Raw genomic sequence first — 71,904 nt, forward strand, 5'->3', positions numbered from 1 at the left:
GTGGATGACTGCGTGAGTTTAACAGGAAAGTGAGCTTAGTCACCATTATGGGTTTATAGTTGAACACATATGTGTAATAGTTCAACATTTTAATAATCATTCATTAGACGTAGAGAGTGATTTTTCTCAACATTTCTTGATGGTGGAAAGTGAGGGAAGGTCTCAGATCATAACTCGTTTCTGAAGTTTTTACCTAATAAATGTAAACAGGTTTGTTCCTGAGGTGGTCACGATAACCCCACACCCAGCCCCTGACGTGAGCAGATGATGGGAGCTGCAATGGAGAAGACCCTGTCCCCCCAGGACCGGATTCTGAATATATTGTAGTTTCTTGAGTGTTTCTGACGATGAACCGTAGATGGGGCTGTTGCAGTAGTCCAGTCTGGAGGTGATGGGTGTGTGGGCGAGCGTCTCAGCAGCTGAAAAGGAGTTCTTGAGGCTTTCTTACTGAAAACATCAATAGCAGCTTGTTAAATTATCCCTGTTAGGAAAACTGGACGTTATAATCTGGAAGCAGTTAGTCTGCTTTGGTCAAAATATAACATGAATCAAGCCCCAGAGGAGGTTTGTGACCCTGTATAAACCAGCTCTCTCAGAACGCTCCGTTTTGGTGTGTGTGTCTCTTTAAATGTAATGAGCCCCCCCTGAGTTTTCTCAGTAGACATTACTCCTCTGTAGTGAGAATAAAAATGGCCAACCTGCTCAAAAGTTTTGTTCTAAGCTGGGGATGGAGTCCATGGGTGGAGATACCAGGGGAGGGGAGGGGATTTTTATTTTACCAGAATCCCACTGTGACATCACAAGGAGAGTACATTAGAAACAGAGCATTTTTCTCTGTGTTGTAAGACTTATGCAGACCACAAACAAAGGACTGGATGGATTTATTTCACGTTTTGTTTGGGTCAGTAGACACCCAAATATATGTTCAAAAACACTGTAGAGAATGATTTTTCTTAATATGTCCCCTTCAAAGCTTCTGAACTGAGCTGTCAATCGATTAAATCACAATTAATTTCAAAGTGAAGTTGATGTATTTTGTGTTTTATTTAAAATACTTGAAATGTACATTTAAATGCAAAGAAACCTATACTCTAAGAAATTGCTGTAAATTTACAAGGAAATTTAATTACAGGACATTACTGTATTATAACGGGTTATCACAATATTTTACTGTATTATTGCTTGAAGGAAACAAAGCAGTAATTTACCACAGTTTTTGCAATGCATTTTGGGAAAAAGAAGTTGAGACCACATGGTTGAAAGGACTTGGCTTTGTCAGATTGTCATCCATCTCCATCCTGACAATTAAGAGGTGAGTGCCTTACTGCTTTGGTCGTTAGAATAGGCAAAAACCATCACTTACTAAGTTTGAAGTCATTTGTAAGAATAACGTTAGCTAGATTTGGAAATTACACAGAAACACTACAGACAGACACACACACAGTGAGTGAATTCTTTGCCAGCTAACATTAGCTTGAAATACAGATCTTAACAGTTGCTAAATGGGACAAAAAACAAAACATTTTCTTGTAAAGTGGTTAACTAAGTGGCTGGGCTATAATAACTTGACTTGCTTGCCTGGTGGTAATGGTAAGGTTAGCTAACAGCAACAGTCACTTTTTCTTTGTTTCAGCTTCAACACTGACTATTGATTAAATATTTAATTAGAAATGACGATTAGCTGGGCCTACTAGGCAATATGGCCATAGTATAAATAATATAATATACAGTATTTGAAAATGTATAAAAGGAAACTTTAGTGAGACTGTCAGAATGGACCTGAATGTTTTTTGTTTTTTACTATTTTAACACATAAAGCTGCTGCCATACATCCTGAATTCATACTTAAAGTAATTCCAGGACTTATTTTTATTCATACTAGTTCTACTTCATACTTTTACTTTACTTCTTTGTATATGGAGAATATTCAGAAAGGATTGTCCATATGTTAATGTTCACTGTTCAGCTGGAGCTGCTTTTGTTCAAATGTTGTTTTTTCCCTTTACAGAATCCTTGTGGCAGTTTCAGTCTGGAAGGAGAAATCAGAGGGAGGTGCAGGTCCAGGGACCCAGTTTGCCTCAGAGGACAGGTTCAGGTTCAGTTATGAAACTATAACAAAAAAAAAATTAACTTCTCTGTTTAAAATGTATCTACCAAAACTCTTTTATGTACATTTTATACATTGGAAATGGCCTTTGCTAAATGTCTTAATGTAAATATTTGTGTAAGATTTTTTGCCTATTTAACCTTCATGTTCTTAAAGTGTATTTTCTTTGTTTTTGTCACAGTTTCAATAAAGACAGATATGGTTTGAGAAGACAGTTTGAAGTTTTAATATTTGTTTTAACATTTTAAGTTGCAATTTTAATGGCACTGTTTATTTGTTATTTTAAAACATGGTGTTTTATAACCTGACATGCAAGGATTAATTTATCAAATCACTAGGTTTAGAAAATAAATATATTGTGTCCATTTTAATAGAAGGAACTGAATCTATAGCTAGGTGTAGTAGATACAATTCACAGTAAAAATCTGCAAATATACCTCTTGTGAAGAAGTGTAAATAAACAGTATTAAACAGTTAATCCTTTCAACAGTACTTTCCTGTTAAGGTTTAAAATCACAGCTTTTTGCTGTATTTACAAAAACAGTCGAAGACTGTAAATTTCAGCAACAGCAATATACCGTTAATTTTACAGTAACTTCCTGGCAACCCTACTGCCAGTTGTTTACCGTTTTTTAACAGGGGAATTTCTAAGAGTGTACGAGGCTGCCTGTTGGGATTTTAGGGTGGCCGGTCAGATCTGAAGTGGGGCCCAGGCCACCCTGCCCAGACTCTGGTTCCCCCCTGTCGCCCAGGCCAAATGACCTCAGCACATCCTGCCCGTGATGCTTGCGTACGCATCCGGAAGCGTCCTATTACGCAACATTATTGATGCAAACGCAGGACTTCTCAGACATCTGCGTTTGCAATTTGCGCAATTTTTAGCAAGATGTTTCCAAACAGCTTGAGTCAACCGTTACTGCCTGTGAGTTAAAGACAATGCATGGCTCACCTACAGAGAGCACCTCTGGCATAGCGGTTCATGGTTGATAATCTACGTCATGAACGGGAACGAAACGGGGCTTTCATCAGTATCCTTTTAATGTGAAATCAGAATGGTTACATTAACATTCAAACATGCACAAACAAAAAGCCAAACGCAGGCCTGAGCTGCCTGTTAGCGTCGCTTGCAGGTCATGTGATGGTGTGCAGAGTGACGTTTAAACCTGTTAATTCGTTTGAGGGATTAGAGGGATATAAGGCGGGTTCATACAAGGCGCAGAGCGGAAGTCAGAGGTGTGCTACTTGTTGTTCAGACTTTGAGCTCTGTTTGAAATCCACGACATCACCGAGAACTTCACAGAAGATGATTTACAAAAAGCCTCAATAACAGAAATATCCCCCTTTTTACTGCTCAGTAGGAGTGGTGCTAAATGAGGAGTTTATTGTTATCATACAATGTACACAAAGATCAGGGAAGGCTTCAGCGTGAGTGCAGGCCTCACAGGGACAGTGTGAAAACATGCACTGAAGAAGGAAAAGGACATACAGGCTGGACAATGCTCCTTACACAGTAAGAAAAATGTGTTGCACAAGTGTAAAAAATATGTTCAGACCTAAAAGAAATACATCCAGGTAGAGCATACTGACGGTATGTATAATTTATTTATGTACAATTCCCAATTTTTGAAGCCAATAAATGCGTACTGAACCCAAAGGAAAAAAAAAAAACGGGCCGTTTAATGTAAACGGGGCTTTTGTCACCCCCTGTGGACAAAGCAGTACCTCTTGTCTGATTGCTGATTTTGTCCCGTAACATTCAAATACATCACTCATCAAGAATCTTTGAAGCTTGAAGTTACGTCTGACGTCTTTCCCCCAATCATTAAAAATTACAATATAGAAAATGTTGATGTTTGTGTTGATGGTTTTGTTTGCTTTTGAAGGTCATTAAGAGGCTTCAATGTTAATATCAGTCTGACTCATCTCCTGCTAAAAACTCCTCACGGGAGCTTTAAATATTCAATCTGTGAAACAAAGCTGGCACCCGAAGTGAAGCGATCTTTGTATCACATTCACACGGGTCAAAGGAATTTGAGCTTTGTAGCTAATTCCTCTATTCATGACACCTGAGGGGATTCTTTTTAATAAAACAATCCCATTTAAATCACATCAAGGCTTAAGTTGATGCATCATTAAGGGCACTGCCAGGTGGAGGGACAGGTGAGTGCAGCTGGCTGTCCTAGTAGAGGTGTCACCTCAGCTGGTTCACTCACCTGACTTCACCTGAGCCGTGTTTGAGGCGCATGTCGGCATGTTTTGAAAACTGAGTGGACCAGGCTTTCCCAACCTTGGGGTCCCGACCCAATGTGGGGTCGCATGGAATTGGAATGGGGTCGCCTGAAATGTGTATTCATTGATGAATAAAAAAGATATTGAACACAGCAGGTTACTGTTGAACATGAACCTTCAGAGTCTCTGTCTGTCTGCCGTCCATCGTGCAGAAATGACCTCCCAGCCTTTCTTCCTCTGTCCACAATAACATGAAAAAACCTAAATGTGCTCTGAGGTGAATATTTACTGGTTCGCAGTAGAGAAACTATGACATGGTTGAAAACAAATAAATGTGAGCAGAAAGCTGTTTGTGTTTTGTGAAGTCAAAGAGGGTCACGAGCCGTGGTTCACAAGTCGGGAACCACTGGTGTAGACTCTCCAAGAAGTCTTGGCTCCAGCTGTTGTGGCGACCCGATGAGAGCATCAGGATTTGAGCCCAAACAAGAAGGAAGTGGAGCCAATTCTCACCATACTTAGCATTTTAGCACTTTCTGAGTTTCTCATATATTCTTGCTGGCAGTCTGTGAAATGAGTCACAGCTCCATAGTCAGAGAGAGAGAGAGAGAGAGAGAGAGAGAGAGAGAGAGAGACCCTGAACTGTTGAAATCCTCCTTAGTTCCCAAACTCGTATAAAATGTTGTTAAAAGAAGAGGTGATGCAAGAATGGGGTAAACAAGACCATGTCCCAATTTATCTGAAAGGTGTTGCTGCATAGCAAGATTTTCTAACAGTGAAATTTCTCAGTTTCAACAAGTGAAATGTTGTCTTTGCGCTATTTCCGATTAACTGTGGTTTCAGTGTCTGGAACCACACAGTTCATCACACTCTGTTTTTTTTTTATTTTCCGTTTACATAACATCACATTTTTTTTAGGAAATAGGACAGGTGTGTGTGCTGGTAGATGACAGGTGTGTGTGCTGGTAGATGATAGATATGTTCTGGTAGAGGACAGATGTATTTTTTTTTAGAAGAGAGGATAGGTTGTATGTGATGATAGCGGATAGAAATGTGTTGTTGTGTTTTTTAATAGAGAGGTGTTTTGTGTTGGAAGAACACAGAGGTGAGTAATGCTTGACTCAAACTCACTGCAGTATCGGAGCTTCTTGTTTACCAGCGCCGGGGGCGGAGCCACAGTTTCGTCACAGATAGGGGAGGTCTTTTTGCTACGCTTACACCTCGCCGGTGTCCAAATATGGTTCGTGACATCACGCGCCGGAGGTTCCATTCAGATAAAACTGCTCGACCGGAATCCCCTTGGAGGACATGTAGGCACGGACGCGCACGGGACTCCTCGCTCGCCCGTTTCCGCCGTTAAGGATTTATCCGTTCCCATTCTTCAGGCAATAATAACACCTCCGGGACCGCCATCACCATGAAAGTCTCCAGCATCGACTGCCGGCGCATGAGGAAACTCATCAGGAAGGATTGTGCAGGGAGCTGCCTTATTGTGGATTGTCGACCTTACTTGTCATTCACAAACTCCAACATCACAGGCTCTGTCAATGTCAATCTAAACTCCGTGGTGGTCCGGAGATCCCGAGGAGGGCCGGTGCCTCTGCAGTTCGTCATCCCGGATGAGAGAGCCCTGATTCGGCTTCGGGAAGGGAACATATCGGCCATCGTAGTTCTGGATGACCGGACGTCCCACTGGCAGAAGCTGAAAAAGGACAGTGTAGCACAAATAGTAATAAACACCCTCTCACATCTAGCCAGCGGGGCGAGCATCTGTTTCCTGAAAGGTGAGCGCTTTTGGGATGTTAAACTGTTTTAACCCTCGAAATGAGGAACTCTCAGTTAGGCTATAGAAAAGAAAAAGGCTTTAAAACAGGCTTCAGCTGATGTGTGTCATGAAACATTCTTCAAACATGAACTATTCTCCTCCTCGGCTTCCTTATTTTTAATGACTCTAACCTCTTTATAACTTTTTCTTTTCAATAAAATCCCGATCTCGTTAAGGCCAGGTCATCTTGAGAGCAGCCTACATGTCTTTTTTTTTTCTCCTCACATTTCTTGGAGCGATAAATGTCCATGTGTGCGTCAACGGAGCGAATGAGTCAGTGCGGGAGGGAAAAACGCACCCAATTTGGCGGTGTGATGAGTTTCATTGATAAAAATAAGAAACAGAAAACTCAACCCCCCCCCCCTACTCAGACTCTTCTTTTAGCTGATTTAATCCATCTGGGCTGTGATGTGTTAAAACGCATCCATTTGCGTCTGTCACCTCTGCGTCCTCCGGATGTCTCTCTCAAAGGATTACCGGTCCTTCCAGCGCGAGCTCCTGTAATTAATTACGCGCTCATAATCAGGTTATAAAGGTTATAATCCCGGTGCTAAGACTGTTTCATACACGGTGCCATTTCACAAGATACTTACGCGCGTGTCAGGAGGGGAGAGGTGGAAATGTTTCTAATCTTATTCATGTGTGTTTATTGTTCTCTCTCTTTCTCTCTCTCAGGAGGATACGAGAACTTCCACTCTCAGTACCCTGAACTTTGCACTGAGGTGAAAACCATCGACCAGGGCGGAACTGAAACTGAGAAAAGAGTCAGCAGTCACAGCGAGAAGCTTTGTCACCACAAACCAGATTATGATCAGGTATGGAAACACCCCGTTCACAGCGCCACTTCCTTCTCTCTCTCTCACACACACACACAGGCCACACGGGTTTTTTTTATTTTATTTTTAACCTTATTATAAAAAGAAGAAGAAGAAGAAGAAAAAACTAGACGCTTGGCGCCATGAGATTTATATCTGGCATCAAAACATTTTCTCAGCATTCATTTGACATTCTCTGACCTTCAGTCATCTCATGTGTGGCTAAGAAAAGGCAGCGAGCACTCGGTGATGCCCAGGTGACACGACGACCCCTCCGAGAGAGAAACGCTCTTTCATCCCTGACCTTTCCGTGTCCTCCAACACAAACACGAGGCTGCTTCAACACTTGATTGTGTCTGTGTTGGAATATTGTGGCTACTTTTACACAGAGCCTTATAAAGTAGGGGGGAATCTAATCCCTCAGCTGATGCGTCTGCGTACGTTTAGTCTGTGCCTGAACATGATGTTCTGCCTGGAGCTCTTTGGGGATGACAGGTGTTTGTGCGTCTCTCCTCAGGGAGACATATCGTCCATGTTTTTATTCACACTGTGTTCTATACTTGAGTCTTTTCTCTGAATGAACTCATGTCCCTTTTTCTCTTTTCTCTCCCCCTCAGGGTAAACCCGTGGAGATCCTGCCTTTCCTCTACCTCGGTAGTGCCTACCACGCCTCCAGACAGGACTATCTCAGCGACCTTCACATCACGGCCTTGCTCAACGTGTCCCGCAGAGACATGCAGCCGGCCAAGGGCCACTTCGACTACAAGTGGATCCCAGTGGAGGACAACAACATGGCTGACATCAGCTCCCACTTCCAGGAGGCGATAGAGTTTATCGGTGAGTCTAAGGGGGGAACCTTTACTTTTTCTAGGACAGAGTTTTATGTGTGAGTCTGAATTTTAAAAAATGTCACAGCAGGATTTTAGAGTTTCTGATGCGTTATTCTAAGGAGATGCTCAACACTTGAAGTAACTCACAGGAAGGGAATTAAACATGCCACCACCAAGCTTTAGAGTCTTTTCCTGGCGTCTTGATATTTCTGGTGCAACATTACCCTTAGTTTCTAAAAATGACCAACAAGCTGAGTAAGTGAGACGACTAAACATAGATCTGAGTATTTTTTGCGCCTTTCTATAAGCCCCTCTTTTCTGCTGCTTCTCACCGGCTGCCATTCACAAATAGAGGGCTATAAGTGACCTCGCTGTAATCAGTTTAACTTGATCGCCTGCTTCAAATCCCCTACAAACATATCCAGCTAGTCTGCTTTCATTCAGGATTTGCTCACTTCCCCCATTCCCTTCCGACCTCGCTCCATCCATCCCTCCTCCCCCCCACAGCGTCTTAACTGGGAAAAGACGCTCCCATGCCGTCATTGCCTCCCAGGCCTAATCTCTGTGGCTTACTGTGCCGGGTGTGGCCAGTCAGTGTGACAACTGGGTGAGCTGTCCCTGTTTAGTAATCACCAGGGGGGAGGAGGAGGAGGAGGAGGAGGAGGATGGGGGGTTGACTGACACACAATCAGTCGTGGTTGTTTAAGATGGTTAGGTGGATGATAAAAAGGTAGATTAACTGACTCACGGTGAGAAAGCGCAGTGGCAGGTAGAATCATAGAGGGCAGCAGGTACGTGAATGTAACACAGAGGAGCAGAGAGTGTGTGGGAGAGGAGAGAGGTGCAGGATAATAGAAGCAGCAAAAAGATGTACACAATGTGCTGGTGGCTATTTTTAGCCAAGGACAAAGCTCACCCACCAGCAGCCTGCCTGACCAGTGTTTGATGGCTGCTTTTGTTGGTATTGTGCATCATTTGGGGATGCAGTCCTACTTTTAGGGGATCTTTGTGCAAGCCTGTTTGTATTACGTAAGGCCAGAAATTGTTTCTGGCGTCCGGCTTAGCCTGCATCCAATGACGGCCTAAAAAATGTCCTCGACAATGCCCAAGTGATTAGAAATATGGGGCACATAAATCCTCACCGAGCTGCAGCTGGTCCCCCAATGGAAATCGATCAGCAATCAGATAGCCTGCTGACCCCGGTGACTGATGTAACTCAGGGGAGGAGATGATAAATATTATTGACCCCCTCCGGATGAAAACAGCTGCCGAAACGTGTCATGGCATCTCCAGCCAATGAGCGCCCATCACCCGAGGATGATCATTAAAACACCCACTGCTGCTGTCACTCCTTTTCCCCCTCCCTCTCCCCTCTCTTATGCATCCTCCACTCCAGATGGGAAGTTCATGATTCATTCATGCGCTCTCTATCAAAGATCAGAGCTGTCAGAAATCAAATCAACCTACTGCAGAGACAGTCAGGACCGCGCACAAGTGGCTGTCAATCCGTTTTCTATTAAAGAGCAGAGGGACAAAATGTGAAGGAGGGACTAAGTGTCAGGCAGATTAAACAGGGAAGGCGACATGAAGGTGTTTCTTCACATTTTAAGAATGAACTTGCAGATAACAGAAAGTAGCTGTAATGTAGGCATGAGATCATGAACAGATCCGTGTGTAGGAGTGCTGCAGCCTCTAAATTAGAACACGGTGCCACAGAGAACTGCAGCAGCGCCCGGCGCCCCCACAGCAGTGTAGGAGAGACAAAGTCTTGGGTACATCTGCGCTCTGTGACTCAGATAATCTTCACAAGTGTCTGCAGTGTGTGCTCGACTGAAACTGGTACAGAATGTGTGTACACTTCTGCGTCCCTGCAAATAAAAAGTGCCGACAAGGCTGATGTTCCTGTTTGTCCACAATATCCTCCTGCTGCTGTGTGTGTGTGTGTGTATGTGTGTGTGTGTGTGAGAGAGACTGATTGCATGAGCAGAAAGTGTTTTTGCATAGTTAAGTGAGGCGTGGGAAATGATTACACAGTTAAAATGTGATTTTACATTTATTATTCAGTGTTTTTAATTCCCTGTGTGCTCGCTGTAACCTCGCCATCAAATAACTTGACTTTTTAATTATAAATAATCGACTCCCAACAAAAGGAGGGCGTTAAAAATAAGGTTTAAGTTGGATAAATTGTTTCTTTTGTTATTCTATAACCACATTTTCACTGAAAAAAAAAGTAGTCACAGCACATGTTTGACCTTTGCTCGTCCCTTTCTATTCCTTCCAGATCACGTGAAGCAATCAGGGGGTAAGGTCCTGGTCCACTGCGAGGCGGGGATCTCACGCTCTCCCACCATCTGCATGGCTTACATCATGAGGACGCAGCAGCTACGGCTGGATGCGGCCTTCGACATCATCAAGCAGCGTCGAGCAGTCGTCTCTCCTAACTTCAGCTTCATGGGTCAGCTGCTGCAGTTTGAGTCAGAGGTCCTCTCCACGGCCCCAGCTCACGCTGCAACACCTGAACCGGCCACACCCTGCGCACCTGAGTCCGCCTCCTTCTTTGCCAACGACTTCGCCACCACCTTCAACACCAAAAACTTTGAGCCGTCTGTGTTCACCCTCCCTACCTCTTGCCTGCAGTCCCCGGTCCACCACCAGTTCAAACTGAGCCCAATAACTGCACTGCCTTAAAGGAACTGTGACTGCTTGTAGTCTTACTTGAAATATTAAAAATAAAAGCTCTGTTTGCCTGTTGTTGAAACCAGCACAGTAGAAAGACCTGCGATCAGACGTGCTGTTTCCCCGTCTTCTAAACTGCTGCTGAGGAACAACACAGCACAGTGATTAACTGCAATATACATGCCTTAGGTTGATATTGTGATTTTTTGCCTATTCACAAATACAGTCAGGCATTGAAAACCTAATTTATTTAAAATGACAGTCTGTCTGATTTTTTCAATAATGTGGATGTTAACGTGTTTAATAAATGTTTTCGTCACAAAAATTAAAGCTTGTTGCCATGTGGTCATTGTTGGATTGTTTGTAGAAAAAAAAGCGATTTTCTAGTTTTCTGACGACTCAAAGCGCTTTCACACTGCAGGTCACACCTACACATTCACACTGATGGTAGAGGCTGCTGAGTAAAGAGTCCATCAGTATTAACTCATCCATTCATACACATTCACACACTGATGGTAGAGGCTGCTGCGTAAAGAGTCCATCAGTATTAACTCATCAATTCACACACTGATGGTAGAGGCTGCTGAGTAAAGAGTCCATCAGTATTAACTGATCCATTCATAAACATTCACACACCAAAGACGAAGCAGCGGGAGCAACTTGGGGTTAAGTGTCTTGCGCAAGGACATATCGGACATGTGGCTGCAGGAGCTGGGGATCGAACCCTCGACCTTCTGGTTGAGAGACGACCGACTCAGCCTTATGCAGCCTCCCGACAACCAATCATGGTTTATACTGCCTACCAGTCAGCAAGATGGAGGACTCCATCACTGGCCACTACGTTGAGTCTATAGACCAAACCAGGAGAGACAACAGTGACACCTGCAGTGACCGACTTGGACTTCATAAACAGACTTCCTAGATAAGGGGTTCTCAAACGTTGCCATGACAACGACCCCCATATAGTGTCAACCTCAGGTGGAGACCCCCGCTCGAAGAAAGATTAATAAATTCCTTTTACGCCACGATTGCATATATCAAAAATGACACAAACAGCTTCTTAAAATGCTTCTATATTTTATTAACAATTAAAATGTGTCAGACTTTTATAAGTTCTGTCTCAACAACAATCAGCAGTCATCGTAACAGTAAACATATTCCTCTCCCTCGTTAATTACATTCAATATGTCGTCTTGTGTTTTATTTTACATTATTGAAAGACTGTCAAAGAAAAGGAACAAAACTTTGGATATGCATCGATCAATAACATCTAAAAAGACATACATCAAAATGTTATGTACCGTAAAATAACCCAGGCTTTTATTTACATCAGTCGTTAAAATGACCCGGCCTTTATTTGGGACAGGCTTCAGCACGAGACGAGCCTTTCATTATTAAAAAAGTTATTTGTGAGTACAGCAACGATGCATGGGAAAGACTATGAAATCTTAAATTGACACCATAAAGTATGAAATATGGTTATTGATAAACGATTTAAATTACAAATCACTCACTTGTTCTTAGTAAGACGTCTCTGACCTGTTCGTTTTATAAAGCGTCTAAACTTAAAATAAAGATTAAGACACATTCAACATTTAATTTCTTATGTTTGATCCCCTAACGACTCATCACTGAGAGCATAGAGGCCTCTGATTGAGACCTGCCTTTATTTGTCCAAACATCTGGCAACGACATGGGAGCCGGGCCTTAAATTGGGATGAGCTTCTATTTGAAGTTTTAAGGTATAATAATATTAGTTCAAGTTAATTTTTGATCCCGTTTCCCCCCCTCTTCCCTCTCAGTTTCCATGACCCCCAATTTGGGAACCACTGTCCCAGAAACCCATCATTCCGTACACCCAGAAGGCCTGAACGTTATAATATGCAATGTGCACAACAGTGTTCAATTAATTCTAAGTCTTAATGGTCCTGTATTGTTCACCTCTTATTTGAATTTATCTATTCTGTTTTGATTTTTCTTTTGTAAGGTATTACCTACTTCTGTCTTTGTGCTGCTGCATTGTCTGAATTTCCCCTGTGGGCATCAATAAAGTAAGATCTTATCTTAATATTAAGAGATGACGACATGAATTGTGATAAATGAACAATAAAGAATGCTGCATATCAGCTTTAACTCCCAGTCTGTCTGCTGGTCTTCATGTTTTACACAATGAGTGTATCATGTTCCTCCTGAATACAGAAAAAAATCCAAAAAGAGATTTGTTTTGTCAACTAAATTGGCACCAATTAATCAATCTGAGGGTAGATTATAGTTCGCTTCGCTTCATCTGACTGCATCATAGTGGTTTGGGGGCATCAACTTTTCACTCAGGTGTCCATCCAACAGGTATAATGTATCCCGCATCCCACCCCTGATAAAATCAGACTTGCATGATGTGTTTATTGCATTGCGATAACGATATAATTGACCAGCCCCAATAGGTTAATATGTTGTGTGCAAAAGGAAATTATATTGTGCGCACACTTGCACAAGATATGCTTATTTATTTTTTGGACTGCTTGGTACTTCAGGGCCTCCGTAGAATACAGCGATAATACATTGATTTATAATTTATCCGTATTCAAAAACACAATGTCATAGAAAATGTTTTACAAGAATGAATGTACACAGCTGAAAAAATATATCAAGGGGAAAAACAGGAGTCTACTCCATTTAACGCTATGGCTATCCTTTTCTTCTTCGGTGGTTTGCGCTTTCATCGCCGACTCTTCTGTCTTTGGCGCCTAGAACAGAGGCATTCGGACTGTACCAACTCCGTAAGATAGGGAGACCCATTAAAAGAAATCGGACCACTAAGGTTCTTTTCGCACATAAACATGTGATCAATACTTAACTCTCCTGTATATCACTTATCATTATTTCATCGTTTCATAATATTCTTAAATTCCTTATTACACATAATTTCGATAATGTTTTAATACATTTTAAAACCCTGTTTTCTCTTAATGGTATTATCCACTCTATCCCGCCCCCCGCCGCCATTTTCCATGTTATTCTCTTTAACCACACAGTGTTTCATCTAATTTTAATGCATCGTTTTCTATTATTTTTGTCAAGTTTGGGTTATTAAATTCCCGGCTTCTCCGGTTTAGTGGAGGGAGGGAACTTATCCACAAAATCAGCCGAGCAGACGACCTGCTCAGACCGCCATGTACATCAAACAGGTAAGCTAACGGCTGGTACATGTTAGCCAAACGTCCACACAGCTAGCTTAATGAATGAAGCCGATATTTACACATTTATTCTTAGTCGAGTATGACTGCAAAGCCGACTAATTCACGTCAGAGACTGTTATAAATGAAGCAGCTTTACTGTGAATCGTGGCTAATGCTACATGGATTAATAATGAGTAACCCATCCTCCTTCTCGGCATGTTGAGCTAATGCTGCTAAAGCTAACGCAAGCGTTGCTGTTTGTAGAGTTTTTATTGTGTTGCACAGCAGCGTCGTTACATTAAGTAGAAGGTTTAGTAATGTGTGCTTTTCTTAACTGTGCATCCACGCGAAGCCGCTAATGAAGCCGTGCTGTACTGTGGTGGACTCTGTCCGAGGCCTCGTCGAGATCTGAACTCGTTTACGATGCAAACTGAGCAAACATGTCGAGGAAGTCTTACTGCTGCGTTCAGGAACAGTTCTTGTCTTCCTACTGAAGTACCAACACTAGTCCTGTATGGCTCCTAGATTCAGTCATGTTTTTCTTTTTAATGAAACAGTGACCAACATGTGTGTGTAGATGTGGGACAGAGATCTGTGATGAAATATAACTACAATGTTACAATTCACCATTCATACACCGCCACTGAAGCAGCGGGAGCAATGCAGGGTTAAGTGTCTTGCCCAAGGCCGTACATCAGACATGTTGCTCAGCTAGGGATCGAACCCTCGACCTTCCAGTTGAGAGACAACGACTCTACCAACTGAGCCACAGCTGCCCAAACACGTTAAAACATTAACCGCACATCACAAAACCTCTGATCAAAATGGGTTCAGTCATCTTTTCATCTCGAGGATCTTGTTTTCATGATTGCGGAACTTGATTAATTTCCATGCCCTTAAGCTACGTTGTTTCTATTTTTAGTAATGACACATTTCAGTTTGATTGATTAGAAGAAGATGAAAGAAGAAAAATATATTTTTATTAAAGTCTGTTGTTGAGACATGCTACAAACAGGATCCTCTGGACTAATGCAGTGATGTCAGAGTGAGAGGGGGGTTGCACATGAAAGAGTGCCTGAGCAGTAGTTCATTGCCTTGCTCAAGGGCCTATCGGCAGGGCTCAGGAAGTTAGCTGGCACCTCTCCGGCAACCAGACCGATTTCCCGGCCTGATCCGCACCTCAACTTGAACCAGCTACCCATCAGTTCCCAACCCAAGTCCCTACAGATTAAGCTACTGCTGCCCCGTGTTTTGGTGTCATGTTGTATCTGCATCCTTCACCACTTTACAGACTCTCGATCCAGTGTATCATGCATCTCCTTGTTTCATCACCAATCACCAAGGAGTTCCCAAACTTTTCAGCTCCCAATTACCAAAATAAGGGTGCCAGAGACTGGGGACCCCTACTGTCCCTGGAGGCTGTTAAGGCATAAAATGTAGACTGTATAGACTGTAAATAATAATGGATGAAGTCTGAGTGATGTCACCCATTTGTTAGCGGGGGGGCTTTGGAGTCCCATTGATGGCGGTCTCCATGCTGGAAATGCTGCCTCACCCCAACTTTCAGTCAACCCAATGACAGGCTGAGGGCTGGAGCTGAGGCGGGTTTTAAGCATCACAAGCTCAAATTAAAAAGGCAAGGATGCTGTGGACTCTGTTCTTATGGTGGTCTTTGGTTTTTTGTGCAGGTCATCATCCAGGGGTTCCGAAGTTACCGGGACCAAACTGTGGTGGACCCGTTCAGTCCAAAGCACAATGTCATTGGTGAGTATCTTATCCCCTTTTGTCCCGTATGCTTTTATTATACTGTACTGTGCGTTTCATTAACATGTCAGTATGAGTGTAAGAGAATTCATTTAAAAAGACGGCACCTGCTTAATTTACAAAATACCAAATGTGATTCCTCATTCTTTCAATTAAACAACCTCAGATGAATTTAGATGACACAGTCATTTTCGAACACATTCAAACCCAGTGCCATGCAGCTGCCGCTTAGACACAAAACATTTTAATTTCTTCATTTTACTGTATCGATATTGAGCCTAAAAACAGCCTGTTGACAATCTGAATGGACCAATTTAATTTTTAAATTATTCGTCAGAAACACAAGTTTATCACCCTGATCGGTATCAAGTGCAGCTCTCTATATTTACAATATAACCTGCTGATGAGAACACCCATTCAGAATTCTCGTACGTTCCTGGTACACAAAATATTTGCGTGCCAGCTTGGAGAGTTGCAGGTTTGTCCACCAATCAGTGTGCTGCTGTCTGCAGAGAGATTAGTCTCCCTCATGTAAGTCTGCATGTCCTGAATCACGCCCCTGTAGCTTTTGCCACAACATTACCGTCTTAATCAGCTGAGGTTAAGAGTGCATAAAATGGTCAAGTTAAGGCCCTGACACGCCAAGCAGACGGCAAAGAACTAGTGGCGACGAAGGCCGACGGCAAACTACCTTCAGACGGCATGATGCGCTGATAGACTGAATATTTAGAATTCTACCGGCTCAGTACAGTTTGAATGTTCACTTTCTCCACCAGGTTTGAATGAATAATCTAATTTAGAATAAAAAGTGACAGCCCTAGTTGATATGAAATTGTGTTGCTGACCTTTTTGTGTTTCTTTACAGTCGGACGAAATGGATCTGGAAAAAGTAACTTTTTCTACGGTAAGTAATCCACAATGAATTTCACCGGATATTGTTTAAGCTTTTTTCCCCCCTGCTGTCATTTCGTTGTGTTAACTTAACACTCTGCTTTCTTTCTGCTTTCTTAGCCATCCAGTTTGTGCTCAGCGATGAGTTCAGTCACCTGCGACCTGAACAGCGTCTGGCCCTGCTCCATGTAAGCACCGGCACATGTCGGACATAATACAGATCCATGCGGCTGCTCTGAAAGTGACTCAGTGGTTGTGCAAAAATGAAATCTTATTAAACATGCTTACAGTGTCAGAGCTTGTATAACTCATGATGACTGACATGTTACAAAAGTGTTTAGTTCTTTTTTTGTTTCAATACGACTTTTTCGTCACAGGGTTATAGAAACACAACATTTCAATATGCAGGGCTCTTCATGAATTCATGCACTTCACTGTTGATTTAAATCTGTTCTTCCTGTCTTGTGACTGTAGGAGGGAACTGGTCCTCGTGTCATTTCAGCTTTTGTGGAGATTATATTTGACAACTCTGACAACCGGCTGCCGGTAAGAATGGCTAACACATCATATTGATCCTATTGTTGTCATGGAAACACACTGAATGGGTAATTTACACCTTTCAGTAAAGTAGCCTGGCTCAGACTGCAGGAAATTCTTCCTTCTTGACAATCGCAGGGTCGCTCCCGTCTCGAGGCTGCTCAGTACCGATGATCTGCTCAGGGATCGCCGTGAATGTCTTGATTTATTTCAAACATGTTTGACATTTAGAATTTAAAATCTTGAAGTTGTGTGTGACTACAAGCGAGAGACCAGGGAGGAGAGTCAGAAGTGGACAGTAGTCACGGCAACCGGCGGCAGGATGCAATCGCTACTGTAATGCATATGACAGTTACAATCTGACCTCCAGCTCTCACTGAAGATCATATAACCCATGTTGTCCGCGTCTCTCCAGACATTTCTTCAACCAAAAATTGTTTGTTTATTTTGTCCTCTCTGCACAAAACATTATAATCGCAGATTTAACCTCCGACTTTATTGTTTACGTGAGGTCGCATGAGGTGTTGCGTTCCTCCGCCAGGCACGATATTCTCAGGGAAATCCTGTAGTCTGTGATGTGCCAAGATTTACATATCTTGTAGTGTGAACATGTTAGTGATTATGAAGAAGAAGACCTGTTAAGTTTCCCTTAAGTGTGTGATGCTACCCGGATTAAAAACCTATTTTAAAAAAACTTGTTCAGTCTGAGCCGGGCTTAAATTAAACATCATCCTACTATGTGTTCATGATAAATACTCTCTTGTAGGCCTGCAAGATATAATAAAATATGCAATAACATTCAATAAAGTGAACTTGAAGGATTCATTTAATCTATAACTCACAGTTTCTATCTCTATCTGCTGTTCTTCATGTTCTGCAGAACACCAACATGTCCCGTCTTTGAGATCGAAGCTTCAAATCTTACAGCTCACTTTAAAAAAAACAGGCACAATGAAAAATAAAGTAATGAAAAAACGTAGTCTTGGACCGGCAATCTGCTAAATTGTTATTTTAAACATCAGTATCGGCTCCTGACTTTCACAATCAGCACATCTGCAGCAGGCAAAGATCTGAAAAATGTGATCTCCACTTCTAACATTTCTTCAAACTGTTAGTCTGGGCCTCCATTTAAACTCTTACATTATCCGGTTTTCACGTTGTCCCATTCATAACTAAACATCGCCCTTAAACGTCTGAGAACTCCTCTGACCACAGAACACACAGCGCTTATTATTGTGATGATGAACGCCGGATGTTTGCACCACTTTAGAGATCGAAAGATTGCCTCTACCCGTGCGTGAAACTGCAATCATGCTACCGGGTAAAACTGTGACACACAATTCTGCTGCTGTGTGCGATTCACCTCCCGACCAGTGATTAATGTCTCTCTTTCCCCCAGATCGACAAAGAGGAAGTCTCCCTTCGTCGAGTCATCGGCGCAAAGAAGGACCAGTACTTCTTAGACAAGAAGATGGTGACGTAAGTATTGCTGTGACTGTCCATGCAATCACAGGAAATAACAACATTGTGAACCCCCGTCTGATCCCTTCTGTGATTGTTGCAGTAAGAATGATGTCATGAACCTTCTGGAGAGTGCCGGCTTCTCCCGCAGTAACCCCTACTACATCGTCAAACAGGGAAAGGTGAGAAAGGAGTGTGTGCCAACCTCGCACTACAGTTTGCTTTGATTCTTAGCACGGCTGAGCTTTAGCCATCTTCAGCTTGTCATGTACACTGTACAAAATGATCTGCTTAGTGTTCATTTGAAATGGATTGCATATGTTACTTCGATTGAACAGCAGGTTATTCCATCACATTTCAATGTGTTATGCAGATCAACCAAATGGCCACAGCACCTGACTCGCAGCGCCTGAAGCTGCTGAGGGAGGTGGCAGGCACACGTGTGTATGATGAGCGCAAAGAGGAGAGTATTTCTCTCATGAAGGAGACAGGTAACATCCCCTTTCATAGAAACCAAATGAATCATGATTTGTACTATTTTCATTCCAGAAGTAATCTTGTATTATAAAAGTTCTAGCCTTGGTTGACAATAAAATTGGCCGATGTGTTTCTCCTTCAGAGGGGAAGCGAGAGAAGATCAACGAGCTGCTGAAGTACATTGAGGAGCGTCTGCACACCCTGGAGGACGAGAAGGAGGAGCTGGCTCAGTACCAGAAGTGGGACAAGATGAGAAGAGCCCTGGAGTACACCATCTACAACCAGGAGCTGAACGAAACCCGGGCCAAACTGGACGAGGTAACCAGCTCAAGACATTAAAAGTAAAAGACGAAAAACTGCACAGAATAAAAGACTGAGCCACATTGTGATGAACATCTGTTTTACTCAAACAGATTTGCCTTCTTTTTTTTTCAACGGCTAGCATTCTTGATATCAGAATATTTTCAAAGTAAGGGTATGGGTTAGCTTCTCATGAGCGCTCATTATTGCTAGGTTATTAAAGTTATCTTCTGCTTCCCTCGGTAATGTCAGTTAGGTGTGTTTAAGCTCCCTGTGTTTAATTGTTGCTTTAATTCAAGAAAACATGTAGACGATGCAAAGGAGTCGTGTCCTGACATCCGCAGCATCTCTACACCTGGAAACTTTGTCAGACTAGCATCTCCTCCGCCATTGTCGTTGATAAAGTTGATATCAGAAGTCCCACCCTTTCTTGATTTTGATTAGTCTGTGAGAGACAAGTGACATTGACGAGCATGGCGCTGTTCCAAAAGTTGAACTGTTTTCATCTGAGAGCGCTGTGAGTGCAGCAACAAAGAACAGCTGACATAGAGGACATAAATGGACTTCTTTGGTTTCACTTTGAAAACAGGCGCCGCTAAGTAGTGCTCGGCGATATGACCTAAATTTGATATCGCCATATTTTTTTGCCTAATGTCGATATTCGATATGACTCGATATTTATCGTATTAAAGTTTATAAATGTAGCCTATAAAACTGAATCTCCACTGTATAAAAAAATAATAATCACTGGCCCGACCTTTGTAACTGCTGGCCCAGGAACATTACTTTTGATTTGAAGAATAACAGTCACCAATTTACTCTTGAACCATTCTGATGCAAGATTAAATTACAACTTTTATTTAATTAAATTAGCTCTAATTATAAAAATATTGTGTATTTTTCTTATATTTATGTGCTCCTGTTTATTCACCATGCTGGTAACTGTAAGAGTCTACTTAATCTGATATTAATATGAGGCTGTGATAGAGCTGGAATCTCTCCTTCTTTCTTCTCTGTGAGAAACTCTTCATCCTTAGATCTTTACTTTAGGAGCTCTCTTAAGGGCTAAGATGCTTTGTGAATAACTTTTAGCTTTACCAGGATCTAGTCTTTAACTTTAACGTGTTCCAGCTCCTCCAGCTGTCTGTCACTGTGGCTGAAACTTTTCTCCCTTCTGTTTTCGTCACGCCCTGCTGTCACTCTCAACTTTTCCGGTGATTTTTTTTTCTTTGAATGCTGATTTTAGCTCGGCTTTTGTCGGGATCTGATGGTTTCTAAAACCGTTTTACCAAAAGTGTGTTTTAGTAGAGAAAACCTGCGCTAAGATCTGTGTGCGAGTGTACAACTCGAGTGTAGCGAGCGCGCTCTCGCTAGCTGAACGTGCAATCAGCTGGCCCGGACTCTGTCAATCATTCATCCGGGCCAGTTATAATGTCGAGCCCTGTGTTATGTGCCTTTTTTTGGAAGTAATTTGGCCTTGCTCTCATCTTTCTCTTTCTCCTCCGTGTTGGTCGCTTACAAGAGCTAGGCTACTCAGCGGCAGGAGTGGAGTCTCCTCCGCCCTTTCGTCTCCGCACAACAAGCGCTGCCGCGGAAATCTTGCGGAGCAACGAAATATCGCGAGAAAACTTTGAAGTAGTTTAAAAAATAAAATCGATGTTCCCTTTTCCATGTCAAGCATTAATTAAATATCGATCGAGCTTATATCGCCCAGCACTACCGCTAATGCAACAAAAAAAAACGTTTGTCTGTGGACACCACCCTAAAAGAAGTGAAAGCCAGAATTAACCAAAGGGTGGATTTTCCGGAGTTGTGTACGTCTTCAATAACAAGACTTTTGTATTTTTTGTGTGTTTTTTTTCCAGCTTTCATCCAAGAGAGAAACCTGTGGAGACAAATCCCGACAGCTGCGTGACGCTCAGCAAGATGCCAGAGACAAAGTAGAGGTAAAGAATATATTTTTTTTTAGAGGTTTCAGGATTATTGAATAAGACAAAAGGCCCCAAAATATACAATTAATAGATACATACACACAATGTATGAACTCTCTTTGAATGAAATCTCACAGCCAGTGTCTTTGTTTTGGTTCCCTTTTCCGTAGGAGACGGAGCGTGTTGTTCGTGAGCTGAAGTCCAAGATCTCTGCCATGAAGGAGGAGAGGGAGCAGCTTTCGGCCGAGCGCCAGGAGCAGATCAAGCAGAGGACCAAGCTCGAGCTGAAGGCCAAGGACCTGCAGGACGAGCTGGCGGGCAACAGCGAACAGAGGGTACGGAAGCCTCCCATCTGCGTCACTCTGCACACGTGATGCTGCACTGACAACAGCACACTGCCCCTCTTCTTTACCCTGCATCATCAGTCTGTGTAGATACCGAGGTTCATCCTTTACTTTTACACCCACTCCACTCTTTTCAAATGGAAGTTATTTTTTGCCACCCTGGTCCCTACGATCTGTGTTTTTAAACATTTATTCAGTAGCTTAAATTGGACCATCAATGCACAAATTCCAGTCTTATTAAATATGTCCACCAGGGGTGCAAACGAGTACTCGGGTACCCGGTTTTTATTTGAGGTTTGCTGTCTGTTGAAGTAAGAAATGTCCTAATTTGAACGTTAATACAAAGTAGGCCTATTACTGATAATTATCAAAATCCCTAAGATTCAAATTAATCAATAGATACAGTCGGCATCGTGTCATAGTTGGGGGCGGGGCCTCCCGTGGGGGAAAAGAATCACAGAAAAAAAGAACTACAAAACGATTACTCGAGTACTCGCTTTAAGAATGGGAATAGTAATCGATTAGAGAAAATTTTGCATTTCTGCACCCCTAATGTCCACTCAAACACGGAACTTGTTTGAGTGCGGACCCTTTTAGTGAAACGTTTGCTGGTCCAATAGTGCGATGACTTGAACCACAATGGAGGAAGCAACAGCCTGGCGTGTAGCAGACAGTTTGCAATCACGTCGACTGTACATCATTCCTGGCACAAGCTTGTGTGCACAGATCTGGCACTGATCGCTCTCCATATGGCTGTGTGTTCAGTGTGTGTTTGTGTGCACGTGTGAGTGCGATGACGGTAATCATACATAACAGCTTTTTATTGGCTCAGTCTGTATGTGAACGGGGATGGATCCAAGGCAGCGTGCTGGCTGTTGGTTGGATTAAGCCCACCTGGCTCTTGCTGGCACACAATCAGCCAAAAGTTGTTGGAGCAAAATGAAAAAGCAAAAGGGAGCAGAACTGCGTCACGAGCTGCTGATTTGAGATGGCCTCGTTTGGAGGGGGAAAGTACAAGTTTACATACATTCCTGATGACACCCAACCACCCCTACACACAGTCTGGGTGACTGTTGGGGAGGTTAAGATGAAAGCTTTGGTTTATAAAGAGCCAGAGGGAGAAAGATTTAAGACTGGAACTTAAAGTCCAACAGTGCACAAGTATTTTCACAGCCGGTTCATTTACTCCAACTTACCATCAGGATTACTGGCATCTTCCATGATTTAACACTCTCAGAACCCACCAATGATCGTTGTCTATCATTGTCCGTCGGGGATATGTGCCTCTGAGAACGGAGGCAAATTTCTCTTTATTTCCCGTCAGCAGTTAGTGTTAAACGTCCTCCAGGCAAGACTTTCATTACTGTAAACGTAACGTCATTTCCTGGTCCATTATGTCCATGGGAGTAGTGGCCGTACATCTGTTTGTCTTGAGCCTCAGTGTAACAGTATATTATATATAATAGTTACACAGAGGATATTTAGTGTTAAACATTTCAGCCTTTTCTTTATAAAAAATACCATTTATTTACAAACGATTAAAGGAGCAGTATGTAATTCTGACACCTAGTGTTTAAAATGGGTACTGCTGCCCCCCCTCCCCATTGTTGCCATGTGGTGGACACTGAAGCTTCAGTGTTTATCCAGCTCTGCATCGGTCTGTAAACCTTTCTGTGTTCTAACCTCTCTCCATTTTTCAAAAGCATCTCCAATATTGATCCTAGTTTGAGCACGTTTCTGCTCGTGGAGCTTATTAGAAACATGCAGAGGCTTTTTAGGTCGGGTACAATCACTTCTATCTGAACCAGTTCTCTTGCCCGCTTCCATCGCTGCAACACCTGTTGGTTTGACCTGATAACTGCTCTCATATCTGGCAAACCGAGGGGTGTCCAAAACGGCCGTGTGGGGGTGTCTTAAAACCGCCTACCTTCTCTGGTCCAAACAAATCTAGAGCATTCAGGACCAGAATCTCAAGTTAGAAGGAGGACATACTGGCTGCTGGATTTCTTATTTAGCTTTTATTTGATTCATTTAAACAATAATTTAGATTAAAATCCCTTTTTGCAGTTTGTAATCTGCACAGCAGAGGATATGATATGTTGAAATATAATCAATAAGTTTGTTGAGATTTCTTGTTCTGTACAGAGAGTCTAAAATATGACATTTATATTTGCTCTTACTAAAATAATCCTTCTTCCATCTGTCTCTCACGTCTGCTCCTCCAGTTTCCTGCAGTCACGTTTCCCTTCTGTTCTTTTCTTCTCCATCTCTAAATAAGATTGTCTGATCTTACTCCTCCAGAAACGCCTGCTGAAAGAGCGTCAGAAGCTGCTGGAAAAAATTGAGGAGAAGCAAAAAGAGCTGCAGGAGACTGAACCCAAATTCAACATGGTTAAGGAGAAAGAGGAGCGGGGCATATCCAGGTAGAGAGATGACTCATTCTCTGCTTCGGTCCCTTGAGCAGCAGGCGTAACTCGATGAGTCAGTCATCGCATTTTGAATACACTTTGATACAAAGAGATAGAGAGGTGGGTGCACATGAGAAATGTATGCATTCTCCTACAGAGGAATTTATACAGATGTGCTGAACACCTTTGGAATCCAAAACAACACGAAGGTGACCTTGAAAAAACAGTTCTATGTTGTTCCTTTGAAGGATCCAAACAGGAAACAGAGAAAGCATCAAGTACGTTATATTAAGGCGACTCTGCTTGACAGGGCTGCAAAAGATCGAAAGCGACATCCACCGCGGGCAAGAAATTAGAAATATGCATTCACATACCTGTTTCAAGGTGTTAAGCCATTTACCGCGGTGTAAACAAGCCAACCATAGAGAAGGGAGGCAACAGATGTCATTGCTGACAGTCCAGTTGTAGACACCTGATTCACAAACAATTTTGGTAAATAAATATAAAAGGTGTGGTGTGATAATGCCGCATACCACGCTACTGAGCCCCCCTGGATCACTGCGGTGGAGAGTCCTTTACCGCGACATCCCTACTGCACATTTCACAAGGTTTAAGCTGACTCCTTGACTTCCTGCATTAATTTTTTAATAACGTTTGAAAATCTGTAACTCCCCCTCCCCCCAGACTGGCCCAGGCTACCCAGGAGAGGACAGACCTGTACGCCAAGCAGGGTCGAGGCAGCCAGTTCACCTCCAAGGAGGAGAGGGACAAGTGGATCAAGAAGGAGCTGAAGTCTCTGGATCAGGCCATCAATGATAAAAAGAGGCAGATCGCAGCCATCCACAAAGACCTGGAGGACACCGAGACCAACAAGGAGAAGAACCTCGAGCAGTACAGTGTAAGGAAAATCTAAAATAATAAACCACTGCTGCACCAGATCACCATGAGGGAGATGTTACGTTTAATGTCTTACTTCCAGGATGAGTGTCAGGAGGAGTTACAGTCTAAGAGATAAACTACGTTCATACCTATGCATTACGTGTGTTACTGGAGAATACCTCTAGAGGGCTCCCCAGAGATCTGAGGCAGTAAGGATCTACTGGATGTGTTGGATGTAAGCTACAGACATGGCAACACTAAGGACTACTGTCTTAATTCTCAGATTATAACTAAACTAATAGTATAATCAATAGAAACATCAGATCAGCTCAGGCGACTGATGCAGTGCACAGAACACGATATCGTCAGCAACGTCCCTTTCCTCCAACTTTTCCCTCCATGCACAGACTACACGGTCCCGGCCAGCCTCATGTGCATTTAACCGCAGACGCACATGCAGGGTAAGAGTGCAGAATGACGTCGGTTGCAGAAAAATATTAAAACTAAGGCTTGAGAAGCTTCTGTTTTCACTCGAGACGTCGCACTTCAATTGGTGTATTAATGGTGTGGGCGTACCTCTCTCTCTCTCTCTCTCTCTCTCTCTCTCTCTCTCTCCTCTACCTGGTGGCCCGCCCAAATATTGTCTATCTGTGAGAAACACCTTTGCATAGTCATTTAGGTCCAGAGTCAGTGCAATATACAAGGAGGAAAGATTACTACATTAGAGGTCAACATCAGTAATATGGTCATATGTTCCTTCTTCTTAAATCAGTCCTGGTCTTTATGATCCTGACTCAATCAGGCTTTGGTTTTTAATCTGTAAGATGAACTGAAGTCACGTGGTCTCTGACTTGAACACACATACTCTTTTTATAAAAAGCTCTCCTGCAGTGTGAACGTGACCTCTCCACAGGTGTGTCTAAATCTGACGCTTGATGAACTTTTCTTCTTTAGAAACTTGATCAAGATCTGAACGAGGTGAAGACCCGCGTCGAGGAGCTGGACAAAAAATACTACGAAGTGAAGAACAGGAAGGATGAGCTGCAGAGCGAAAGAAAGTAAGAACCCCAATTTTCCCTCTTGGCACCTCTTTAACATCCTGATTCAGATTTAATGTATTGATTCCTTTATTGCACCTAAGCTAAAGCGTTACACGATTTTTATGAACCTTCACTTCAGCTATAGCTTTGTCTTGAATGTCGCTGGAAAGTGGAATTATTGACCCTTTCTTTCTGCCAATACGCTGCTTCCGGCTGGCGACCGTTAGTCACAGACCAGATTACTGTGCGCTTTGCTGTGAATGTCCGACGGGCGTCTCCGTCCACCTGAACAATGAGCTTAATTTATATAACAGAGAGGATGATGCCTCAGGCGTCTACTGACTGACACACAGCTGCTTTTAAAAAGGTCAATCAGGGCGGAGAATATGTTGTTGTTGATGAGTATTTAGATATAAGTTAAGACAGCAAATTGTCTCCAGATATTTATTCAAATGGCATGCTTCTTTAAAGGCTTTATATGCAATTTTTTGATCCAGTAGATGTCGCCCTTGAGCACCAGCATGAAACCAAAACAACTCGCGCTGCATTGTTGTGTTAGCATGCTAATGCTAGCGCTCTTTATTATGCTTGTATCTTCACACTGCATGTAAATTTACCCGAAATGAGCGTGATCTAAAAACGCTAATGTGACATTCAAATAAGCAGTGAGTACAGTATGTTATTCTTCTTTTCTCTTGTCCCCCAATTCAACAACTTTTATACACAAGGGGATGAGTCCCGTCCATGTAAACAGCTCGGAAAGCATCACAGACAGCGGGACTTGGGTGTCACACTAATTGTAGACAGTCATGACTCACAGAGTTATTTTCAGAGCATATACTTGATTTCTGCTACATGTAAGTGCGAAAAATCGCATATTCCTTCTTTTTAAAGGTTTGTAACTTTAACTAAAAAGTAACGGGCTGTCTCAGTGTTCGTCTGACATTAAATCCATCCGGCGTCCTCCCGTCCACTGGGATCCATTGTTCGGGTGCAGTGGGTGAAAAGGTAGCATAATGACGGCTTTGAGAGAAAGAACATGGCATGCCGACCACACAGGTGCAAGCTGTCAGGACTGTGAGATCTAAATATATGAATGTATCACACAAAGACGGAGATCATTATGGAAACAGGAGGGAGGCTGCTTTGGCACTGTTACTGTTCTGATTATGCAAATGAGATTATTATTAGTAATTAAGATAATCTGTGCCAGTCGGGGATAAAAGTTAATGTTGTCAATGTAGGACAATAAAATCTAAATGATAAGAAGAGTGGTCCTACTTTAGGCGGGCACTTAGCTTTTTCTGTGCTTCTAAGGTCACTGAAAACTCTCCTTTAGTAAAACTCCTTCCAGGCTGAGGATGTTCAGAAGCTCTGTTTAAGGTGTTTCTGTGTAGACGGTGAAAACAGAGTTTAGTTCTTGTAACGTCACACTGTGCACCAGTTTCTCCTCCGTGTGACGTCACCATGCAACACTGTCTCTTTAGTTTACATGAGATTAGTGCGATGGTAGACGTAACCAAACTAGCGCTGGTGCTAATGATGCTAACTGGACTTTTCACATGCTCACACACACACACACACACACACACACACACACACAATTACTCTCCTGCTATGTTGACAAGCAGAGACGCCTGATTGGACGACCGAGGTCACTGCTGATCCATACAACAGCTTTGGACGGTCAGACTTGGGCTGGTGGGAATCCGTTTGAAATTGAAATGGTCATTGCAGAGGGAAAGGCAGGAAAAATGTTAGCATGAATACTCAAGTCCACGTAAACACATGCATTGTGACGTAGCATCTTTGGTCCACTGTCACAGTGTTTGTGTGTTTTAAACGCTGACTGGTCTCTCTTTTTTTCGGAGAGATAATGGCGTCAGTTTGGTTTTGGTTTCCTGTACCCGAAGTGTAACCGTGTGTGACGCTCTGTGTCCGTCCAGCTACCTGTGGCGTGAGGAGAACGCAGAGCAGCAGGCCCTCGCAGCCAAAAGAGAGGATCTGGAGAAGAAACAGCAGCTGCTCCGAGCGGCCACCGGCAAGGTCTGTGTCGCTGAACATGACTGTGTCTCTACTGACTTGCATAACACGACCACAGGCAACATAATGTGTCTGTCTGGACACCACAGAAATATGTGAAAACGCCAATTATCTTATTCACACGCAGACGCTTCACTTCTTCTTTTTCTTCTCTGGGTGATACTTAGAACGCAGAGCTAGATCTGCCACACATCCATTAAAACCTTCACACATGCACTTCTAGGCGGAACTGTGAGAGAGAAAACGGGCGAGTGGCGATGAATCAAATGAGCCCACCTGAGCACTGCGAAAGACTCACTTTGTGACTCAGCCAGTTGTCAGGACAGGTATATCAAATGGAATCATTCATCTGCCTCGCTACTGGCACCTTATCGCCGTGTGCTAAATTTACATATGACTCATCCCTCTCTGCCCCTTCAGCTACCGCCAGTCGTTTCTTCTGGGCAGAAACATCAATCAAATATCTCCTCTGAATAATGAGATGAAAGGAGGCTTCACGGGCAAATGTCCTGCATTTATTTTTCTTTGATTGGTGACTCATCCTGTCTCGAAGCCTTTCACAGACGCTACCTGTCCTCTCTCACATTTTAATAATTACGGGGAACATTTCGATTTTGTCCAAACCTCCACACTGTGAGATTAATCAGGAGACGGCACATTGAGACCAGTTTTACCTTTTTCTGACTCGTCTTTCACAACAGAATTTAATCAAATCTCTAACAACATCAGGGCTGCTCTTGTCCATCCATCTGGTATGTTTACCGCTTTTCCCATTCGGGGTCGCGGGGGCTGGAGCCGATCTCAGCTGTCATAATACGAGAGGCGGGGTTACACCCTGGACTGATCGCCTGTCAATCACAGGGCTGACATACAACCAGCCACACTCACATTCAAATTTAGAGTCAACAATGAACGAGCATGTCTGGGCTTTCTAGAAGTTTTGAAAAGGATTCTTTTAGGGATCGTTTTCTGCGTTTACGCAGTAGAATAATTGTTTTAAAAATGTTTACGCTCCAGGCTATTCTGAACGGCATCGACAGCATCAACAAAGTCCTCGAGCATTTCCGTCGGAAGGGCATCAACCAGCACGTCATCAATGGTTACCACGGCATCGTCATGAATAACTTTGAGTGTGAGCCCGCCTTTTACACCTGCGTGGAGGTGACAGCGGGTACCAGGTGAGGGATGCTTTTTATATGTTCACTGTCAGCTCCCCGGGATGTTGTTGATTAGAATATTAATAAATATTTGCATTAAAGGCTTTATATGTGATTGTTTGATCCAGCAGATGTCGCCCTTGAGCGCCAGCATGACACCAAAACAACTCTCGCTGCATTGTTGTGTTAGCATGATAATGCTAGTGATCTTTATTATGCTCGTATCTTCACACTGCATGTAAATTTACCTGAAATTACCGTGATCTAGAAACACAGTTAAGCAGTGAGTACAGTATGTTATTCTTCTTTTCTCTAGTCCCTCAATTAAACAACTTTTATACATGAGGGGATGAGCCGGCCGGCCGGCCATCCTGGCAATGTAAACAAACTGAAGATAGGACTCTGAAAAATTGGGAAGCATCACAGACAGTGGGACTCGGGTGTTACACCCATTGTAGACAGTCATGACTCACAGAGTTATTTACAGAGGATATACTTGATTTCTATTATATTTAAGTGTGAAAAATAAAAAACAATACTCCAAAGGTGAGAGTACATTTAAAAAACAAAACAAAAGATGACGATAACATGCAGTGTAAGATTTGTTTGATGGTTAACCACGTGAGGTTAAAGCAGACGACAGGAAGTCTCACTTCATATCATTACCCTGCTAACTTAGCACGCGTCGTCGTGATGAAACCAGAGCGGAGAAGATGATCTTTATGTCCAGACAAGCGTATAATAAAATAACGGTGACTTGAGATTTGCTCCCTTTAAGTTTTGTGGAAGGAGGACGCTTCAGAGATCTGATGGCGTTTGTCGAGTCCGGGGGCTAATTATCATCACGGCTTTGAGAGAGGACACACTGTGACCACAGAGTCACATGTTACCATCACTGCTCATGTCATTCAGAACTGAGATTTAAAGATGCTTTAATGTTTCTAGGCTGTTCTACCACATTGTGGAGACCGATGAAGTCAGCACAAAAATACTGATGGAGTTCAACAAAATGAATCTGCCTGGAGAAGTGACGTTCCTGCCCCTGAGCAAACTGGACGTCAGGGACACGGCCTACCCAGAGACCAACGTAAGACGCACGCTTATCGCATCGGGTGTTTTCGATGACTGACATCTTTTTTATCATTATGAGGTTTGTGTTTTATACCCTTATCCTTTTTTCCCCCCATCAGGACGCTATCCCCATGATAAGCAAGCTGCGCTACAGCACCAACTTTGACAAAGCCTTCAAGCACGTGTTTGGAAAGACGCTGATCTGTCGCAGCATGGAGGTGTCCACTCAGCTGGCCAGAGCTTTCACCATGGACTGTATCACTCTGGAGGGTAAGTCCACCTGTGATTCCCAACACTCTTCATATCAAAACCACAAGATTAGAAAAGCCCCGTGGCAACTTTAACTGGAATCAATAAAACAGAGTATGAGACGGAGCCATTCATAAAAGCCCCGTTTCCACCAAGCGGCCCGGTTCAGTACGGCCCTACTTTTTGCTGCCCTTCTGTTCGGGTTCAAAGCGTACTAATCCAACACTACAGGGTCGAGCTAGACACGGTGCAGTCCGTTGATTGGTCGAAAGAATTGTCACTTCCTGTGCAACAGCGGCAATAAAGGACAAGGCCTGTGGATTTCGAGACGACCTCTGAGGTGCAGACCTCTGCTGGACGTCCTCCGTCGTTGCACTTTGTGGACTGTGTTGCCGTCTTTTTCCTCGTTGGATTTATTGGCGGGCTACACTGTGTCGCGCTGCTAGAGAGATCGGGGTTTACCGTACCAAACTGTACTGAATCAAACTGGACCGCTTGTTGGAAATAAGGCTAAAAAGAACAAACTGTTTTTTCCGGCTTCGGGAGACGTAAGAGGTGTTCAGCCTGTCTGTATCTGACGCTCAGTGTGACCTTCTGCCCCTCGCCGGAAAATCAGAGGTTTAGAAGCCTCTCCTGATGACGCACTGAATCAGGATCTTTGTCTTGACTCTACACCTGAACCTTGTTGATCTTCTATTTCATTGTACTTCCAGTCCTGCTGAAAACCTTTTAATGTCTTACATGTTACATGGCACATTGTGTTGTGACCTTCCAGGTGACCAGGTGAGCCACCGTGGAGCTCTGACAGGAGGCTACTACGACACCAGGAAGTCTCGGCTGGAGCTGCAGAAAGACATGAGGAAGGCTGAAGAGGAGCTGGGGGAGCTGGAGGCCAAGCTTAACGAGAACCTGCGCAGGAACATTGAACATATCCTTTCTTTTTGTATGAGAACATGTTGGCTTCTCTTCATTATCACAGCATGGTATTTAAAAGATTGCTGTTGCTAGATTTGTGCGAGAGTTAAAATGTGGGCGTTGTGCCGGACTTTTGGTGCTCAACCTTCGTTCTGACTCTCACCTGTGGTCATGAGCTTTGGGTAGAGACTGAAAGAATAAGATCGTAGATACAAGCGTCTGAAATGAGTTTCCTCTGGAGTCTCTGAGCTCAGCCTTAGAGATTGGGCGAGGAGCTCAGGCATTCGGGGGGAGCTCGGAGTAGAGTCACTCCTTCGCATCTAAAGGAGCCAGTTGAGGTGGTTCAGGTGATTAGGATCCTCCTGGACACCTCCCATTGGATGTTTTCTGGGCTCGGCCAACTGCGAGGAGACCTCAATGGAGGGATTATATATCCAGTCTGGACTGGGACCGCCTCAGAATCCCCCACAGGAGCTGGAAAACGTTGCTGGGGAGAGGGAAGTCTGGGTTGACTTACAGCGCTTGCTATCACCGAGACCTGACCTTGGATAAGAGGAAGGAAACAGACGGATGGATGCCTGTCTGACTGACAAATGAAAACCCAAAGGTTCAAGAAGTCTTACTCATTCTCCTGCGGTCAGAGTTTAGAGACAAGTTGTTTACTCAGAAGTGACTCATGCAGCATCTTGAAAGGCTTCACCAAATGATCAGCTTTTCTCATTCTGGGGAGAAATATGGATTAAAACCAAATCTAGATATTTTCACGAGTGCATATGTGAAAACGGCTTTAGCCTGTCGTTAGGTTCACCGAGTTAGGGTGAGACAGCATGGAGACCGCCATCGATAAGACTACAAAGCCCCCCTGCAAGAACGGAGGGGTGATGTCACTCAGGCTTCGTGCTTTAACTTTTACAGCCGCTGCTTCAAACTCTATGATTATAAAAAAAGAAAGACAGCCCCCGCACTGACACCTTTTCAATTGAATTAATCAGCCGCTGCTCCGTGTTAGAAAGCCTTCCCTCTTGTCTGTGAGCTCTTTTGAAAGAAGTTATATCACCCGTTAGTGCAGCCCTCACTCGATAACAGAGGGACGTCACCTGTATTGAAAATGTGGATTCAATCCATCTGGGTTATGTAGCCAACTCCACCAGCAGGAAGCTGATTAGGATGCAATGAGGGTGTGTAAGCAGGTCAAGAAGGATTAGTGTACGTTAGGTCATATCAGCCAGAGCCTTGACACGCAGCTGTGAGGGCCAAGCATGCGGATCAACCAGGATTTGTGTGTGCATGTACTATACGTTTATGGAAATGGTCACTTCCGCCCAGGTATGATTATCCGTTTGTTTTTGCACACCTGGGTTTTTTCAGTATTGTGTGTGTGTGCACCTGGTGATTACGTACATGTGTGAGTAGGCAGGGGATGACTGAAGTGATGACACGGCGATGTCACTCCTGCGGCGGTGAGTCAGAGAACACATCAATTATTTAAAAGCCTCTTGTTGTTTGCTGTCCACAAGCATGACCCTGATGCACCTAGCCCGTCCCTCCTCGTCAAAGCTGCCCTCTTCATTTAGCCGCCAGAGACGCGCCACAGTCAAAGTATTGAGGTCATGATGTAATGAGCTTCATCGTGAAAGCACCGCTGCCACCCTTACAGACTTCTTTGTATGGAGTGATTCTTCACTTGTCAGTTGTCATCACACAGATGAATGCAATATTTTTATATCTGGCCTGATTTCTCGTAAGCATGCAGAGAAGCCGGCCGTCCTTCAGGCCTCTTTGTAAACCAGCTGATTGATTGACTCGGGTGTTTATTGAGTCCTGTAAAACCTCAAAGGCCGAGAGGAGTGTTGTAGTCCTGGAGGATCGATAGGCCTGTCTGTTAACTTAGCTTAATGCTGACTTTGTGTAGCCCTCTTTGATCTTCTCCCTTGATATCACAGATGGTGCGGTCCCCCCTTCGAGGGCCAATCACACTATTGAAGCACTCTGTGTTATGCTAAAAATCCTACAAGCTGCCCTGTGACCTTTTAATATTTGCTAATGAGAGTTCACTCTTCATTTCTTCTCAGGGATGTGAGGACACACATACTTTAATTATCCCTCCAGTAGACTTTATCTTGGTACGCCCAGGTAGCCCATATTTACAGCCGTTTAAGCCCTCTGTTTTTGCACTTTCCTTTTTTTAAGTCTGTGCTGGATCGCCGTAGAAGATCGAAAAGCTCGTGGACAAAGTGATGTGATGTCTCCCCTTGGTTCCTTTTCTGACTTCCTGTCCGGGTTGATCTATTCTGTGCAGCTTGACGCGTGCTTGCAGCAGGCTCTTTTGCAAAGTACACTACCGGTGTGTATTTAGAAAGGAGCCGAGCAGAGGGGCGCTGCTGGCACGCTGACTGCGGCGCATGCTGTTGAAACACAATCCCTGACTAGAGTGGAAGTGAACGCCGCTGTATTGCACGTTGCTGAACGTGGCGTTCTATTTGAAAGTTGCGGGTTAAAGTTGACATGTTTCTAAAAGTATTTCAAGTAAGTGACGTTGTGCCTGATGAAAATTACGAGCTTTTAAAAGACTCAAAAAGGGAATACAAGACTAGAACATAATTATATCATGGAGTAGAAATGTTTATCAGAATGAGGAAATGAAATGTTTGATCCCCCACAGCCCCCTTACCTGCAAATATTCAAATATTTTGCCATCCCTGGTTCTGTTTTATGCTCGTTTGAAAGTAGTGTTTAATGTGAATGGCATCACAGCAGAGTGGACGTGGACAGCTCAGTGATCTCTCATAAACATCGTCGTAGACTTCCTTAATCCCCAACTCCACGTATCAACAACGAGATCGATCAGCTGATGAACCAGATGCAGCAGATCGAGACACAGCAGAGGAAGTTCAAAGCCTCCAGAGACAGCATCCTGTCGGAGATGAAGATGCTGAAGGAGAAAAGGCAACAGTCAGAGAAGACGTTCATGCCCAAGGTGTTTATAAACGTCTTTTACATTTTTTACACACAAGACACTGACGACACTCAATACAATGCTCATTGCTCACTGATTCACCCCTCCTCTTCTTCTTCAGCAACGCAGTCTTCAAAGTCTGGAGGCCAGCCTGCACGCCATGGAGTCCACCAGGGAGTCACTGAAGGCCGAGCTGGGAACGGATCTGCTCTCTCAGCTCAGCCTGGAGGACCAGAGGCGCGTCGATGACCTCAATGATGAGATCCGTCAACTCCAGCAGGTCAGCGGGAACGCTACACACAGACGCCATCTGTGTCTGTTATTCATTAACAGGCTCTGTTGAATAATTAGTCATATTTACAGACTTTTCTCATGATTGGGGGGTTTGTAGATGAACTGAGAGGACCCCCAGTGAGTCGTATTTGTCATGACTTTAATGTCGATGCTTTGACTTGCTGCTTGCAGTTATACTTTTTTAGATACAACAAAGTATTCAGAGTCGGAATACTTAGTAGTATTTGTATTTTTAAGCTGAAACATTTGGTGCGTACACATCCCTCTGCCTGCTTTTATTTCATTCCGAGAACATGATGGCGGTTACCTACACTTTGATATTACTTTGTCTCCCTGCCCTCTCCGCCTCCTGCTCCTGTATTCAAACCTGACTGAGGTGAGAGCAGCAGGCAGCAGCTGTGTGTGGGATGTTCCTGTGATCCAGCGTTGCCTCCTCTCTCTCTTTCACTGCCAGCTGCTCTCAGCTCTCTTCCCTCAATGAACTCAGCCATTCCTGCAAGCGTTGTGCAACAGCCCCGCCCACGCAACATGGAGCCTTTCATGTATAGTTCTGCTGCAGTGTTCATGTTTTTATCAATTCAATCGCCAGCTACATAACGCTCAATAAGGAATTATTCTTAGTGTATGTGCACACAGAGGTTATGGACACCATTTCTGGGAAGGCAAAGACTGACCAGCACTGCATCATTTCAAATGTAGCCTAGTTTGAAGGTAATTTCTAATTTAGGTCAGAAATTATGCTCTACTTAAGGTTGTGCACCTGCAATGCATAAGTTAAAGGTCCAATCAGTAAGATGTGTAGTGAGTGAAATGATAAAGTGACCTTACTATATAATCAGACATTAAGGAAACATTCTATAACCCTTTTCACACATACGGAAATCTCCTGAAAAACTCCGGAGATTTGGCTACCCGGAGGTTCTTTAGGCTATGTGTGAACGCAAACAGCCGCATTTTTCGCGCAGACTTTACTTACTGGTATCGTTTATCCGGCCAGACCCCTAGTATTTTATCCGCAGAATATCCGAGTGAGTTGATGTCTGAACGCGGCCGAATATACTCCGAGGTTTCAATTTCAGCCAATGAAAAGAGAGTGACGTTTATATAGTGACCGGCTCTGCACGCGACCACTACGATCTCCGTGCACGTCATTAAACGTCTGCATTATGTTTTCTGTTCGTCAGTATGTTGTTCTGCACTCTTTTGTGAATGTTGTCATTCCATTGGACTACACATAGCATTGATATAAAGGCAAATATTCTCATTATAACGTCGTGTAGCGGACTCTGTTGCTTCGGCCGCTACTTCCGCATTGTTTATTTACGTCACATCTTACGTCGGGAAATCCCCCCGCGCCCCCTCCCCTCTGACAGGGAAAGTCCCCCGCTCTGAGGAGCATATGTGAACGGCTAGTTCGGGAGAATCTCCGGAGAAGTCCTCCTGTAAATATCTAGATATTATCCGGAGTGCATATGTGAAAATGGCTTATGTTGAAGTGCTGGCTTCTCTGACAACAATGCAGCAGCCAGTATGTCCTCCTTCTAACTTTAGATTCTGGTCCTGAATGCTCTGGATTTGTTTGGACCAGAGAAGGTAGGTGCTTTTAAGGCACCCCCACACGGCCGTTTTGGACACCCCTCGGTTTGCTAGATATGAGAGCAGTTATCAGGTCAAACCAACAGGTGTTGCAGTGATGGAAGCGGGCAAGAGAACTGGTTCAGATAGAAGTGATTGTACCCGACCTAAAAAGCCTCTGCATGTTTCTAATAAGCTCCACGAGCAGAAACGTGCTCAAACTAGGATCAATATTGGAGATGCTTTTGAAAAATGGAGAGAGGTTAGAACACAGAAAGGCTTACAGACCGATGCAGAGCTGGCTAAACACTGAAGCTTCAGTGTCCATCACATGGTGACCTGCGTGAGCATCGACTCTAGAGAGGAGGGGAGACAGCTCTCTACAGTGTTTAGAATTAAGACTGCAGTACCCATTTTAAACACTAGGTGGTAGATGAATTACATTTTGGTGTGGCCCCAACACTTGTTACATGACACGTTATCTTCTGTTTCAAACAGAGCTAACTTACACTTACTTAAACATACATAACAAGATGTTGGGAGTATACTAACGACACTTTTGTTTGCTTACCCCTCTTTCCACCCACAGGACAACAGACAGTTGTTGAACGAGAGGATCAAGCTGGAAGGCATCATGACCCGAGTGGAAACGTACCTCAACGAGAACTTACGGAAGCGTCTCGACCAAGTGGAGCAGGTACGCTGTTCCTTTATATTGGAGTCTTGAATGGCATGCTTCGATTTTTTTAGAGAATGGTATTTTTATTAGTGTGAACGTCTTGTCTGATGTGGCCTTGTTTGCATCGACACAGGAGCTGAACGAGCTGCGAGAGACGGAGGGAGGCACGGTGCTTACAGCCACCACGTCTGAGCTGGACGGCATCAACAAGCGTGTGAAAGACACTCTGGCCCGATCCGAAGGTACACATTGTTCTAAAGACACAACAACCGCAACCTGCTACAAAGATTAAATCCAGGGAACATTTTAGAGTCGTGATGTTTTCTCAGAGAGTTTTCACACCTACGGCTCGTCTGCTTTGTTTCAATTCAAATGATAAAATGACACATCCGGTCGCTTTCTGTTCACACTGCAATATTGTGAAGCGGGTCAAAGCACACACCGACGCAGGGACATGCAATCTAAAGTCACACTTTGCCTTGGGGGACGCTTTCAAGATGCTAGTTAGCTCGCTAACCTACCAGCCAACAAAAAAAAAAAAAGAGCTTTTCTAATTTATTTTTGATCGAGCCCTATTTTTGCAATCAGTTGGAAATCTACATTGAGAAAAAACAGACTGTCCTCTGTGTGTTTCCAGACCACCAGCAGCAAAGCTATGGATTCACAGTTTGAATAATATGTTTCACTGCTGCACAGTTCTCTAAATGTTCCAGCCGCTCTGTGACTCAGACGAGGCTGAGAGCATGCGGTTGTCAGAAACACTTGTTCCTGAATAATTCACTCTGATTCATATATTACTTGGATTATTGGAGACATGTTCACAACATTACCTTTTTGAAGAAGGCATCACATTCTGCCCTTTGTTTTAGAACTCTTTCATGTTGGATTGGTATTCATGCCTCCTTGAACAATCTGTTAAAAGACAAAAGAAAATCAAAGGGGGAGATTAAGCGTCCACATTAGGAGGGTGTTGACAGAAACAAGGTGGACGCTGACTATAAATGTAGGAGCCTCGATGATCGTAGGGAGTGCTGGCTGCCCCCGCAAGGTTTTAAACAAGAGAATCCTTTTGTGCATGTGCAAAGGGCGATTGGCCTTGTCTGTAACGTGTCTGCACTAATGTCTCATCATTATAACCCATCACCATGTCTTTTCCAGATCTGGATACTCTTGTGGACAAGACGGAGGGGGAGATAAAGGACCACATAAAGAGCATGGAGCGCTGGAAGAACATCGAGAAGGAGCAGAACGACGCCATCAACCACGACACCAAGGAGCTGGAGAAGATGACCAACAGGCAGGGCATGCTGCTGAAGAAGAAAGAGGAGTGCATGAAGAAGATCAGAGAGCTGGGCTCGCTGCCTCAGGAGGCCTTCGAGAAGTACCAGACACTCACACTTAAACAGGTACACACACACACACACACACACACACACACACACATAGCAGAACGCCACTTTCTGCCACGACGGTATCGAGACCCGTTTGTTTTGGCAACCTTACATCCCTATAATGTTGGACAAAGGAAATGAGTGACGCGATGATGAGAGTTTGTGCCTTCATATCAATCCTACATGTAATTGGACGTCCACACAGTACCAACAGATGAGTGGTTTACACATACTGGCGAGCAAAAAAGAAAGTATGAAGCAGGTTTGTTACGTGCTCAGAGGTTATGCCTGATGCCTGACACTCACCAGTCACAGGACATAAACGTCATCACGCCGACTGCCCGCTTTGGATGAAGTTTCCTGAATACGCAGAAACTGAACCAGTAGACTGGAAGGAAAATTTCCACTGTTTGTTTGCATGTGCAACTCACCCCGATAATGACGGGAAATTATCCCGTTTTGTGTATGTGAGAAAACTCGATTAGAGTCGTGCTTCAGTCCGCCAGATTGAATATACATTTTGCTGTTTCTGGTCGTGTAGGTGTTATCTCCGTCCCTCTCACTGCAAATGAATGCACTGTTAACCTGCAGGGATGTTTTTTTCTGTCCACTGTTATTTGTGGGCATTATTTTTTTTAATTATTTTATTTTTTGTACTTTATTTTTCCAAAAGTAAAACACCAATGTGACATAGCAAAAAGACATACGTAAAGCATACTATAAAAACAAAACAATCAAACAAACCAGTAACATCAAAACAGCAGTTCAAATTCATATGTCATGGGTATGTAAACCATCCCACTTAAAAAATAATAACACTAGTATAGATCATATTTGTTATGTTTTGTAAACAGTCGACTATCAGTTACTTTTTGCTAGTATTTCTTGTATTTCTAAATATTCTTTCTCAATGAATTATGTATGAATGAATCATGTATTATGTCTAAGACATTTCATTTGACTGTTTATCTAACATGATTTTTTTACTTCCTTGCTTCATACTGTATCTACTTGAACTTAATCTCAAGTTATCGGTCCCAGTTGTGGAACCGGGGTTCGAACTATGGGCAGCAGGGTTTTTGTTTTGTCTTGTGTGTTTGTTTGTTTATTTGTTGATGCTTATTTATATACTAGTATTTGTGGGCATTAGCGGTGAAACGGATCAGCCATTATCTGTGACAAGTTGGAATCAGCCCCCACGGTTCAGGCCGCACGTGATTCTCAGATTCTGGTATGATCAACTCTAGCGCTGTGAAACAAAGGCAGTGTGTTGTGCCAAGTCAATCCGCTATACAAAGGAAGACGTTACTTTACATTATATATTTCTCACCGACAGAAACGGGTCATACAGCGTGAAATTTCAAACACTACTTTATCTTTTCTGCGTTGTCTCTCAACCCGTCTGCTGTCATGCCGACATCAGCTGGTGGCTGCACGTGACAACAATCAGTAGCATCAGGTTAGCAACCTATTAGCCTGCTGTTGTCTGTTGCTGTTAACTTAAACAAAATCTGTTACAGAGCGCTGGGTTCACTCCAAAATCTTAAGATGTCGTTTCTAAACGCACGTCGATTATTTTGTCTGACTCTGCGCTGCAGCCCGTACAGAGACATGCACACTTCCGCTATATGACCGGTGTGTTTTTTGGTCAAAAATCTGTGATCCGATCTGAACTGTGGGATTTGTGATCTGTAACAACAAAAGTGGGCATGCAGCGTTGTTGTTTCTTTGTAGGTCTGTTTTTTTTGTGAGCTGAAAATGTCTGCGGCTGAAATCGAGGTCACAGTAAGCATTCGAAACCGACATTAAAATAGTAGGATTACATATTTAAAACCCGAACAAAGAAAGAAACTGAAGCTGAGTGGAGCTGCAGGAGGGCGATAATACTCGGACGAATTTTCACGACAGGCTTTTACATCACACATTACAAACAGTCATTTGAGGAATTGAGCAAAAGATAATGCAGCTCTGAGCCTGTCGAGGTGATAAGTGCTCTGAAGGAAAATTGTTAAAGTGCTAGAGGTTAAGAAAGCTGTCTCCAAGCCCACTTTGACCTTTTGGTTAGCGTGGCACTAAAGACATAACAGCAGCAGCTCTAACAATAGCTCAGTAGGTCTTCTGAAGGTCAATTCTTCTGTGTATCCCATCGTACAGTCTGAGTCAAACTGAGGAGTGGGAACACACACACACACACACACACACACACACACACACACACACACACACACACAGACCCAGGTCTATAAACCTTGAGGCCGTCACATCCCTCCCACTCACAGTGACTCAGACACCAGTTAGTGCCCTGTGTCCGGGCAGCTCCCTCTGGGTGCAGACTGTGAGCTGCAGGGACTTGGTTGCATCTTTCATAAGTGTCTGAGAATGCACTGTGTGTGTGTGTGTGTGTGTGTGTGCGCATGCGTGTGTGTGCGCATGCGTGTGTGTCACCCCCCCCTACCACCTCCTCGGCAGCGCTGAAAATAGCCCTCACACTTTCTCATAAACACTCCACATACTTAATCTTTCTCCACGGGTCTCTGCTCGGAGGGGCAAGACGCTGCCAGTGATTGCAGAAGTGGATGAGAGGGTCGTGTAATAATGCCTCTCGCTCATGTTTCCTAGGCCATTAGAGATCCAGACGGATGGATTTATAGTTTGAGAGTTTGGAGAGTGCGTGTCGCCTTTGAGCCAGGCTGAGCTCGCTCTTAATCACGTCATGCCATCTTCAGGCACAAACAGATTCTGGCAGAGTATTCATAGAGACTTGTTCTGGTGTGTATAATGGATCTGAATTTATGTCCCTTACGAAGCCCACTCTGCTTCTGTGAGCAGCAGAACTTTGCATATCTGGTGGGAGGATTATGTGCGGCAAGTTAATGATGACAAAGATGATTATCTTTTTTTTTAATGTACCCTAAAATTACTCACTTTTATTACCTAGTTTTTAATCTCAAAGGTGGGCTGCGTCCTACAGACCGGTACTAAATGCTGAGACATGCACCGTCATGACCGCAAATGCAGCCGGCACCATCATCCACCGCACTCAACATGACGTGATTGACACTTAGCCCTGTTTTACTGTGTTTTGCACAAGGGGCTGCCTCAGTATGCAAAGCATTCTGGGATACGTAGCAACACAGACGACGCTGGAAGCTTCACAGGGTCAGAAACGTTTTCACTCACTGACCAAGGTAGATAAAAAAAAAACCTCACCACCTGGTGTGTACCTGACTCGGTCCGCATGGCGCACTGATCAGCTATGTTCTGTTGCACTAAAGACTAAACAGGTGTGCGAAGTGGCGTGCGTTCGTGCAGCAATGTATGTTGGTGTGTCTCAGCGTGCTGACGCGATGGTCGACAGCGGAGGAGCAGGGAGAAGGAGCTGCAGCTACATCAAAATCAAACACTTTTTATGAGTTTCAAAATAAATGATTAATTTTCTTTGTTAGAATTCTGACTCCTCTTGTGTTTTGCCGTGACCCACTAGCCGGATTATGACAATAGGGTGGTTGTTGGTTGATTATTTTTGTCCAATAAATGTGAACAAATATTTTTAATGACAAGAATTTTAAAAAATTGCATGCAACTAAAACATTGTTCCACTTCACCACCGCTGCTACAACTCCAACCTAACCACCGTGTGCCTAATAGATCTGTGAAATGTACTCGCCAAACATAAAATCTGCCCACATTTGACCTTTGATGGGTGTTAATCTCAGACTCGGGTCATGGTCATGCATTTAAAGAAAGGGTGGTATACTGTTCAGTAAGTAAAGCTTGTGGAGTGCTGCAGAGGAGGTGGGCCGAGAGACTCTCATGCTGTGGGTTTCTACTTCACGATCGTCAACACGACCTGATCTGAGAGCTCGAGTAGCATGCAAGTAGCTCGCAGGATTACAACTCCACCTGGTGGAAACAGACGGTACTAAAAGAGCTATACAGCTGCACACTAACTGGCTGTTGTGGACTCCACACAGGAAGACTGTTTTAATGAGATGATGGTGATGTAATCGTTCCTCTCTTCTTCTTCTTCTTTTCAAACTCTCACAGTTGTTCCGGAAACTGGAGCAGTGCAACACGGAGCTGAAGAAGTACAGCCACGTCAACAAGAAAGCTCTGGACCAGTTTGTCAACTTCTCCGAGCAGAAGGAAAAGCTGATCAAGCGTCAGGAGGAGCTGGACCGCGGCTACAAATCCATCATGGAGCTCATGAACGTCCTGGAGCTGCGCAAGTACGAGGCCATCCAGCTCACCTTCAAACAGGTACGTGTCTCGTCAAGAGTGTCCACGCGGGGACGTGTACGCTCTGACATCACTCAGATAAATTAAGTATTTCTGATTCTTGTTGACGTTGTTCCTTACCGGCCCTCCTCAGGTGTCGAAGAACTTCAGTGAGGTTTTCCAGAAGTTGGTGCCGGGTGGCAAAGCTACGCTGGTGATGAAGAAGGGCGACGCTGAAGGCAGCCAATCTCAGGATGAGGGCGAGGGCGGCGGCGACAGCGAGAGAGGCTCGGGTTCACAGAGCAGCGTTCCCTCGGTGGACCAGTTCACAGGAGTCGGCATTCGGGTAAGCGTCCAATCGAGTATTTATTTAACCCATTCTAACCACGACATAACGACTCTGTCACACTGGACCCTCGGGATGTGATAGATTTCCTTTAGTTTGGTCTGGAAACATTTCAATCTGTATTTCCCGAGAACACTTCCTTAGAGATCTGAAGCATCCTCACCGAGAAGAACCAAGGTGAGACCGGTCATGGGCTCATCATCAGAGCTGTCACAGCAGCCTCCAGAAGCATCCAGCTCATCTGTTGGATCGTCTCTCTTCTCTGATAGGAGAGTCACAGCTAAACACAGAATTCCTGTACATTAAACACTTACAGATTATATCTGGCTTCATTTTAAAAGATGACTCCCACCCCTTAAATAATGAATTCCAGCTCCTCCCGTCAGGATGACGGTATAAAGTACCACCCTGCAAAACAAAGAGATACTATACCAGCTTTGTCCCAGCAGCCATCAGTGATGAATAAGACATAATGCAGAAGCAACATTCTTTTGGAGCTTTTTTAGTTTATTTATTGATCGCTGCACGTTTTATCTTGTCTTTCTTTCTCTTGTTTTTACTAATGGCTCATTTCTACCTTGCTTTTACTCACCATGTTTTATTGATCGTGGTAAAATCATGTTCTTATCTTGCTTTTACTTTACCTGACTGATAGTCTCATTTTTATAAATAATTATTATTATTATTATTATTAATCCCACAAGGGGAAATTTGTTTTTTACACTCTGTCTAGTAAACATGCTACGCAAACATAGGCCGAAATACACACACATGCACAAACAGGATCCTCTGGACATGCACTAATGGAGAGGTCTCAGAGTGAGGTGGCTGCACACAGTTGTTTTTATTTGTCTTATTCTTACTTTGTCTGTGTTTCTTTACTGACGGGCTTGTCACTTTATCATGTTTTGTCCTGTGCTGTCATTTTGTGTGTAAAAAGAAGCCGACTCAGGCTGCAGACCAAATGTACCTACGGGTACAAATAAAGTTACCTTACCTTCTCGGAACAGAGAATCTAAGTAAGCGTGCGTGCGTGTGTGTGCGTGCTCGAGGTTTAATGACTCCGCCACCCTCTCCCTCTGTAGGTGTCGTTCACGGGGAAGCAGGGAGAGATGAGAGAGATGCAGCAGCTGTCTGGAGGTCAGAAGTCTCTGGTGGCTCTGGCCCTGATCTTCGCCATCCAAAAGTGTGACCCCGCCCCTTTCTACCTGTTTGATGAGATCGACCAGGCCCTCGACGCCCAGCACAGGAAAGCTGTCTCAGGTAACGTGCTGCTTTGAAGACATTCACAGAGCGAGTAACCGTAACGCCGTTTGTATCAGACGCACTTTTAAAACCTTTATTTTTTAATCTAGAAAGTGCACTGCGTCCTTTTTACTGCTGCGACCGATATACCAGAATAAACTGCTGACACGCGCCGCCATTACTGCGAGTGCAGCCGCCACCATCACACACTGCACGCCACCTGATGTGATTAAAACTTCACCACCATTTAGTGTGTATTGCAAGCTCTCCTGGGAAACATAACAATGCTACTTTTAACGTCTTCTCTCCCTCATTAGGTCATAATCATTAAGTAAACTGTTCAGTAAATAAACCGTGTGGAGCGCTGGTTTGATTAAAGACTCCTCAATTGGGGCGCTGGTGACGCAGTGGTTAGTGCGCGCGCCCCATGTTTGGAGGCTGTAGTCCTCCAAGCGGGCGGCCCAGGTTTGAATCCCACCTGTGGCTCCTTTCCTGCATGTCATTCCTCACTCTCACTCCCTGATTTCTTACTCTATCCTTTCTCTCCATTAAAGGCACAAAACACCCAAAAAAGAAAGAACTCCTCAATTAAAGTCAACGAGTGACCAGCAGAGTCGGGCAGCACGACTCACTGGGACAAACTCAACATGGTGAAAACACATTCAAGAATTCAGTGAAATGTAAAGACTGTTCCGCAAGGCCATGCAATAAACACTCAAATTACTGATACACATAAATACAGTAATATAGAAATATAATGTAAAATTAATAAAGAAATATTTGAATATACAAAATATAGAATAATGTAAACAGTGTAAAGTGTCTAGGGTGTCAAAGTGCAGATTGGAATGTGTGGTGTGTATGCATCATGTAGTCACACATCGTACTAAAAGAGCTTGGGGCGCTTGGGCTTGGGTTCGAATTCGACCTTTAGCCCCTTTTTCCTGCATGTTGTTCCCTTACTTTCTCTACGGTTTCTGACTAACACTAAAATAAAAAGACATCAAAATAAATCTTGATAAACGGCTACACAGCCAGGGCTCCCACGCGTCCTGGGAAACCTGGAAACAGTTGACCATATTTCCAGTCATGGACAAAACCTGGAAAATGAGAGAAGGTGCTAAATGTCCCGGACAGTTTTAACCTTTTTGTCTCTCTGGGAGACCCCTAAAAACCGACTGCGTCTTACTCACCAGTGTGACTTATATTCCAGGCTTTACAGTTAGCGACTTGTTTCCTTGGCAGTAAGAAAAGCTGCACAGTGTTGATGCTTCATGACTCCTCTTTCAGCCTTTGTAAAGCTCCAATCACATCTCTGCGTTGTGTTCATTTCAGACATGATCGTGGAGCTGGCCGGTCACGCTCAGTTCATCACTACGACCTTCAGGCCTGAGCTGCTCGAGTCCGCCGACAAGTTCTACGGTGTCAAGTTCAGAAACAAGGTGAGGCGTGCTGAGGGGGCAAGATTCAGGATCATAAAAGTTTAATGATCTGCACACAGGGTGGGAGGAATCTGAGCAGCGGGACTGAGATTCACAGAGATCGGACACGAAAGCTTTCGATATAACCCAAACTGCGTGCAGTGTTCCCATAAAGAAAGGAGCGATTACGACCTCTTCCTGTTTGTTACTTCACTGTAAACATGAAGCTTTTTAACACGCGGGTAAACGGGGCGTCTGCAGCCAGCCTCAAGTGGACGCTCGAGGAACTGCAACAGCCGAGGTTGTAGCTTGGTGTCAGCAACCATTCACATCAGAAAAAACAACTGTGTCATCGCTGTTGCCATCGGTTACTAATAAAGACGAGCATCTTCACAGGAATGTCTGAATGTTTTTTCAGTTTCTCCCTAAAAAAAAAAAAAACTTGATTGAAGTAGAAAAACAAAATCCTCCAGAGTTTTTTTTGTTTCATAACATTCATAATAACAGCTCAGTCAGAGAGTCTGAAACACAAGCTTTGATTATTCATTAACTCTGTGTGTGTGTGTCTCTCTCTCTCTCTCTCTCTCTGTGTGTCTAGGTGAGTCATATCGATGTGATCACCGCGGAGCAGGCCAAAGACTTTGTGGAGGATGACACCACACATGGTTAACCGTCTTCAGCTCCTCCTCGCCCCCTCCTCGCCCCCTCCTCCCCCCCAGTGCACTGTGTAACTCGAAGCCTTTTTCACATCAAGGTCCAGAGACAGAAATATCTTCATCGATCCACCAGCCTCTTTTTTTTTTTTTTGCTTTAGTCCTTCTGTTAAATATAAACAACGCAGCCACGCCGAGCTTCATGGACCAATCGCTACAGCTGTAGATAAATGTGATTCCCCCCGCTCTAACTGACGGACATGTACGGCTACTTTCCACATTCACAGTTCGATGAAACACGACATTAAGAGAGAGAGAACGCCTCTGTGTTTGAGGAGATTCTGATCGCCTTCTGACGACGACGCTCGTCGTACCTTTTTGTTACGGTGTTTTTCTAACAGACTTTTTTGAACGTTTTCTCTTTTTAATAATTTGTGACATGAGAAGCTCCCCTTTCGAGGTGTACAGTCGAGAGCGGCTGAAGTGAAACCCCGAAGAGGAGCAGAACCCTGAGGGGGTCTCAAACCCGTCTAGACGTTGTTTTGCTTCTGTTAGCGTTCACCTTAAAGGTTCCTGTCATGTAAACTCTTTATACTCGCTCATAACCACGCGCTGTTTGAAACGTTGAAAGTTCCTTTTTATGCTCGTTACTCTGTATCGTGTTATTCCTCTTCGTTTTTAGAGTCGCTTCAATCTGTGAGAAGTTTGAGTTCCATGATCCACGCTTTGTCCAGTTTGGAAAAACAAACCGGCTCCTTTAAATCTTGAAAAACAGAAACGATTCATCCTCGTCTGATTGGGCCCTGAGGTGACGCACGCCGCTCTGAGGGATCAAAGGTCGTGTTTGTATTTGGGGGGGTTTTTTCCACGCTGGATCCATCGTATGGAATCAAACGGCTCACACGTTGAAGCTCGTATCAGGTTTTTAAAAATGTTTCTGTTCCTTTTTATGTAATGAGAAAAAGTTACAAAAGTAATAAAAGATCTCAAATTTAAACTGAGTGTGAGTCTGCTTATTGCTGTGACCGCCACTAGGTGGTGCTGTGGCGCTGCACACTGCAACAACTCTGAGCAGGAGTTTAATGCAAAGCACCTGATTACGCTTTGATATGAAACTCTCACCTGATTGGTCCAGATTAAGGTCTCAGGTCAAGAGAGAAAAGTGTTTTCACTTTTGTCTCCTTTAGTCGTCTTCATATTTAATTAACTTTTTCTACACGGAGCTCAGTTCACTGAAGTCCTCGTGTGTGTCACATGAACAAAACTCAAAGGATTCCTTTAAACTGAAATGTCTGAACGTTGTATTTAAAAGGATTTTAGTGACTATATTAATAAAACACTGTTCACTTTGTCACAGATCTAAACACAGGAGGTCAGATCCGTTCAAGAAAAGTTAGTTAAAATTAAGACGTTAGAAATATGAAGACAGGAGGTGAAAAGCATAAATAGTAATTCAATTAACAGAAGTCAAAGAGTAAAAAGAAGACGAAATGTGCAGAGATCAATAAATACTGAGTATGAAGAAGGTCAAGGTTCGGAGCCCAAGTGGAGACATGGAAAAGGTTATTTTGTAAACACTTGCACGCTTTCTGTTTTCCTGTTATATGAATTATGAATGAGCATTTAAGTAGCTACATGCACATCTTCATTAAACAAATCAATTCTTTATCTCGATCTGATTGCAAGTTACTAAAACTGAAGCGCGTATACAAATAAATAGCATGAATTGTGAACACTTGTTGATAAAGACGCACTCGCAAGAAGAAGATCTGCCTTGTTGATCCCGCAAGGAGAAAATCAACCACCCCTGCACAAACGGGATCCTGTGGACTAATGGAGAGATGTTAAGGTGAGGGGTGGGGTTCGGTGCCGTGATCAAGAGCACCTCCACAGTGCTCAGGAAGTGAACTAGCACCTCTCCAGATACCACACCAACTTCCGGGCACAGTCCGCACCGGGACCTGCTACATGTAGACGGAGCTACCGCCGCCCAAAACAAATCATGTTCTCCTCCTCAAAGCATCCGCAAAGGAAGCCATGTTACTAAACTTACTAAAAGAGTTTAAAACAGGCGTGTGAAAAAAAGAAGACTCGTACCAAACACAAATGTGCAGAGGTAGATAAATACTGAGTATAAAGAAGGTCAGGTGTGCACATGAATAAATTGCGCGTGAGGATAAATACGTTGTACATATATGTCTTAATAAATAAGTGCGTACAATTATTCTAAAACGTGGTTGAAAGCACACAAGTAGGCTATCTTAGAAAAAGATGTCCATGTCACCTCCCGGGCTCCTAAAAAAGAAGGAATTAACATAAAAAATGTAAATCAGAGCGCTGGTGGCGCAGTGGTTAGTGCACGCGCCCCATGTATGGAGGCTGTGGTCCTTCAAGCGGGCGGTCCGGGTTCGAATTTGACCTGTAGCTCCTTTCACGCATGTCATTCCCCACTCTCTCTCTCTGATTTCCAACTCTATCCACTGTCCTATCTCTCCATTAAAGGCAAACAAATAAATCTAAAAAACAAAATGTACAGAGATCAATAAACACAGCTGCCTTTAGTTGACCTTTTCAGATCATTAATGACGACCATTTAGATCAATCCAGTGAAGGAAGCCGCACGCAGCTTTGGATTGGTCGTCGAGGCAAAGCGAGGTCGGCAACAGTCTGACGTCAAGGTCAGAGTGTGGCACTCGTCTCACAGACACAACACCTGTGTCAGATCTTGTTTTTGATATCAATGGTCCTGTCAGGTTACAGTGAGCCGGGGGAGCTCCCACATGTCACACATACGCGACTGTAATCCTAGTGAAGCATCAGCGCGCTCTGGCAGCGGAGCGGAAAGGTCGTGACCTCCTGCTATGGATTCAGAGACCCCTGTTGTAATACCGCAGACCTCCAGGGCATCTGGTCCACTGCGACTGCCAAAAGACTTCCATGGTAGCTGACGTCAGAGTTTTTAACCTTTGGAAGACGAGGAACTCAAAGTGTGTTTTCATCGTTCATCATTTCTGACTTCCTGCTTCACGTTAAAGTCGCTCTTCTCCGACAGCTTCCTCAGAACAGAAGAAATACAAACTCTAAGTTAGAGTCCTCTTTCTGGTTTCCTCATTTACTGATTTGAACAGAACTCAGAACTACCTTTTTACTTTGTCTCACTTTGTTATCGTTTCACTTTATTTGACCAAAAACACCTGGTTTCAGTCTCGCCCTGCTATGGTCTTGTCTCAGTCTGGATCCCTAAATGTCTTGGTCTTGTCTCGGTCCTGCCCTGACTTGGTCTTGGTCTTGGTCTTGGTCTTGTCTCAGTCTGGATTCCTAAATGCCTTAGTCTTGATTCAGTCTCGCCCTGCTATGGTCTTGGTCTTGGTCTTGGTCTTGGTCTTGGTCTTGTCTCAGTCTGGATCCCTAAATGTCTTGGTCTTGGTCTTGTTTCGGTCTCAATCCCTAAATGTCTTGGTCTTGGTCTTGTCTCGGTCTCGATCCCTAATTGTCTCGGTCTTGCATGCCTTGGTCTTGGTCTTGGTCTTGGTCTTGTCTCAGTCTGGATCCCTAAATGCCTTAGTCTTGTCTCGGTCTCGCCCTGCCTTGGTCTTGGTCTTGTCTCGGTCTCGATCCCTAAATGCCTTAGTCTTGTCTCGGTCTCGCCCTGCCTTGGTCTCGTCTTGGTCTTGGAGCACTCTGGTCTCGATTAATGTGGTCTTGACTTTAACACTCTTTAGTTTAAGACCTGTTAGATGATCATTTAGAATAAAGTAGATATAAGCAGCCAGTATGCTGCTAATGAGCATGCTAATACGCAGCTAGTTAAAGGTGAATATTGTGACCTTATTTAAAGTGTGACCCTGACGCCAGGATTCTGACTTCAGAGTGAGTAGCCTTAAAAAAGTCCGACCCCACTGTGTGTTTCTCTTCAGTGGTCCTAATCGTCTCCCGTAGCAACTGAGTGGATTTGTACGTTTTGTTTTTCAATGCTGACACTTTGACTCCTCTCCTCTTCTCACCCGTATTGTGTTTCCTCTAATCCGTGTCTCCCTGCTCGCTCTCCCCTCTCTCTTCTCTCCTCAGACGATAAACACCGCGTCTCTTTGACCACCAGCCCGCCTCGCTGTGCGCCTGCCTCTCTGCCTCTCTGCTTTTAGACTCTGAAGGACTCACAAATGAACAGATAATTCCAGGTCCCATAATCAAGCTCCTTATCATAAAAAAAGGCATAAAGCTGTCCTGGTTTTTACAGTCAACAAGTTAATTTGTTGTCTAACAGGTGCTTATTTACTGCGGCAGGGGGAGGAGGGAGGAGGGAGGAGGAGGGGGGAGGAGGAGGGAGGAGGAGGACTGCTCTGAGAACAGATTGGCTCTGTCCTTGCACTTGCATGGTGGTCCATCTGCTGTGCATGCCGGACAGCCTCGCTATCTCTCTCTGCTGCTCAAGAAGCACCTCGTATCTGTCTGATTTATGTGCATGTCACATGATCAGTCAGCCTGCCTGTCTCTCTGCCTTCCACAGACATGTGACCGTGGTCGGAGTCAAAGTTACAACATAAATGTAACTACCCCAAATCTTTAGAAACTGGTTCATGTAGTCAGTAAGTACATCCAAACGTGGGCTGACAGAGATCAAACTGAACATTCTTATAAATACCTTGGATTCTTAATCGATAATTCGATCTCTTGTAAGCTTCATACTCAGCAAAACAAAACGGCTTGTTGCCGCCTCAGGTCCATTACCGTGAAGTTTAATATATGCATGCATCTTCTCAATGCCTTAAAGGTCACATATTGAAAAATAATCCACTTCTCCATGTTCCTCTGACTCTAATATGTGTCTCTAGTCTGTCTACAAACCCCCCAATGATGAGAAAAGTCCATCCTCTCTGTCTTTTACCTGCTCCACTTTTCAGAAAATGTGTGCTCAAACAGGCCGTTTGGAGATGTTCCCTTCATGACATCACAAAGGGTAGTAACCCCTCCCCCAGGTGGGTGACACTCCCACAGCTAGGTGTTTGTTCTGCCCTCTGAGTCTGCCTTCTCACCGTAAACAATAGGACATGGAGCGAGAAAGACCGAGACACCCAAGTCCTTTAAGAGAGGGGGCGTGGTCAGACACAGCTCATTTACATATTTAAAGGTACAGACACAGAAACAGCCTCTTCTGAGCAGGGCTGAAATAGAGGGGTTTATAGTTCATGATCAAATACAGGATCAGAGTGGATTTAGAACAAGAAACTTCACACACATGCTTTGAAGAGGAGGAGGAGGATATGTGACCTTTAAATCTCTGGATACTCTGGAACACGTTATGTTGGTCAATTAGGCGAAAACCACCTTCATGAGTTTTTACAGTAACAGGACACATGTAAACCAGTAAAACATCATCTCACTGTGTGATATTATCAGCATTTTATTGAAGAGGTGGCTGATAGTCGGACTGTGAGTATTAATGTGAATCAGCTATTTTGTTGGAAATGTACAGTATAAGTAATAAGCCGTTCAACATTTTAGAATTGATTTTGAAGGGTAGTCAGCATACATGGGTACATAGGACTGTCAGCATTTATTCATGTTATTTTGTCCCTTTAGGCTCACCGTAGATAATCTTCCTCAGTGTCTCCTTGTAGTCACAGGGATTTAAAGAATGACACTGGTGCATCTTTATCATTTGACAGCCCTTATGTAAACCTTTAAACTGTTGTTAAAAATAGTGTGTAATTAACCTTTAAAAGATCTTTAAATTAGAATTTTAACTTAAAAAATGTTTTAATTGATTTTAAAATACATTTTTCTTAAGTGTAATAAACCTTTTAACTGATTACAAACATTATTTGGGTTTACTAAACCTTCAAACGGATGTTCAAATTATTATTTTGGGGGGAAAGAAACTTTTTAAAATCCATTTAGGTGTAAAATAAATCCTTAAAACTACAAGTTGTTTTTAGAAAAAGTTGTATTTGGATGACAAACTGCCTGAGTTTTCATTTTGCAGTCGTCCAGTAGATGGCACTGTCGTAAAAAACACGAGAGTCATAACCACGGTCCTGAGACTGCAGCAGAATCAACAGGTGTGATGAAATGTAAGATCCCAAATCTCCGTGTTTCTACGAACGCACCATCAGTTTGCTTTTTCTGTCAATGTGAACGGCAACTGTATTTCTGTATCCATGGTAACTCTATTGTTACTCATAATTAAGATAAGATAATCCTTTATTGATTCCCAGTGGGGAAATTCAAGAATTAGCCGCATTAGCTACGTTCTGTACATATCGCTAATCGCCATCAAGCTAACGTCAAGGTAACGTCAAGCTAACGTCAACGTAACGTCAACGTAAAGAAACTGCGTCACACGATTTACAAGAAGCAGGTAAACTAGCTAACTGAAGAATTTAATTTCAACATGTGGGAGATTTATTTGTTTTAACTGAGATGTAATTACAATTGTTAAAAGCTTCCTGTGATATCTTCATAAACAGCTGCTTGAATGCTGGTCTTTGTTGAACAAATAGAGAAAACAAAACCCCTATTGGAATATATAGGATTTACATTTTATTGATAAAGAAATGTTTTGGTAATAACATTCAGATTATCTGTGAATTATTTAACAAAGGGGGTCAGTTGTTAATCGTGATTAATCACTAAATTTCAATAGTTTATTGTGATTCATTGGATCTTTAATTGCACGTTTAAAATACCATTATTTCACGTTTTTACTTTTATTGGCAAAAGAACAATTCAGCTGCTGAAAGACTAAAAAAGTATTTCTGTTGCTTCATGAAAGCCCCTCCAGGTGAGCGCTCTTCAGACGAAGACATGAAGTCCAGGTTTTTATCTTCATTTGTATGGCAACAATTCATAACAAGCCCAAGATTAATCAACCATTAGCACTCAGCTAGCAACATTTAGTTACGTTACAGTGGAGAGGAAATACTTCATTTCAGAGGCAGAAACCAGACTCATGTTGAACAGACAGAAACCTGGAGCACAACCACACTCATGATGAACAGGCAGAACCACACTCATGTTGAACAGACAGAACCACACTCATGATGAACAGACAGAAACCTGGAGCAGAACCAGACTCATGATGAACAGACAGAAACCTGGAGCAGAACCAGACTCATGATGAACAGACAGAAACCTGGAGCACAACCACACTCATGATGAACAGGCAGAACCACACTCATGATGAACAGACAGAAACCTGGAGCAGAACCAGACTCATGATGAACAGGCAGAACCAGACTCATCGTGAACAGACAGAAACCTGGAGCAGAACCACACTCATGATGAACAGACAGAAACCCGGATCAGAACCAGACTCATGTTAAACAGACAGAAACCTGGAGCAGAACCAGACTCATGATGAACAGGCAGAACCAGACTCATGTTGAACAGACAGAACCCTGGAGCAGAACCACACTCATGATGAACAAACAGAAACCTGGAGCAGAACCAGACTCATGTTGAACAGACAGAAACTTGGAGCAGAGCCAGACTCATGTTGAACAGACAGAAACCTGGAGCAGAACCAGACTCATGATGAACAGACAGAAACCTGGAGCAGAACCAGACTCATGATGAACAGACAGAAACCTGGAGCAGAACCAGACTCATCTTGAACAGGCAGAAACCTGGAGCAGAACCAGACTCATGTTGAACAGGCAGAACCAGACTCATGATGAACAGGCAGAAACCTGGAGCAGAACCAGACTCATGTTGAACAGGCAGAAACCTGGAGCAGAACCAGACTCAGTGAGTTAAAAAGCATCATGATGTCTAAAATTTAAAATATCTATGTTTGTGTCTGTAATTGATACACATTTTTTAAATTGAAAAATAATATTATTTTTGTCTCTGGGGTTTTCTAAGAAGAATGTTTATTTAGCTGACTGGCAGACTTACATTAACCCCTGTTGTCCCGCTTTAGATCTACTGGAGCCCTGCAGGAGGCCCCGGCTTAGACTCCATGGAACCAAAGGTCAACAGCAATGTGCCCCATGATTCATTCAGGACATGACTCAAGCCGACGGCCCGAGGTAAACGTCTGACATGCATCAGATTTGTTTTAATATCTTGCTTTGTGATCTTCAGGACTTTTTGAGTCGATCTGGAACGATCAGCGACGACTTCGATCATGTAAAGAGGAGGAGTAGTTTTTCTTCTTCTAACTTTAAGGTTAACTTCTCCTCTTTAATGATGTCATTTTAAGTGAACCAGTGGTCACAGTAAGCCACACGACTTTTCAAGATAACACCTAATCATTTCCAGTTGGTGTTACTGTAAAACTTCTAATAACAGCACCAGACTTTTATTTCCTTCAGTTTATGAAATGAGGCTGACTTTGTTTGGTAAAAGGCGTCAATAAGAGACATCATTATTTCCAAACTAAGCTCGTGAACAGCAAAGATGGAAAAGACTATAAAACTCTACAATTACACCAGAAAGAATATTTAAGTGTGCACAAAGTTAAAAAACAATTAACACTTTAAGTTAAAAATCACTATTTATATTTTGTATGCCGTATGCCGACTCGCTGCACCACTGGAACGCACACGAGCATCTTTATGTCGTTCTTAAACAGATGTGGAAGTATTTTTTATGTCTGCTGCTTTTTCTCCAAATATTTGATCAGCTAACTGATCAGCATTAAAATCAGAGGGGCATTTATCTGTTCAAACAAGCAGCTACACCAGGCTAAGAAAAGGGACTCGGACACAAATTGGGTTGGGCATTTATTTGAAGTCTTACGGTAGATAATAGACTTTAAAGCCTTTGATAAACTGAATATCAATCAATAAATTAATCAATCTTACAGTGGCAAGAAAAAAGTTCCTCCAAGAGTCAAAACCTGACTCCTGATAATAAAAATCATTTTATTTTTAAAGCACTTTTCAAGCCAGAGGCACAAAGTGTTTCCCTTAGAGAACATAAAAACAGCCATCTGCTCTAACTGGCTGGGTTTAAAAGAAGGACAGGGACAAACTGATCCATAGCAGCAGGCCGTCCACACCAATCATCCATATGTATGAAAGATAATAAATGATGATTCATCAAATTAAATACACCTACATTTCCATGAACTCTTCAGGTTATGTCTCGAAAGTAAGACGACGCTATAATGAGAATATGTGTCTTTCTATCAATGCTACGTGTAGTTGAACAGAATCTCAATGTGAACTAAAGAGTGGAGAAGAACATACTGGAGAACAGGAAACATAATGCAGCAGGTTCATTAGAGCACAGAGATGGATAATTAATATATTTTAATGTGACACTGCAGAGTTCTTAGTCTTTACCATATCTTTGTACTCTCCTTATTTCAGATCTTCCCCCGTTGTTATGGCGTTTCAGTTTTTCAGTGTAACGTTGTCCTCCGACAGGCACCTTGATGTAGAAGTCTTTACTCCCAAGTGTTAAGTTGTGAATTCAGGGTTTAATGTCATGTAAGAAGTTAGACGGCCGATGTGGATCAGCCACACAGTTCATTCCAAGTGAGCGAGGAGGCACTTCAAGTCTATTAAACATGAACGTGTTAACAAACTCCTCGCCAAACGGGAGACGTATAAAGCGTCACAGGTGTGGGACTCGTTTAATTTACACAGGATGTGACGCAGGCTCCACTGCAGGTGTTGTGGTTATTACGGGCTATAAAACGTGAACTGTTAAAGGACCCGGATTAAAACAGGCTTTTTAAACGAGTCCACGGCAACGCCAACGCCACGGGTGGATGACAGTCAGTCTGTGTGCTGTGTCACAGAGTAAATTTAGACCAACAATAAAAACAAATGCAACTGCTGTCATGAACAATGGAATTTACAAGCTGTTGTTGTCAGTGATTGCGGGGGCCTCATTCCTTTTTTAAGCTCATTTTATGAGGTCACATGTTCTCGGGATGGTCGGCCAAATGTTGACGGCAGGTCATAACTTCTCTGAAGTCTGGGTTAGCCACAAGGGCACCGGCGTGTCCGTACTGCAGACGGCATGTTCCTCCTTTTGGAGGTGGTGAAGCTTGTTGAGTTTTTGTGTCCACATCTTTCTGAACGTGTGTTTCCGTATGTTCTCTGGTGGCGCTGATCAGGGCGCCCGCTCAGGATTTGATCAAAGTAAAGCCCTGTAGAAGTCGAGCAGCTTCAGGAAACACGTGATTACACGTGATTGAGTTACTTTATCGACCAAACGGACAAATCATTTAGAAATGGAATTAATTGAATTAAAGTGCGTTTACGTGGACTTGAGTATCCCCGTTCAGTGTTTCCCCTGTTTTACAGCGTTGGGGGGGGACACACACACCGACATGACGACACAAACACTTGAAGGAATCTTGGTGTTCATGGGTTACTTTTAATGACAGCTGTCCTTTTCTATCCCTGAATTCTGACTCTATCCACTATCCTATCACTACAATAAAGGCACAAAAAGCCCCCCAAAAAATAAAATAAATAATGGTAGGGGAAACACTGCCCGTTTATTTGTGTTCGTGCATGAAAACATTAAAACAACATTAAAGGTCCCATATTATGCTTTTTCTGGTTTTATATGCTCTTTAGTGTGTTTTCCAAGTGTCCTGTGCATGTTTAGGCACATCTATGTGAAAAAATTCAAAGTCCGCGGAAACTCGGCTTCTCCTACGTCCTCCTGTTAGCTGTAGCATTAGCCGCATGTAACACTCTGTTCTAGCCCCCCTCGATAAAAATTTGTCAGTCCGACGTCATTGTCAGTGTGATATCACTGATCTAAGCCCATTGGCTTGTTGTGGCAAGCCCTGCAGCTCATGTTGCATGCCCGTTAACTTCTGTAGCACGCCCACGATATGCCGTAGCCTGCGGTAGCACAGTAGTGCTAAGGTGCTAATGTTTATGCTCCCCTCGGACGGAGCCAGTGGCTGCATTCCCAATATGGTAAAAGAGGCGGGACATTTCAGAGACGCGTGCTGAGCAACTGACCAATAACGACAGAGCGGATCGACAGACCAATCAGAGCAGACTTGGCCCACATGGGGCTCTGCAGTGTGGGCTCAGCAGAGCGTAGCTGATGGACTCAGAGCGTAGAGGGAGCAAGGAGGAGCAGTACATGAAAACAGACACTTTTTTTGGACTTTAGCTATTGTGAACGTACAAAAGTAGGAACATAGATTAAATATACGAACCTCAAAAAGGGCATAATATGGGCGCTTTAAAAACCACAATAAGTTCCTAACCCCGACCTACCTGGACAACTCAAAAAGGAAACAGGGTCACTTCCTGTCAACGCCTGTGCTCTGCCTCTGATCACTTCCTGTCAGCGCCTGTGCTCTGTCTCTGGTCACTTCCTGTCAGTGCCTCTGGTCACTTCCTGTCAGCGCCTGTGCTCTGTCTCTGGTCACTTCCTGTCAGCGCCTGTGCTCTGTCTCTGGTCACTTCCTGTCAGTGCCTCTGGTCACTTCCTGTCAGCGCCTGTGCTCTGTCTCTGGTCACTTCCTGTCAGCACCTGTGCTCTGCCTCTGGTCACTTCCTGTCAGCGCCTGTGCTTAAAGCTGTTTGTTTGCACTTCCTGGCGTCGTCTCCTCTCTCTCGCCTCGCTCGTGTTGTTCTTACTCTCCGATGTTCGTTGCTTTGGATAATAGCTATTCAAGTCAGTGGTGAACAGGCTGCTGGACGCTGGTTTCCCAACACGTTTCCGACCAGAAATGAAGTGGATATGCCATGTTGGCTTTTAATAGTGCTGAGTGTGCAATAAGCAACAGTTGTCTCATTTCTCTCAGATTTCTAAATAGCTGCAGTTTGTGTTGTGAAAAGTAAACATCTTAGACACAAATAAGATGCAGTAATCATAAAGCAGGATACAAGTATTTATCATGTGTACAGGGATATGAAGAACCAGGAGAAGACTCATAACAGGGAGACTCAAGACCCTGAAAAGTGAACACCTCCAACACCTTTAAATCCATGAAATAAAAACAAGTGATCATCACATCAAACTGCCCCAAACACTATTGTGGGTGTGTTTGCCTTTAGTGCCAGCGACTGTTTCTTTTCAAGCGTGAACACATTAAAAGGGGGGCCAGCTGAAATAGATATCATCTTCTCATGCAATGACCATAACCACATTTGACCTTCAGCGTGCATGTGTGCGCGCGCGCGTGTGTGTGTGTGTGTGTGCGTGCGTCACATGTGTTCATGAATGAATCTGTGAGCTCGGGCTTGTCACTTACTACGGCCTGCTCCGTTCTCTACATAGAGGTCTCCTCCTAATGAGGCTAAAGGTAGAATATTAGAACAGTTGTAATTAACAGACTAAGCCTGTTTAATGACTTCACACATGTCGGCTTAAATCCTTCACAGAGTAAACATTCCCCTCTTCATGGGAATGCTCGGCTCTGGAGAGGCATTCTCAGCTGCAGCGGGAGCGATTTCTGGAAAACTGATCGCCTGGAAAGGGAGTCGTTTCTTACTTAGCACAGTCTTACTTTGGCATTTGGCAAATGTTATGGATTATGATGGTTGTCTTTGTTTCAAAGAAGTATGGTGGCACAGAATATAATGGCGATACTGATACGGAGAGATTTTGGTACCATTACATTTTTCATCCGTTGAGATTAGTGCGAGGGACAAGCCATCTCCCTTTTCCATTTAGCCCAGAGACGCTCTAAATACATCTTAGTTTAATAGTAATGGCTGCTCGCACAGTACTCTGCTGCTTTAAAATCCACAAATATCAACTCTAACAACCATACTGCATTTGCACAGACTGTAAATATTAAAGGACGAAGCCTGAGTGACGCTGCCCGTCTGTTCCTGCAGGGGGCGCTGGAGTCCCATCGATGGCGGTCTCCATGCTGGAAATGCTGTCTCAGTCTAACTTTCAGTCAACCTAACGAGACTGAGAGCTGGAGCTGAGGCGGGTTTTAAACCTCCTGATAAACCATTACACCGCGCCCACCTGTCAATCAGGTCAGCTACACGCCTTATTGTGAATAACTCTTATCCTTCATCAAATCATAACTGATGAGTCATCAAAACATTCACTCTCCGTACAGTGTGTGTCGATCGAGACATGAGCTAATCAGACCTATTTTTTTTTTTGAACCAGGCTGTAAACATGTTAATCTCAGCTGTAAAAACAGGCTTTTTAGAATGGGTGTGTATGTGACTTCCTGTGCTTCTGCAGCCGGCCTCTAGTGGACACTCAAGGTACTGCAGGATTTTACAATTCAGCATCCGCTTCATGCTTCAACACAGGAGGTTGCTGCTTTTGTTTTACATTTCACTGCTCTGTAGAGGGAAGAGTGTGTGTTGTTGTATTAGAGAGTCACACTGCCAACTACTGGTCTGGCATGTATGCTGCAGCGTTTTAGTCGTAGTTGGTTGTTATCAAAACCTTGACGTCTGAACACAACCTGTGTAAATGTGGCATAAGTCTGTAATGGTAATGGGCCGTATTTCTTCCTTATATGATTTACATGCGTAAATATGGACAACATCTCAGGCAGTTAAATCTAATGATATCTCCAGACAGTGGAGCAGCATCCTCCTGTCATGAAATAACCTGCAGGTCAAACTACTAAAGCTGTACATTTCTATTTTTGAACATATCAGCAGTGCCAGATAGGCTGGAGTATTCACAAATATTCTGTAGTGGTAAACTCCCACAACATACTCGCAGAGCAACACATACCTTTAATATTCAGACTTTAAATGCATTTACATGTGATGTGCATCAGAAGAGTATTCAGTTAAGGTGTAAATATCCAGACAGTATCACATTTCTGTCACTAAGTCGAGTGTATTCTTTTATTTTTATGCCGTCCTTTAAAGTTGTCCTAACTGTGATTGTGCTGTGACCTCACATGTCAAATGTGAAGCAAATTAAGCTCATGAAGTTCAGCTGCAGTAAAAGATAAACACCAGTTTTCTTCTCCAGGTGAATCATTCTGCAGCTGCGAGGTGTTTAAGTGTAATCAGACTTTTTCTGAGTGCTGAGAAGCTGTGACTCGGACACTTTGTCATCAGTTAGATCTTTTTCAAGGCCTCTTGTTAGCGCTCTCAATCATAAAAAAAAAAAACATTTCACCACCGGGCTTGTCAACCACAGCTGTTTACACCGAGTGTGACTGATCGCTTCTCAGCCTGCTCCCGGTTCACATGACCGTGCTAATGTTAGCTGTGGAGGCAGGATTATGGGTAATGTCGTTCGCAGGCCCGTCCACATAAATGGCTGGGCCCCTGACAGGCAGAGTGAATCGGCCCTCCGCAGAAGTAATTTAAAGGAGATCTATTAAACTCACTGTCACCATTAATGACGTCAGTCTGGGACGCCTGTTGAGTAGCGTTGTGAGATGTGTAGCTCAATATCCTCCTTATTTATCTGATACTGGCGTCAGTAAATACCTCATTTCAGCCTCTGCCTGAAACGCTTCATTCCAGCTGCTGTCTCTTTAAAGCCCCGCCTCCCCACATGCCCACACTCTTCTTATTGGCCAGCTCTGTTTGCAGTCACAGGGAAATGTGTGTGAGCTTCCGGGTGGGCGTGTCCTAGAAAGAGCTGCTTGGTGGGCGTGTCCTACAGCTTTGCTCCATGCTTGGCTCTGATACGTCGGCAGAACCTGACGTCAAAAAACGTAGCCGAGGTTTAGTACAGACGTCGTAACATTGTCACATTATATGCATGTATTTAAAGATGGATCAGCAGAATAGATCTCCTTTAATAATATCAGTTCATGCGTGTTGGATCAGTAGCGATAGCGCTAGCCTCCAGGCTAACATCGGCCTCCTCGGCCTGGATCTGATCAGCTGTTGTAGCTGACTGAAAAAAGTTTGTTGACAAGTGTCAAATGTCCTAGCTTCCTTTCATTTCTGCCATCATTATCATTGTGCAGGTCCTGGCATGGGAATACGAAGTCTGACATGCCCAGGGTCGCATAGGCACATATAGAGACAACCAGCCACACTCACACTCACGGGCAATTTAGTTCAAGTATCCGGGGAGAACCCACGCAGGCACGGGAAGAACATGCAAACTCCACATGGAGAGGCTCCTGTAAGACGGGGAGTTGAATCAGGAACCTTCTCGCTGTGAGGAAACAGCGCTTACCACTGCACCACTGTGCAGCCCAAATTGTGTTATCATCGCTCAAATTCAGGATGGTCTATGATGCTTACCTTCATGGGCCCCTCTTGCCTCAGAGAGCTTTCCCCCTTCTCCCCCCATGATCGCAGACTCCTCCATGCATCACTGTCCTCTGATACTGGTGTCATTGTGGAGATTTTCTAGTTAGAGTTATTCCTGATCCTAAAGTTTTCTACTCATCAGGATCATTACAATCTGCCTTTACATTTGTATTCTGCTTCTTCAGCACTGAGTCCATTTTAAACTTTTGTTGTATCTCATGGTATGATAACCTTTCAGCGCACAATAAAAATTGTCTGTCCAGTATCGTTCAAGCAGCCAGTAAAATAACTGGCACACAGCAGCTTTCCCTGTTGGATATCTGGAACAGTGAGGAAAGCAAAGTCGATCTCTGCCCAGCTCTGAGCGTCCTCTCTTTGAGGACTTTGTTCTTCTCCCCTGAATGCACTTAATATTCTTTAAACTATGACTGCACTTTCCAGCAGCACTATAACACTTTATTTATCTTGTTACCATCCAGTGTAATTTCTCTTTTTCTTGGTTTATTCCATCAGGTTGTGTTGCTGTGTCTTGTCTTTGTTGTGTTTTTTGTCCACTGCTGTAAATCAAGTTTCCCTTTCAGGGAGAGTGAAGGTCTGAAGTGAACTGAAAGCACGACCTGTTGACATGTAGACCCCTCCTGCATTCAGGGCAGCTTGTCCAGAAATGCCTATGCATGTGTGGAAACAGCTGAAAATATAAAAAACATCCTTTCGGGTAAGGAGCTAACTATAGTATGTTGAGTTTGCAGATATTCACTGAACAAACAGTTTAATTGTAATCCACTCTGTTTCTGCCGTACTCAACACAAGTCCACCAGGCACGCACCATTATAGAAACCACTTCATGCTACAGTGGTATCTGCTTTCTCACAGAGCCAAAAATAAGTGGGGGGATTGTTATGTAGGGTCGTCACATGAATATATGCACGTGTTGCACACACAACATTTGTGAGGAGAATTTAGGTGCAACATATAGCAAAGAATCTCTGAGGTATTCTTCATTAAAGCAGACATGTCGATAAAGTGAAAGCCTCCTCTGTTGGTTGTTTGTTTCTTATTTATCTCGTCATTCACTTCTGGGAGGAGTTTGATTTATCCTGCATTCAGCAGGAGTGCTTCAACCTGTTCATTTACCCCAAACCATTTTACAATGTATGTACCAAACGTATGTGCAGGGACTTTGTGTGTGAGTTTGTTCATTTTTTAGAGATAGGATAGAGTCAGAAACCGGAGCGAGAGAGAGAGTGGGGAATGACATGCGGGAAAGGAGCCACAGGTCAGATTTAAACCCGGCCCGTCCGGGTTGGAGTATTATTGCCTGTGTACATGGAGAGCGCAGACTAACCACTAGGCCGCCGAGCCCCAAAGAACTCCAGTTCCATCCCTTTAGCTTCGGTCTCTCTGGTTCTCAGGCGGCGATTGCACGACAACGGTTTCAGCTGTGTCCTTCTGTTGCGTTTTGGCTGTCCGTTTACACATCAACTGCGTTTTTGGTTGCCTCAAAGCGGGTTGCAGAATTTAAACTTTTGAAAACAGCACAGTTTCCGTCGCCGTCTAAACTGGAAATTTGCAGTTCCTCTGAATATTTCAACTTTATTCACATGCGCATTACGGTTCCAGTCCATATCCACGACTGGACTACAACAACGATGGCGGCCTCCTGAGTTCTGTTTGTGACATTTCCTCTAAATGTTCTTGAAAGAAGTTTAGGGTCACTCTGAGTAACGACCCCACCTCATCATCCTTCCACACAAACGTTCATGTGTTAGTCTTATGTTTGTTTGTTCACACCTCATCGCTCTGTAGACGGAAGAGTTTGAAAGCACTTTTTTAAACCGTTTTTGCAGATCCATTTGCACGACGGTTATCAAAACGTTGTCTAATTGCAGAACTGTTTTTAAATTAATTATGTTGTTGTGTAAATGCGGCCTCACAATTACCTTTTTGTTGGGAGAAGAAACATAAAGCCTCAGGAGGAGTGCAGATGTATAACTCATCCTGATTTGATCGTTAATCGAACCGTCAGTTTTCAGGTAAATATGAAGTTTCATACAATCAGAGATGGAGTTTCTGACATTAAGACATCTACATTTTCAAACTTATTCTGAAACAATGAAGGTTTTTAGAAATGTCAAAAGTCTATTTCCTATCGAGCCAGTGATGGTAAAATAAATAATTAAAAATCCAACACGGCAACACTTAAAGCTCGACTTGTCGCTTCCTTGTGTGGTTAGATGAACTCTTTAAAGATCGCTGATGTGCTCTCACTCGGTGCTATTCTTCCCCCCGACGGTGACTTAATACCAAACACACCCTACCTTTTGGCTCACAGTGGTGAAACCTCAGAGCGTCAGGCCATTACTAAATGTGAATAATCTGACACTGTGTTCCCAGGGCTGGAGACTGGACCCCTCCAATGATTCAGCAGCTAAATTGATCCAGACACATACTGAGTGACTGATGGCATTCCCAGAACCCCAGTGTAGCGCTTCATTGGCCAGACTATGTGAGGGTGCGTGTGTCTGTGGGTGTGTGTTTGTGTGGGACTGCAGAGGTGATAATCAGCAGTGGCAGGAGGGACTTTCTTGTCCCTGTTGTTGTGCCGCGTGGAACTGTCCCAGTCGGGACTCCCAGTTGGTGTCTTTCAACTCACCCCCCTTCTGCTCTCTCTCTCTCCCCTGAGCCCACCTCTCTTCTGTTATTCCCTCTTAAACGTCTCTCAGTCCACCTCCTGTTTTCCTTTGAAGAGGCTCTTCTTTTGTTTCCTCTTTAGACACCACCGAGGAGAAACAGGGGAAAGTGTTGTTAGGGTATATATCACAGATTAAAGGGAAAGAGAGCTGTGGAAAGGAGGCTTTGCTGCTGATCAGGAGTACCCCTGCTGAGGCGCTCAGCAGCCGGTCCCTCCCGTCGTCTGTCCATGCAGTAGGTGAGACTGAAAAACAGCCGGCTGAAGAAAGTTGGCTCGTCAGGATTTGCTGTCTTAGGAGTGTTGTAGTTATTTTTGAGGAGGTGGGGGGGGGGCGTTCAGAGAGGTTAGGGGTGTTAAAGCTGCAGGTGGTGCTCGGGGAGTTTGTTTTGCCATGCAGCAAGCTTGGGATCGGACAAGTAGCTGTACAGAGAGTGTACAGAGAGGCCGTTCAAAAATGCTGGGGAAAGGACAAAGCGGTGGATACCCCACTGAGACGACGGCTGACGTTCTGCAAAGGTAAGATTCAAGTGTAAAGTATTTACAGAGAAGGGACGAGCCTGTTCCTCACGTGGCTGTGTTAGAAATCTGTTTGTTCCTTGTGGATGGTAATTATAAAATATATTCCTAGAAGAGTGAAAACGTCCTGTGCTTGAAGAGCTGCCGGCAGGAAAGTTTCTCTGCAGTCTTCTCAAACTGCTCAGGAAAGTTTTAACGCCGCAGTCTAAATGTAAACGTGTCAAAATGAAGATAACGGACGGTTTGTACGGCGTCTGTAGCTGGGGCGCCGAATGTGGAAGAAAAGTTAGGACGACTGTGAGGGCAGTTGACTGACAGGGGTCCCGTATTAAAACATGAACCTGTGGCTGTAAGAGAGGACTGTCTTCTCTCTGTGATAAATTACAAAAACCTGTTGTGTTTCATGGTGCCATGCAGGCCGCCTCTCCGCTGATCTCCTTTATTTCTAGGAAACAGGATTTTAAAAAGATCATAATTCATGAGAACTGATTAAATAAAATCCTCTTACATGGTTAAAGACGATCCCGACGTCAGGAAGTTGCTCAAAGTTCACAGCTCAGATTCTTTTATTATTATTTTATTATTTATTATTGCATTACATAATAATTCGATTTTGGCGGCACTGTTTGAGCTTTTTTCTGTCTTTTAGCAGAAGAACGAGGCTGTAAAAATCTGCTCACATGTCCAGAATGAGCGCAAAGAGTTCAGGAACATTTATATGCTGAGCAGAGTGTTCAGTGCGACCCGTTAAAGTCACAGTTAAATCGTTTATTTGCATCATGGAGTTTTGTTAAAGCACTTTGGCTGCGGGCGGTTTGGGCCATGGTCACTTCGTGGCAGTGTCCGCGTTCGTTTGGAGGTGTTGTGATTTATTCAAGAGAATATCTAAAAGCAAAAATCAAAGCTTCTATCTCTTAACCTTTGATATCATGAAATATAAAGCGCTCACATCTTTCGTCTTAATTATTCTTCAAAAACAAAATTAAACATAAATAAATACCGTTTCTTTTTATAAACCTTAAAGCTGTACTGAGTTATTCTCTCTTCAACTGAGCGCAGATCTGCACGTCTTCACGATATTTAATTGAACTTTTATAAGTATAAAGTTATTAAAGGTATTATAAAGTTTAGCACATTTTAATTTACATATTTCAGGTGTTTTTAAAAGACAACACGAATATGACAAGAGTGATTTATAAATCTGCAAACTGAATAAATCAAAATCAATCGAGAGGAGACTTTAAAATGAAGACGCCTGACTGTCAACATATATACACACACACACACACACACACACACACACACACACACACACACACACAGACAGTAAGAAGAAGTCCGTCTCTACAGGAAGTTTCATCTTTAATCTGCCCGCTGGTGAAGGGTCAGAGGTCGTCTGCTTTAAATCAGGAGAAAGTTATAATTTTATATCCCGCATGTTCGTCTCAGAGGTTTCCTTCATAACGTGAACAAGGTCGATCAGAACACTGAGACTGTCGAGTATTTACAGACTCCGAATTTAATATTTATTTTTAATTTAATCACTGAATAAAATTCAGCAAAAAGAAAACAACAAGAGCGTACTGCTTTAAAGATAATGTAATACAAGTACAGTTTTTATTTAAAATAATACAAATATATGACCGAGGACAAAAATGTAAGATTAAAGTAAAAAAATTAAAAGATGAATTTAAATAAACGATATTAAATGGATAAATGGATTTAAATAATCGTATCAGATATTCCATTTAATTCCTCTTGGAGTTTGTAATAGACCCCTGAGTCAGGTCATCGTGGCGCCAGGCCGTACTGACGAGTAAAAGAACGACTTTAATCTCCAAATGTTTTTATTATTTCCCCTTAATGTGTCCGTAACTCTCCTCCGTAAAAACTCAAAAATATGACAAAGAAACAGATTTTTTTTAAAATGTCTGATGGTTAAATATGGAGTCACACTTCGTCTAAAAGTAACATCAAACATGAGCAGCCTGTAAAAACAATATTAATTAATATAAATGTTTTAAAAGTTTATTTTTTAATTTCTTTACATGAAAATCTTCATCTGCATGTTTTTCACTCTGACATTTATCTTCTTACATAATCAGGACGTAAGACTTCTAAATAAAACATCAGCCTCACTTCATTTATTTTTATTTATTTCAAACATGCAAACAACATCGAGAGTGGACTTCCTGTAAAGTCAATTTTTTTTATTTTTTTTTATTTTTTATTTTTAACTCGTCTGTGCTCGAAAACGATGACATGTAAAAACGTCACCGGTCCGACTCTCTTTGTTCTGGTGAAGCTTTACTCCAAGGCCCTTTCAAAATAAAGTCAAAGAATACAGATAACGAGCAAAAAAAGCAGAAACGAATAAAAATAAGTTACACTCATTATTTCGATGATACAGAGCATCCACTGACTCCATGTTTCTCATGGTTAGAAGAGACGAAGCGACCCGCTGCTGAGAGCGATGACAAGACTCTGATTCTTTAGAGATATTATTTATTTAAGAAGGTAATTAACCCTTTAATTATGTAAATATGTTGGAAGATAAAGAGTTTTAAATTCAGATTACAACTAAAAAAAGGCGGTCTCTTCCTCGTCATCGAGGACCGATGGTCTCGTGTGTTCTGCAAGATTCAAAACAGGATGTGTTTTACAGATTGAGTTAAAAACGTCACCATGGCTCGTCTCTCCGAGCCGCAGCGCGGTAAACGGTGTTCTCAGTGCTTCTGGATGCTGCAGGAAACCGTCAGAGTGAACTCTCTGATCCTGCAGAGTGTTTTTAATGAACGTGTTTGTTTAGACATTAAATCAGAGGGCTGCAGCTGTGCACACCTGGATTATTTAGGACAACATCAGCGAATGAAGGACGAGCTGCTCCACCTGATTTCTCATATCGAGCCTTAATTTTGGTATCAAACAAGCGATTATAAAAAGCTTTGCTGACACAGAACAGCTGATTAAAATGACGTTAGGGTTATTTATGTCATCACATGTTACACACAGGTACTCTAAAGTATCTCTAAAGATAATGGATCCTCATGTTTTAATTAAAGGGAAAGTTTCGTCTTTAACCCCGGGTATAAAAACAACAAATAACTCTTCTTTCTCCTCGGGGTGTCATGAACTTAAATTACAGAATAATTATCGTTTAAATGCTGTCAGGCTTTTTATAAGAAAGCACACAATAAATATATTTTGTGATATTGACAAAAAAAAGTAAGGTAAAAATAGATCTGAGCAAACGTAGAGCTCTCCCTGTCTCCTTGACGACAAGGAAGGAAAAATGTCATAAAAAATGGAGGTAAAGCCTCCGACTTGATTTGATTGGCTGCTTTGTCCAAAAGTGACATCGACAAGCGCTTGAGCTTTGAACACCAAAAAACTGCTACAAAAACGCGTGGCACGGGCACTTTTTTCGGCGCTCTGTAAAGGGACTTTTTCCTCATGAGCATTCGTCCCTCTCCTCCTCCTCCTCCCGGCCGTGTCCCAGCTGCTCGCTCTATATCACTTTGGTGTCATGTCGAAGGAGGGAAAGTAGTTTAAGTCGATGTTCCCCCTTTGCATCGCCGTCCCTTCAGCTCTTTAGCGGTTCACTGATGTGTGAAAAATGTCAGCAAAGCTAATAAATCTTCTGAAGGCACCAAATGTGTGAGTGCTTTCCCGACTCTCACGCATTTTGTCTGCAAACCTTTGGAACCCTACCCCTGCCTTATTACTGAACGCAGGCTCGTCTTATTCAACAGATTTAAGGCACACAGGTTATAATGGTTCTATAAAGTAACAGATATATCCTCTAAGTTTGAATCCTCCATGTTTGTTATTTTTAACCTTCTCTGAGTGATTTATCTGAATGCTAAATGAAAACACATCCTGTTGGTTATTGATTTTAAAGAAACTATCAGTTGATCTGTTCTGCAGTTTGTCTGATTTTCAGTTTTAAGCTATTTGTTAATTTAATAATCATGAAACTATTTCTGAACACTCAAAGGCACTGAACAAAGAATAATTAGAAAACAAAACAAAGAAGAAATAATGTCAGAGGAGGAGGAGAACAGAGTTTGGAAGCGATGTTGAAGAGGATTTCTTGAAGTTGGAGAGTGAGGGGGGGTCTCTGCTGCCTTTTGGGACTGCGTTCCAGAGGGTGGGAGATGGCCCTGTCCCCCCAGGACTCGTGGTTAATCCTGCAGGGGGGGGTCAGACCTGAGAGAGCCGGTGCAGGAGCTCAGACAGGTCGGGGGGAGCACGGTTATGGAGGACTCTGCAGGTGATAATAAAGAGTTTGAAGTGGATCTGCTGGGGGATGGAAAGCCAGTGGAGGTTCTATAGGACCGGGGTGATGTGGTCCCGAGTGGGGGAGTGTGTTTTATCTTACACCTGAAGGTTTGATATCATGACAGATGATTCTTCTGTGTTTCTCTTGTAACCCTTTATTTCTGTAACTGATGTGGCACACGCTGTGAGGTTAAGCTAATGAAAATATTTACAACAAATCTCCTCAAGAGGCTGAACCTGAGAGGTCGAGACTCAGTCCTGTCCCGCTGAAGGGGATTAACGACAGCTGATCTGCTGGGCTTTCCTTACCATCATGTAAAACCTGCAGACATGTTTGTCAGGATTGATTAGTGAGCTGGCTGATCAGCTCTGAGACGTCTGGGTTCTCCTGCTTTGAGATTTAGAGAGAAAAGGTTTACACATTAATGAGGCTGAGCTGCATGAAGGCAGAGTGTTTGATTGGGTGTTTCAGAACAGACACAAACAGGTTAGTCAAAGCAATGTCCAAATAACCTTCAGTGTTTCTACACTTCCAGGAACAGAGAAGTTAAGGCAGCAGTAAATCTGTGCTGTCGTTATTTGTGGGTGGAGACATTTTCTCACCTTCTGCTGAAAGGAGAATCGTATATTTTTCTGTGTCACCTCCTCTAGTCCACCACCACCTCAAGCATGTGTTCATTGCTGTGTTGACACTTGGCAGCAACTGTTGCTAATCTTGATGTTAAATGGCTGACAGTTGTGTGGCACCAGGCAGGAGTCTCCTGAGTGTTCAGAGTTGAGCTTATAGCTGCTTTCACACCTGCACAAAACTCCTGAAAGGTGTCAGGGTGAGCTGCATGTGTACCGCAAACAGCTGAATGTTTCTCTCTGACTTTACCCGGAGTTTCTCCTCGTATTTATTCTGCATAAAGTCAGAGTGAGCTGATGTGAGAACGCAGCAGGAAGCGTTTATTTGCTCGAGCAGCTCCTGCGTTCCCAACCCAAGTCCCTACAGAAGACATATGAATCTCCTGACACAATGTTGTACTTTGTGGTCATATCCAGGAAGTACTGACATACGTTTTTATTTAATCAGGAAAGAAACTTGTTGAGATTGAAAACTCCTTTTTCAAAGTGTCCTTGTCGAGACAGGCAGCAGCAACATTTACAGATTTTCACACAAACATTGAGCAGCTGAACATTCAAATACACAAATAAAATACATTATTAGACATTAAAAGACTCAAATAACAAATGTAAACAGCAAATGTTTGTCAGGATTATCCACAAACACATCTGCAGCCAGATGTGTCCGCTTCCAAGTCATTTAACATCCTCTCAAAATCATCCAATCAGAGCAGCTCGTTCTGTCTCAGCTCTTTCAGAGTAAAGGGAGCAGAAAACTTAAACGCCTTTTCCCCCCGGTTCAGTTCTGACTTTTAGAACAGACAGTAAGAAAAGTCCCTGAGAGTGAAGATGATAAGTCCCCGTTCTGTTCTGACTGATGGAGGTCAGACGGTCTGAAGGAAGCAGACCTCAGATAGATCTGAAGTGTTCAAGTCTGCGTGTGGTCAAAGAAGTCGATGTTAGTTTGTATGGATTAGATGGTGTTTGCAACGAGGTTTATTTGCAGAGGAGGGGGGGGGGGGGGGTAATTTCCACCGAATGTTTAAATATTCTCGAACTAATATCAATGCAAATGAGACAGCCCCAAGAGCTTCTTGATATATTCGGCATCAGCACCAAGCACATTGCTAATGCTGTCCGTCAGACCTTTGCAAACTAAGGACTGCACACAGGATCCTTGGCTTCCTACTCTTTTGCATAACAACCACCTTTCTGTCAAATGTAAGATCGTGATTGGTGGAGTCTGGGTGGTCTTTAAGTGAATTTATTCTGAGAAGAAACAAACACTGAGCGCCACTGAGCATCAGTGTTTGAACTGTGTGTGTGTGTGTTTGAGACATTCTGTGCAGCTGAAATGTTTGGAAGAGAAATACTGCGTCAGGACGCTGTCTGCTTGGCCGTGCAGTTTGAGTGGCTATCTGTTTCTCTCGTTTAACGCCAACAGAATCAGTGCAATCCTTTCCTGGATCCGGCCCATATTCTCGAAATATTATAAAAAACAAACGCCTGGAAAGTCAGAGTTGAAGAGACGACTGTAGAGGATCTTAAAAAGTAAAAAAAATGATAGGCACTATCGGCTGCAGAGATGATAAACCTGCTCTGCTTAAACTGATTTTTAAAACTATTAGTTTAGTTTGAGGATTGTTCTCCTCTTGTATTCTGGATGTAAAAGATATTCTCTGGTTGTCATCGTTCAGCGTGAAGTATCATGTCCGAGGTGTTTACAGGCGTCGAGTCGGTCGACTTAACAGCCTTAACCATCTGGAACAAAAGCAGCGCCCGGAGTTAAAGAGGCTGTAAAGCCTTTATACACTGATGTGTCACCATTAGAATATAGCGATGACAAAAGAGTGTTGTCAGATATTTCCGTCTGTGAGTATTCACCGCTGAGATTTGCACATATCTCGGGCCGGGCTTCATAGGGGATACACCCGGTAATCCTAAAACCATCACAGGTTCAGGTTTGGTTTGTGGCGTGCTGTGAGCGAGGCTGTAATGCGACTCAAGCGCTGGTCTGCAGAACAAACGTCGGCTTGAAAAAAGTATTGGTAAACGGAGAAGCAGTGATATAATTTTCATGGCTTCATTACACGTTGCCAAGAGCCAACCATTAACCGCAGTTCACGTTCTTACTAATAAACCGTGGTCAGTCAGCTGTCTGAAAACGGCACTGAGCTAATCCGATTCTCATATTCTGTTACCTAAACATGACGATGCATCCTGCTCACAGTGACTCTGCAGAACTGTGCTCTGTTCTGTGTCTGACTAACACAACGAGTGTAAAGATGAGCAGGTTCATCGAGAGAGAAAGTCACGCTGTCAGGGCGCCAAAAGAGCCGATATCTGTCTGTGAAGGTTTACAGTCACCCAGGTCGTGGCTCCATGGGGCGGGCAGGAGGCCAAAATGCCTCTCACACCTTTTAGCGTGGGTTAAGTTTTTTGCAATTTCTGTGCATGCTTGACTTTGACTCAGAACTGCCACCAGATACTTCCCATCCCGCTCGCTCTGCTCTGTGGTGAATTGATGCTCCGTCATCCTGCAGAAACAGAAACCTTGTGTATCTGCTTCAGAGGACTCCGGACTGACGGAGCTGAGACGGACCCAATATGCACCTGGTTGAATTTAGTTGTTACCCGTGGATGATGAAATGAAACACTCTCAATATATTTTCCTTCTACTTAGGAGATGAAAAAGCAAAAGTTATGTGACCTCGGATCCTCGATGACAATTGAATCCCCTGGAACATTCAGCCGAAGCGGACTTTTGTT

General features: G+C 43.4%; 3 protein-coding genes across 3 annotated transcripts in view; all 3 read left to right on the top strand.

The window, feature by feature from the left end:
* The first annotated feature begins 5,617 nt into the window (after window positions 1–5,617).
* Window positions 5,618–10,809, top strand: dusp5 (dual specificity phosphatase 5). Its single transcript, XM_061052566.1, has 4 exons — window positions 5,618–6,117; window positions 6,834–6,973; window positions 7,591–7,810; window positions 10,085–10,809. The coding sequence occupies exons 1-4, from the start codon at window positions 5,751–5,753 to the stop codon at window positions 10,489–10,491; spliced, it is 1,134 nt and encodes a 377-aa protein (XP_060908549.1). The 5' UTR covers window positions 5,618–5,750; the 3' UTR covers window positions 10,492–10,809.
* A 2,656-nt stretch (window positions 10,810–13,465) lies between these two features.
* On the top strand, window positions 13,466–46,897 carry smc3 (structural maintenance of chromosomes 3). Its single transcript, XM_061064996.1, has 29 exons — window positions 13,466–13,664; window positions 15,344–15,419; window positions 16,285–16,323; window positions 16,431–16,498; window positions 16,785–16,856; window positions 18,247–18,326; window positions 18,412–18,490; window positions 18,682–18,799; window positions 18,928–19,103; window positions 20,951–21,031; window positions 21,187–21,351; window positions 23,662–23,783; window positions 24,453–24,666; window positions 25,602–25,705; window positions 27,634–27,733; window positions 28,748–28,908; window positions 29,833–29,974; window positions 30,078–30,228; window positions 30,983–31,135; window positions 33,948–34,099; window positions 34,200–34,358; window positions 36,537–36,644; window positions 36,760–36,868; window positions 37,785–38,032; window positions 42,065–42,277; window positions 42,390–42,581; window positions 43,667–43,844; window positions 45,162–45,268; window positions 45,846–46,897. The coding sequence occupies exons 1-29, from the start codon at window positions 13,650–13,652 to the stop codon at window positions 45,915–45,917; spliced, it is 3,654 nt and encodes a 1,217-aa protein (XP_060920979.1). The 5' UTR covers window positions 13,466–13,649; the 3' UTR covers window positions 45,918–46,897.
* A 16,708-nt stretch (window positions 46,898–63,605) lies between these two features.
* The window catches only part of rbm20 (RNA binding motif protein 20), a 51,594-nt gene continuing 43,295 nt past the window's right edge, over window positions 63,606–71,904 (top strand). Inside the window, exon 1 of the mRNA XM_061064349.1 lies at window positions 63,606–64,248. Within this exon, the coding sequence (XP_060920332.1) occupies window positions 64,124–64,248 (125 nt within the window). The 5' untranslated portion in view covers window positions 63,606–64,123. The remainder of the gene's footprint in view (window positions 64,249–71,904) is intronic.

Source organism: Labrus mixtus, chromosome 2 (genome assembly GCF_963584025.1).
Source record: "Labrus mixtus chromosome 2, fLabMix1.1, whole genome shotgun sequence".
Taxonomy (NCBI): Eukaryota; Metazoa; Chordata; class Actinopteri; order Labriformes; family Labridae; genus Labrus; species Labrus mixtus.

Excerpts from the sequence above, each read along its gene's own strand:
- smc3 (XM_061064996.1), top strand. Across the intron at positions 27,734-28,747 it reads TCCGAGCGGCCACCGGCAAG|GCTATTCTGAACGGCATCGA; the intron begins GTCTGTGTCGCT and ends TTTACGCTCCAG. Across the intron at positions 29,975-30,077 it reads CGGCCTACCCAGAGACCAAC|GACGCTATCCCCATGATAAG; the intron begins GTAAGACGCACG and ends TCCCCCCATCAG.
- dusp5 (XM_061052566.1), top strand. The coding sequence starts at position 5,751 with ATGAAAGTCTCCAGCATCGACTGCCGGCGCATGAGGAAACTCATCAGG. Across the intron at positions 6,974-7,590 it reads ACAAACCAGATTATGATCAG|GGTAAACCCGTGGAGATCCT; the intron begins GTATGGAAACAC and ends TCTCCCCCTCAG. Across the intron at positions 7,811-10,084 it reads GGAGGCGATAGAGTTTATCG|ATCACGTGAAGCAATCAGGG; the intron begins GTGAGTCTAAGG and ends TATTCCTTCCAG.